This window comes from Pituophis catenifer, unplaced genomic scaffold (genome assembly GCF_029215685.1).
Source record: "Pituophis catenifer annectens isolate HBS135680 unplaced genomic scaffold, rPitCat1.0.hap2 SCAF_8, whole genome shotgun sequence".
Classification (NCBI taxonomy): Eukaryota; Metazoa; Chordata; class Lepidosauria; order Squamata; family Colubridae; genus Pituophis; species Pituophis catenifer.
In genome coordinates, this window is record NW_027256888.1 from 72,606,629 (window position 1) to 72,678,544 (window position 71,916).

At 42.8% G+C, this 71,916-nt stretch overlaps 3 protein-coding genes across 3 annotated transcripts in view; all 3 read left to right on the forward strand.

Annotated features, from left to right (window-relative positions):
- Nucleotides 1–11,784: 11,784 nt before the first annotated feature.
- On the forward strand, nucleotides 11,785–34,080 carry HPSE (heparanase). Its single transcript, XM_070948475.1, has 12 exons — nucleotides 11,785–11,804; nucleotides 13,405–13,550; nucleotides 17,243–17,377; nucleotides 19,402–19,575; nucleotides 21,061–21,235; nucleotides 22,185–22,232; nucleotides 24,678–24,771; nucleotides 26,794–26,900; nucleotides 28,332–28,446; nucleotides 31,012–31,130; nucleotides 31,911–32,057; nucleotides 33,891–34,080. The coding sequence occupies exons 1-12, from the start codon at nucleotides 11,785–11,787 to the stop codon at nucleotides 34,048–34,050; spliced, it is 1,440 nt and encodes a 479-aa protein (XP_070804576.1). The 3' UTR covers nucleotides 34,051–34,080.
- A 5,028-nt stretch (nucleotides 34,081–39,108) lies between these two features.
- COQ2 (coenzyme Q2, polyprenyltransferase) lies at nucleotides 39,109–54,165 on the forward strand. Its single transcript, XM_070948538.1, has 7 exons — nucleotides 39,109–39,388; nucleotides 41,994–42,160; nucleotides 45,369–45,490; nucleotides 45,855–45,940; nucleotides 49,590–49,723; nucleotides 52,236–52,424; nucleotides 53,655–54,165. The coding sequence occupies exons 1-7, from the start codon at nucleotides 39,121–39,123 to the stop codon at nucleotides 53,802–53,804; spliced, it is 1,116 nt and encodes a 371-aa protein (XP_070804639.1). The 5' UTR covers nucleotides 39,109–39,120; the 3' UTR covers nucleotides 53,805–54,165.
- Nucleotides 54,166–71,853: 17,688 nt separating this feature from the next.
- LOC139320612 (placenta-specific gene 8 protein-like) overlaps nucleotides 71,854–71,916 on the forward strand; it is an 8,744-nt gene continuing 8,681 nt past the window's right edge. Inside the window, exon 1 of the mRNA XM_070949002.1 lies at nucleotides 71,854–71,916. This exon is cut by the window's right edge and continues 40 nt beyond it. Within this exon, the coding sequence (XP_070805103.1) occupies nucleotides 71,854–71,916 (63 nt within the window).

Here is a 71,916-nt window from a genome sequence, read left to right on the forward strand (position 1 = left end):
TTTTCACTCCATGGGCTACGTCAGCCGTGCTACCTTCCACAGGTGTGGTAAAAACATGAGATGGCCATCCATGTCACTTAAATTCCTTGGGTGAAGGGCAGCAATAACGGATGAAAAAAACCAAACTTTAATGTTCTTCCTGAACTTGTCGATCAGAAAGGTCGGCAGTTTGGCGGTTCGAATCCCTAGTATAGGTCTCCCGCGTGAGCAGGGGGTTGGACTAGATGACCTCCAAAGTCCCTTCCAACTCTACTGTTACTGTTTGATCTTTGCTTTTCATTTTTTTTCCTATCCTTTTGGTTCCAAGAACCTGCCCTTAGTCCTGTTGTATAAGATTCTGGTTACTTTGTAGCTTGGGGGAAGGTTGCACTAATCCAGGAGTCTGCAACCTTAAACACTCAAAGAGCCATTTGGACCCATTTCCCACAGAAAAGAAAACACCGGGAGCCACAAAACCCTTCCCGTGCCTGACTATTTCTTGAGCGGCCACAAAACTAGCATATGTAGTTAAATTCAGCATTCTGTTTTCTTCTGAAACTTTTATTTTCTTGGATTTATGCATGGTTGGCCTACTGGGGGTTGAAAAGCTCAATAAATTGCGTGCTGGCGGGTGTCGCACATTGACAGTTGTGACGCATGTTTTGAGTGACAGGGAGCCGCATCAGAGGGGTGAAAGAGCCACATGCGGCTTCAGAGCCGCAGATTGCTGACCCCTGCACTAACCTAAAATGTGTCATTGTCTGAGCTTCTGGATGTTGTGCAAACCCAAGAAATAGAGTTAATTCCATAAATCTTGGATAAAGTAAGTCGAGGTGAGTCTATCGCCTAAATGCCAAATATTTCCTGTTTGAAGATCTGGTAAAAATACAGGTAGTCCTCGACTTACGGCTACAATTTGAGCCCAAAATTTCTGTGGCTAAGTGAGACGGCTGTTAAGCGAGCTCTGCCCCCATTTTACGACCTTTCTTGGCACAGTCGTTAAGTGAATCACGTCAGTTGCTAAATTAGTAAAACAGTTGTAAAGTGAATCTGGCTTCCCCGTGGATTTTGCTTGTCTAAAGGTCCCAAAAGGGGATCACATGACCTGGGAAACGTCCATCATCATAAATACCGATTTGCCATGCATCTGAATTTTGATCATGTGACCATGGGGACATTGCAACGGTCGTAAGTGTGAAAAATGGTCCCAACTCACTTTTTTCAGTCCCATTGAACTTTGAATGACCACTTGAATGAATGGTTAAAGGTGGGTTTCAGCAGGTTCTGACCAGTTCTGGAGAACTGGTAGCGGAAATTTTGAGTAGTTTGGAGAACTGGTAAATACCACCTCTGACTGGCCTCACTCCCATCTATTCTCTGCCTCCCGAGTCCAAGCTGATCAGGAGGAAATGGGGATTTTGCAGTAACCTTTCCCTGGAGTGGGGAGGGAATGGAGATTTTACAATATCCTTCCCCTGGAGTGGGGTGGGAATGGAGATTTTACAGTATCCTTCCCCTGCCATGCCCACCAAGCCACACCCACAGAACCAGTAGTAAAAATTTTTGAAACTCATCACTGGTTATAAATCAAGGACAACCTGTGCTCCTTATTCAGGTGCCCATTTTGCTGCACTGGCGTAGGAGGAATGAGTTGACAACATCCTTTATAATTATCATCCTAGAACAATTGCCCTCTTAATTATCTGCCCGGCTAAAGAACTTGCTTTGCCATTTCCTGTAGTTCCTTCCTGGTGTTTTGGCTGATGAGATAGATGCTGGGGAATCCTTCTGTCCCCTACTCTGCCCACAGTTCTTAAAAGCTCCCTGACATCATTCCTAAATGAATCTAACGAGAAATGTATTCAGTTCTTCTCCATAGACCTGCACAGTGGTGAAATGTAAAATTTGTTACTACCGGTTCTGTGGGCGTGGCTTGGTGGGGGGGGGGGGTAATGTGACTGAGTGGGCATGGCCAACTTCTTTTTTTTTTAACTTTTAAAACCATTTTTTCTACAACCTCTTTGGCCGAAGAGGTTGTAAAAAAAAATGCTTTTAAAAGCCTCTGACGATCCCAGCTGAGCCGCGCAATCATCAGAGGCTTTTTTTTAACTGTCCCCATTTATTCGTATCCTTACCCTGTATTCATAATCATGTTTATGCTTATATCTGTTATCTTATATGTATTTGACAAATAAATAAAATAAAATAAATAAAATTTAGAGCAGAATGGGATTAGACCACAGTTTTTCCAACCTGGCAGCTTGAAGTTGTGTGGACTCCTATGCTGGCTGGGGAATTCTGGGAGTTGACATTTATACATCTTCAAGTTGCCAAGATAGATAAAGACTGGACTGGCCCGTCCTTTGCATTGTTAGAAGATTCTCCCAAAATATTGTTAGGTTTCTATCTCGGGAGCCTTGGATAGAGAATATACTGTAGCCCTTCCCATTTTTCTCTATAAACAGCATCCCTGCTAGGTAGGTTGATATCTATGGAGATTCTCAGTCATCCAGGTCATGATTGCTCCAAAGGTGCTTTTTCCAAGAGGCGACTGGACTTTGTGGTTTTTCTTTGAAGACGTTTTGCTTCTCATCCAAGAAGCTTCTTCAGCTCTGACTAGGGAATGGAAGGATTTATATTCCTTGCAATCATCTGGCTGTTAGCCCCTCTTTCTTGAGGTTTATCTCAGAATCACCTGAATAGTGCAAATGGGTATGGATGGGTATTAGGGTCACTGCCTCACTTTGGTTTGGTGGCAGCAGGGCCGCTGATAGAAAGTCCATACAGAGAGTGGTAAGGACAGCTGAGAAGATTATAAGAAGCTCGCTTCCTGTCATTCAGGATACTGCTGATAAGCTCTATGTGTTTAGAGCTCAAAGCATTGTTAGAGACCCCACACACCCACTTTACAGTCTGTTTCTGTTGCTCCCCTCTGGGAGGAGGTTTCGAAGTATTTCTAGCAGGACTACCAGATTCTGTAACAGCTTTGTTCCCTACGCCATCTGTCTGGTAAACTCGCAAGATTCATTTTTCTAGCCATGTACATGTCTACATCAGAACTAGACTGTGTTGTTTCTCTGTGTCATAATATATGCATATATATGGGCATATGCATAATTTTTTTGTCATGTTTATGTAGTGTATATTGGATGTGGTGACTCTTTGAGAGATGTATGCAATGAAATTTCATTTCAATGTAAGTTAAAGTGAGAATAAAGTTATTCTAAGTCTAAGTGTAGGGATGTTAGGTAGCTTGGACTAAGCAAGAGGGACAGATGTGGTTGATGTTGGATTTTCCCCCAGTGACATTTAACACCTTAAGCTTTGCACCATGCTAGCTTTCTTTTGGAGGTCTTTCAAATAGAAAAGTGATGTGGAGATGATGGCCATGGAGAAAAGGCTGTGCGATGGACTATAGGGAAGTAGCAGTTTCCTAGGAAGAAGGGAGCACACTCCAAGGAGCAGGTGAGACAAGAAACAACAGAGCCTGGAGGTAGATAAGAGGCAGAAGAAGAGAGAGTTAGGATAGCCACTCCCTAGAATCTCTCTGGGTATATCCGTTAGGCTGAGAGTAGTAAAGGTTTACTTTGGCAAGATTCTGTCTGTTGTGTGTAAGCAGATAAGGAACTAAATACTGGCTGGAATGTTCTGTGTTGTTTTTGGTCTTAGCCTGACATGGTTATTAATTCACAATAGCTATTATTTGGACAACAGGTTGAACCAAGTCAATGAAAGTTCTAGTAGATATACAGGTAGTATTCGACCTACGATCACAACTGAACCCAAAATTTCTGTTGCTAAGTGAGTTTTGCTCTTACTTTATGAGCTTTCTTGCCACATTTGTTAAGCGAATCGCAGCAGTTGTTAAGTTAGTAACACGGTTGTTAAGTGAATCTGGCTTCCCCATTGACTTTGTTCATCAGAAGGTCGCAAAACAGGATCAAATGACCCCAGGACACTGCAACCGTCACTAAAGATGACTCAATTGCCAAGCATCTACTCATGTGACCATGGGGATGCTGCAACGGTCGTAAGTGTGAAAAACGGTCATAGGTCACCATTTTCAGTGCCATGGTTACTTTGAACGGTCACTAAATGAATTAAGGTCGACTCAGCCTTCCATCCTTTCTAAGGTAGGTAAATTGAGGACCCAGTTTGTGGGGGCAATAAGCTGACTTTGTATAAAATATACAAAAGTATGAAGGCTATCATATGAAGGTATCATGTTGCACCGATTGGCGGGGTTGGGGGTGGGAGGCACCGTTCTGCGGTGGTTCTCCTCCTACCTCTCTGACCGGTCGCAATCTGTGTTGACAGGGGGGCAGCGGTCGACCCCGAGGCACCTTGCTTGTGGGGTGCCAAAAGGGTCGGTCCTCTCGCCCCTTCTGTTCAACATTTATGTAAAGCCGCTGGGTGAGATCATCCGTGGCTTCGGGGTGGAGTTCCATCAGTACGCTGATGACACCCAGCTGTACATCTCCACCCCAGGCCACCCCAATGATGCCCTTGAAGTGATGTCCCAGTGCCTGGAGGCCGTGCGGGCCTGGATGGGGAGAAACAGGCTCCGACTCAACCCCTCCAAGACCGAGTGGCTGTGGCTTCCGGCGTCCCGATATAGCCAGCTGATGCCATCGCTGGCTATTGGGGGTGAATCACTCGCCCCCATGGAGAGGGCTCGTAACTTGGGCGTCCTCCTGGATGCACGGCTGTCTTTAGAAGATCATTTGGCGGCCGTGGCCAGGGGGGCTTTCTATCAGGTTCGCCTGATACGCCAGTTGCGCCCCTTTCTAGATCGGGACTCCTTATGCACAGTCACTCAGGCACTCGTCACTTCCCGCCTGGACTACTGCAATGCTCTCTACATGGGGCTCCCCCTGGGGTGCACCCGGAGGCTCCAGCTGGTCCAGAACGCGGCCGCGCGGGGGATTATGGGGGCGACGAGGCGCTCTCATGTGACACCTCTCCTGCGCGAGCTGCACTGGCTCCCGGTGGTCTTCCGGGTGCGCTTCAAGGTGTTGGTGACCACCTTTAAAGCGCTCCATGGCTTAGGGCCGGGGTACTTACGAGACCGCCTTCTGCCACCAATAGCCTCCCACCGGCCAGTACGCTCACACAGAGTAGGCCTCCTCAGGGTGCCGTCCGCCAGACAATGTCGGCTGGCGACCCCCAGGGGGAGAGCCTTCTCTGTGGTGGCGCCCACCCTCTGGAACAACCTCCCCCCAGAGTTACGTACAATAACAGACCTCCGGATTTTTCCTCGGGCCCTGAAAACCCATTTATTTCAACTAGCTGGGCTGGCTTGAGTCAAATTTTAAATTGATTTTAAATTGGAACAGTTTTAATTATGGCCAAGATATTTAATTATTTTAATCAGTTTTTTAGATTTTGTATGTTTTGTATGTATGTCTTGTTTTTACTTTGGCTGTTCACCGCCCTGAGTCCTATATTGGAGAAGGGCGGTATAGAAATTTAAACAAATAAATAATAAAAATATTGCTTAACGCATTGTAAGCCGCCCTGAGTCTCTGGAGAAGGGCAGCATATAAAAATAAAAAATAAAATAAATAAAAAAATAAATAAAATTGTTTTAAGTCAAGGACTACCTGTATTCACACAATCCAAAAAGCTTGGTTAAATTCGATCTTGGAAAAGTTATACCAAGTTACGTGAGCCTAGTCCTTGTCCTAGTTTATGATTCAATCCATTGTAGAACCCCAAGCAGCATGCGCACATGCCTCCCGCTGGCCAGCTGATTTTTGGGTGTTTGCCGCACATGTGGGAGATGCGCGCACATGCGCAAGGGGGGTGAGGGGTTGCATGCACATGCATGGGGGGCAGGGGGAGCATGGGGAGCAGTGCCCCACCCTGCAGCCTGTTTTGGGCCTAGCAGACCTCCTGGAAACCCCCCCCCCTCGGCACCCCATATTTGGTCCCAGGAGGCTCCCGGGAAGCCTACTAGGCCCAAAATGGGCCACGGGGGGAAGTCATGCACCCATGCACGGGGGGTGGGGGGGAGCACAGTGGGTTGCACGCACATGCGCGGGGGGAGCACGGGGATGTTGTGTACGCATCTGCGGGGGCAGCGGGACCATTGCATTATGGGTGTGGGCACGCGGGCGTGCGCACTGTTGCACACACATGCCGCTTTTAGCACCTGAGGAAAAATAGGTTAGTCATCACTGGCTAGGAAATAATAGAGGAGATTTTCACCTGTATATATATATATGTGTTTTTCTATCGAGACACCTGGTCTACCCCAACATGTAGGAGGGGGCATTCTGCTCCCTTTCGCCTTTCAGCTCCAATCCAGGAGCTGAAGTTGATGAAGGGAGGAGAACTTGTGGCTCAGAAGGTTAATTCAACTGCCTAACATGCAGGAAGCCGAAGTTCGAATCCGAGTAAGGTATAGCTAGCTGATGAAAACTAAAAAGCTTGAAATAGATCTATACTAGTCTCCTTTTATTTCTTTATCAACAAAATATACATTTGATATATATATATATATATATATATATATATATATAAAAATATAATTTTGCATGTATATATATATAAAATATATATATCCTCTGCTTAACATATGAAGATGCAGGAATGCACTATGTATAAATTAGGGAAACTCCCTGGGAGCAGTGTGAGAAGAAAGACTGGTCCTCCAGCAAATCACCATAATCTGGCATAGAGTTCTTTAAATACATTTCCATTTTGAAATGTAGGCATATTTCAGAAGTCATGGATAGTTCTAGCTGAGAGAAAGGAACTGCAGTGGTGAATTTATGGACATCTGCTAACTAGTTCCCTAGCCTATGGGCTTATCTGAATGAATGTACAAAATTGACAGAGATCCCACTCAAAAGATACAATTTTTATTTGGCCATATGGACGGAGCAAAGAGGCTCAGTGTGCCAAACAGTTAAATATCAGAGGCTGGGAAGATGTGCGTGTCAAATCCATCGTTTCTATAAAAAAAAATTAGCATCTATATGAGTATGTCACACTACAGATAATTCTGGACATAACAATCACAGTTGGAACCAGAATTTCTGTCCCTAAGCAAGGAAATCATTAAGTATCTGATTTATATCATGCCTGATTTATGGCCTTTTTTTGGCACGGTTGCTAAGCGAATCACTGCCATTGTTAAGTGAAAGGCAGTCATTAAGTGAATCCGGCTGCCTCCATTGACTTTGTTGGTCGCAGGTGGCCAGGCCCCTTAATTTTGATCACATGACCTGGGGATTATGGGATGGTCCATAAATGTGAAGACCGGTTGTTGCAAGTAACTTTTTTTCAGTTACGGTTGTAGCTTTGAATGGTTGCTAAATGTATTCTTCTAATTTGAAGACGACCTGTAATTGTAGGTTATAAAAAGAAGCTGGATCATTATCAGGGATTTTAAAAGTTGAAAGTAGATATATTAAAGATGCTTAAAAAGTACATCATGTACTTTTGGGGTAACTTAATGTGCTGAACGTGCTTTGAACATGCTTTGCTCACCAGTCTGTCTGCCCTCTTAGAATAGTTACTGATTTTTATTTATATAAACAGGGAGTTTACAGTAATACATATTTTCCTACAAGCATCCTGCATGGCTTGTACTTTGCAATATTTTGCAGCCACATTTTGCTTCAAATGGAATTTATGAGCATTTTCCAAGGTTACCTGAATGTAAAGCCCATTACATTACTTAAGATGGGATTCTCTGAAGCCATGCATTTGTGTATATATATTTATAATCCATGTTGATATTACTTTGCTTAGTGACATTGAATCTCGAAGTTCAAGAACAAAGGAAAAGTAGATCAGCAAACAAACTTATTGTTTCAAACTTCTTATCAAATATCTGAGGGTTTATTGCTCTAATAAGGAAACAACTTGATTTTTAATTGAGTATTCCTTTTCAACTGAGACATCCTGCTAAGATGTAATGCAGTTTGCTGTATTTTTCGGAGTATAAGACGTACCTTTTTCCCTCAAAAAAGAGGGTGAAAATCTGGGTGCGTCTTATACTCCGAATGTAGCCCCGCCCAGCTTCTCAAACGGAGGTTTCAGAGGCTTTAAAAAGCATCAGAAACGAAGCCTCAGAAAAAAAGCCCCCAAACAGAGTTTCAGAAAAGAAGCCCCAAAACAGAGCTTCAGAGGCTTTTTTTCTGAAGCTCTGTTTCGGAGGCTTTCAGAGGAAGGAAAAAAAGCACACACACACAAAAAAAAATCAAGGCAAAGAGCTCACAACCAAGGAACCTGTTGCTAAAATTCACCTCTGGGGACAGCTGATTGGGGGTATTCCGGGAGGCCGATCCACCTGCCAATCAGCTTTTTTCTTATTTTCCTCCCCAAAAACTAAAGTGTGTCTTATACTCCAGTGCGTCTTATTCTCCAAAAAATACAGTATTTTTGATCTGATTTATGATTAGACCATTGTGTGCTCTGAGAACCAGGCTAGGTCACAAACTGTGTTTGAAGAAATTTTGATTTAGAGCCTCTGCGAATCTAATTATTCTGGTTTCCTTATTGACTTTGCTTGTCAGAAGGTCGCAAAAGGTGACCACATGACCCTGGACACTGGATTTGTCATAAATATGAGTCACTTACCAAGCGTCCAAATTTTGATCATATGACCATGGGACTGTGCAACAGTTGTAAGTGTGAAAACCGGTCATACCTTCAGTGCTATTGTAACTTTGAATCATCACGAAATTAATTGTTGTAAGTCGAGGGCATCAAAAGTTGGAATTAAGATTGCCGGGAGAAATATCAACAACCTCAGATATGCAGATGATACCACTCCAGTGGCAGAAAGTGAAGAGGAACTAAAGAGCCTCTTGATGCGGGTGAAGGAGGAGAGTGCAAAAGTTGACTCAAAACTCAACATTAAGAAAACTAAGATCATGGCATCTGGCCCTCTCAATTCCTGGCAAATAGATGGGGAAGAAATGGAGGTAGTGACAGATTTTATTTTCCTGGGCTCCAAGGTCACCGCAGATGGGGACTGCAACCAAGAAATTAAAAGACGCTTTCTCCTGGGGAGGAAAGCTATGGCAAAGTTAGACAGCATACTAAAAAGCAGAGACATCACCCTGCCAACAAAAGTGCGTATAGTCGAGGCTATGGTTTTTCCAGTTGCAATGTATGGCTGTGAAAATTGGACCATAAGGAAGGCTGAGCGGCAAAGAATTGAGGCCTTTGAACTCTGGTCCTGGAGAAGACTCCTGCGAGTCCCTTGGACTGCAAGGCGATCAAACCGGTCAATCCTAGAGGACATCAACCCTGACTGCTCTTTAGAAGGCCAGATCCTGAAGATGAAACTCAAATACTATGGCCACTTAATCAGAAGGAAGGGCTCACTGGAGAAGAGCCTAATGCTGGGAAAGATTGAGGGCAAAAGAAGAAGGGGACGGCAGAGAATGAGGTGGCTGGATGAAGTCATTGAAGCAGTTGGCATGAGATTAAATGGTCTCTGGAGGATGGTAGAGGACAGGAAGGCCTGGGGGAACGTTGTCCATGGGGTTGTGATGGGTCGGACACGACTAACAACAATAACAACAAGGACGAGGGCTATCTGTACTTTAAGTAGGAAAGTGAACCTTACCATCCTATCAAAAAGACAGGTTTCCATGTCAAAAGACCCCAAAAGCGGGAGAAGAAAGCCCCCAAAATGTGATATTTGATTTCAATATAAATAGGATTTGTATCTGGTAGTTAGAAGTCACTGGCATTCTTTCATAATAGTTTCCTTCCTATTTACTTACATTAAAACTATGAAAGATCTGCAACCTACTTTCATCTACTTCCAGTCATATCCTGTCAAGGGAAGGCTAACACACTGCACAAACTCAATGGCATTCTTTGACCTTGGTTCATCACTGCAGGGCGGCACTTCCCAGGAAAGAAAAAGGAAGTGCATCATTTAAAATAAAGGTAAAGGTGAAGGTTCCCCTCACACATATGTGCTAGTCGTTCCCGACTCTAGGGGGCAGTGCTCGTCTCCGTTTCAAAGCCAAAGAGCCAGCACTGTCCGACGACGTCTCCGTGGTCATGTGGCCGGCATGACTCAACACCAAAGGCGCACAGAATGCTGTTACCTTCCCATCAAAGGTGGTCCCTATTTTTCTACTTGCATTTTTTACGTGCTTTCGAATTGCTAGGTTGGCAGAAGCTGGGACAAGTAACGGGAGTTCACTCCATTACGCGGTGCTAGGGATTCGAACCAGTGAACTGCCAACCTTTTGATCAACAAGCTCAGCGTCTTAGCCTCTGAGCCCCCACGCCCCTTCATTTAAAATAGACAGCTTCAAAACCAAAGATGTGCATAGGATTTGCCATGTGCTCATCTTGAGAAAGGTCTGCCCATGCCTATCCAATTCAGTAATTTAAATAGAAATGTAATTCTTTTCAGCAACCAGGAGAGAAATTGTGTCCTCGTAAACGATGGTTCTGCTTAGTCTGTTGCCCTTTCTGACTGTGTGGATGGGCAAATTTCAATCCCTGGATTTCTTATGGTGCATTCCTTGTCTTGCAACCAGGGATGAATTAGACACCTCCTTCAAAACAGGGGAGGTTTTCAGATAAGAGGGTTGTATTTTTGTGTAGCACTTCAAATTAAGGAACCTAACCCTAAACTTCTGTGAAATAGAAATCGTCCAGCCTTAATTCATGAAGAGCAGTCAGTGGGGATGAAAACACAGGTAGCCCTTGACTTAAGGGCTACCTTAAGCCCTTAAGGGGGTCCCTATTTTTCTACTTGCATTTTTACGTGCTTTCAAACTGCTAGGTTGGCAGAAGCTGGGACAAATAAGGGGAGCTCACCCGGGTAGCCCTTGACTTACCACCATTCATTTAGTGACCAAAGTTACAACGGCATTGAAAACAGTGACTTAACGACCATTTTTCACATGACCTTTGCAGCATCCCCATGATCATGCAGTCAAAATTTGGACCCTTGGCAACTGGCATGTATTCATGATGGTTGCAGGATCCCAGGGTCATGTGATCACCTTATGCCAAGATCCCCCAGGCCTCAGCCCAGCGCCAGGCTGCAGCCTGTTAGGAACCGGGAACCGCAGCATGGGTGGGAGAGCACGTGCGAAGCTGCATTTGTGAAAGGGCGCATGTACGAAAACATCCCCTTTCCCTCCTCCCGCCTCTAAGACCCCCCTCTGCCGGTCTGCCAAGCCAGAAAGGTTGGAGACCACTGCCTTTTGAGACCTTCTGACAAGCAAAGTCAATGGGGAAGCCAGATTCACTTAACAACGGTGTCACTAACTTAACAATTGCAGCGATTCACTTAACAACTCTGACCAGGAAGGCCGTAAAACGGAGCAAAGCTCAACTACTGTCTTGCTTAGCCATAGAAATTTTGGACTCCGTTTTGGTCATAAGTGGAGTGCTACTTGTATTACAGAGCAGGCTGAATTGTTAAATCCTCATTCAGATGAACCTGTAAATACAGGAAGTCTCTACTCTAGCTATCCTTCAATTAAAGACAAGCTTTTCCTGCCACTCTATCATTAGAGTGACCTGACGCTGCTTCTTAAAAGTAGTGTATTTACTTTGCTGCTTCAGGATGACTCCGCCGTGTCAGCTCTTAAGAATCTGGTCTGCTTCCTTGACTCAGCAGGTAAATCTGTTGTGATCATGTGATCTGCAAATTGCTGGTGTCCTTGAGTTTTTTAAAAAATCTTGATTTAAGAGTTTGAAGTATTGCGTGCCTGAAAGCTTACACAAGTAGCTGGAAGCTGCCGTCAGTTACTCCAGCTTTTTGCAAGTTGGAGAATAAAATAAAAATTGGGATATGTTTAATTTACAATGAATTACTTCTGGGACAGGTAAGCGTTTAAAAAAATATTTAGGTCTCAGGATCCCTGGTACTAGACCAAAAACATTGCACAGCAGAACAACTAGGCACAAGGACAGTTTTCCCCCATGCCATCACTCTGCTAAACAACTAATTCCCACAACACTGTCAAACTATTTACTAAGACTGTATTACTATTATTCTTCTCATCCTTCCTATTATCGTCTTTTGACTATAACTTTGTTGCTTGTATCTTACGATTTATATTGTTTACTTAGTATCCTAGTAAGTATCATAGTATAATTTATGTTGATTGCTTATTTAGTATCCTACGACTATCACTAAGTGTTGTATCTTATGATTTGTGATAAATTTTTACAATGATTTATTGTAAAATATGATCATGATTTATCACTTATTGTATTGTATGTACACTGAGAGCTTATGCACCGGAGATAAATTCCTTACGTGTCCAATCATATTTGGCCAATAAAGAATTCTGAAGATAACATGGAGGTTTTTAGAAGAAACTCTGATGGAGGTTTTTCTTAAAAGAATCCCATATCCTTATTTTTGGATAAACAATGATTTTAATGTTTTATAATTACTTAAGCCAGTTAGACTTACTACACTAAATTTGTTCATTGCCGAAGAAAATTCATAGGCATTGGCGTATTAACAAGTTTGCAGACAAAATTTAGGAGTGTGATTTTCCAGTTCCTTGGAGCCCCGTGCATATGTTGCCTACCCCTGAACTAAATTAATTACAGTGAATTAAACCCACTGTTTGGGTTTGCACAGCATGATAAACACTGAATTGCTTATTTATTGAATAGATCATACCTGACATGATGTTGTGGCCCACCAGTGGCCAGCAGAACTGGCGGCAGACTCCGAGAGTGAGGAGGTTGGGGAGGAACATGGGCCAGTCCTGGAGTCTGGGGAAGGCTCTGATGAGGGCTTTGCGTCAGAGGCAGTGATGGGGCCAGGTCCATCCGACAGTTATCAGCTACCTTCGGAGTCGGAGATAAGTGGGGCTGAAGAACAGCTGAAGCCTGTTCCCGATTTGCGCGTGTGCAGAGCTGCCAGGAGTACAGCTAAGGAACAAGGGCCGACTCAGGAGTAAAGGCACAAGGGGACACTGAATGGCCCCTCCCATAGAGAATAAAGAAGAGCGAAAGGGGAGTGGAGTTTGCAGGAGACAATTAGTTCATTCCATTAGTGTGAAGATCTGTTCGTGACTCTCAGAGACTCCTTGCCAAGTATTGTCTGCTATACAGTGGCGTTTGGAAGATATCGGCCTGGCAGCTCTCCAAGCCTGATAAGGTCTATGGTTATAAATTCACCCTGGAAAGACTGGTTGCTGGGACTTTGCTGGATGTGAATGAGAGGAATTCACATTAGCTTAATAAAAAGGGGTTTTGTCGGGACAAGGCATTTGCTTCGTGCTTTTGTGAAGCCTAGGTCAGAACACAATGGTCACCCGATATACCAATGCATAAATCATAATTTATAAGCCAAAGCACTGGTTTTTGCACAACATGCTAAGTCAAAACCTATCAAAGGGTGTGCAAGATGTGATGTTTGGGTGGAAAAACACAGCCTTACATCTTTGGCATTCATTTCCCCAGCTCTACAAAACTCCGTACATTAGCAAGAGGTTTGTCTCCTGCCTTCATGAGGTTTGGTGGGACCAAAGGTGACTTCCTAATCTTCGATCCTCAACAGGAGCCAACACCTGAGGAGAAGATTTTTCAGGATTTCCTTAGAAAACAAGGTAGGATGCTATTCGGCTTATTAATGGCAACATATTCTCTAAGTATTGCTTCATGTTATCCAAACCTACACCAACTCTGAAGACCAAAAACAATTTTAACAATGGGTGGTTAAATTACATACTGGCAACCCAGTGTCATCCATGGGCCCTATGAAAGTTTAGCCTGTGCTGAGTCTAGGGAGATTCTCAGCCACCCAAGTCATGATTTTCCCAAAGGTGCTTTTTCAAAAGACGACTTTCTTGGTTTGTTTTTTCCTTGAAGACCTTTCGCTTCTCCTCCAAGAAGCTTCTTCGGTTCTGACTGAATGGTGGGAGATTCAAGTGACTCAAGACAGTTACAGAAAACCCCCAAGTGGCCTCAAGGACTCTTAAGAGAGCGAACAACCCAACCTTTCAGAGTTCTGAGGACCAGATGACTGCAAAGAATATAAATTCTTCCATTCCCCACCGTTCAGTCTGAACTGAAGAAGCTTCTTGGATGAGAAGTGAAACATCTTCAAGGAAAAAAAAACCCCCAACAAGTCCAGTTTCCTTTTGAAAAGCATATTTGGATTCAGCCTGTGCTCTCTATGGCCTACAGAGCTCCAGAAACATCTGTTTTCTATTATTGTTCTTGTTAAGAATTTGTTCAGTTTCGATTACGCTTACTGGGAGGAAGGAAATTCCTGATTAAAAGTGTCTCTAAGGATAACACAACAACAGGGGACAAAAGTCTCATTTGTCACTTGTCCCTGTGGCCTCTCCTGCTCTTCAAGATAGGGCAATAGTAGCTTTTTAGTTGATAGCTAGTTAGCTTTCTCTCATGATCTTTCTCTTTTGAATTTGTACGCCATGGATGCTATGTGTTGACAATCGTTTTCGGTCCTCTGTTGTGAGCTGTAACCATAGGGTAGAGCCTGCTCAGCAGTTTTTACAGTTTGTTCGCTTAAAAATAGTTGTGTTTGTGTTGCTAGAAGAATAGGAGGAACCTAGTTCCTGAATTGGGAGAGAAAACATTTAATTTTTGCAAAGTGGCTTTTTTTGCACGCACCCCACAGTACAAAGAACTAAGTACTTCAGGCAAAGTGAAAAGTATTTATTGAGGGGCAAAAGGGTACAGACACAAATGTTACATACATACAAGCTTATGCACTGGAAACAAATTTCTTATGTGTCCAATAATACTTGGTCAATAAAGCCTATTCTATTCTATTCTATTCTATTCTATTCTATTCTATTCTATTCTATTCTATTCTATTCTATTCTATTCTATTCTATATCCTATCCCAATGATGGCTAACCTTTTTGCCATCGCATGCCAGGAGAGGGGGGGGCGGGGGAGGGTCGCGCTCACACGTGCCCACGCGCATCCGTGCGCAACCCCCTCCCCCTCCGCTCCTGGCACATGATGGCCTGGTAGGCCCGTTTTTCTTTCTTACCTGGCTCCAGATCCTCTCTGTGTATCTGGGAAGGGTGAAAACAGCCTTTCCCACTCCCTTGGAGGCCCTACAGAGGCTGAAAGGGCCCATTTCCCAATTCTTGGTGGGACAGGAAGTGACTTTTTTGCTGTCCCCAGCCTCCAGAACCTCTCTAGGAGTCTCTAGGAGCCTCTCTAGGAGTCTCTAGGAGCCTCTCTAGGAGTCTCTGGAGGCTGGGGACAGGAAAAAACATCACTTCCTGTCCCACTGGGAGTTGGGAAATGGGCCCTTTCAGCCTCCGTAGGGCCTCCCTATCCTATCCTATCCTATCCTATCCTATCCTATCCTATCCTATCCTATCCTATTGCATTCCACTCCACTCCCTCTACATGTAATGCATCGGAAAGCAACAATAAAAGTCATTGATTAGACATGTGAATAGACAGGCACTCTTAACATACAATTAGCCCTTGACTTAGGACTGGTCTTTTAGTGACAGTTCAAAGTTATGACGGACCTCCCCAGAGCTACTTATGACTCAGATTTGAAGTTCAGATGGCTGGCCCCCTGGTCATCCGATCACAGTTTGGGTGCTCAGCACCCAGTCCCCATTTACTGCCATTTGTATTGTCTCGTCATCACATGATCACACTGTTTTTTGCTGGAAATCAGTGTTTAATTCTAGTTTCCAGCAAAAATGCCCCATAGCGAACAATGGATTCACTTAATGACCACAGCTGTCACAAAAAAGGCCATAAAATTGGCAGCTGTCATATGGTGACTTGCTTAACAACATGACTTGCAACCAGAATTCCAGGCTCAATTATAATTGTAAGCCAAAAGGCTACCTCAATATTGCATCTTCCCAGGCTGATTATACTCTATCTTACATAATGTATATCTCATGAATAAAATATATCAGAAAAAGATGATTTAAGTTATTTGGCTCCAGAATCCAGAGCAGTACATTAATTGGCTCTGGAAGAATGGAAGCACAGATAGAAAATAGGGCTGCCATATCTGGCTTGAAAAAATCTGAATGGTAGCAGAGAGTTAGAAAAAAACTTTGTTGTCATCTGATAGTTTACAAGAAACATATACAACCCAATGATAGATGTGTTTGATAAACAATTTTATTCCACCAGGATCTACTAAATCAGGGGGAAATAGCTATTCTTTTTAAAGGTGGAATAAATTTCAAGGTTCAGGAGATTTTGAAAGGTAAGGAAAATGCATATATAATTATAGAAGGGGAAATTTATAATAAAACTTTACCTATAGTATCTATTACTGTTTTAATTAGGGTGAGACCAATTATTTACAAAAAATTATGAACAAATAATTTTATAACAGGAAGGGGCTTCATTATTTGAGGCATTAAAACTCAGATTGGTAGGCACAAGAGATTTCAAACTTAATGTGTAGTCTTGGATCCTTTTCCTTTTGGCCTTGTTTTTTTTTTTTTTTTTAAATTGCAACACTCAAGGACTCCTGATATAGGTAGTCACTTATGACTAGTCACTTAAGTGGCTGTTCAAAATTACAACGGATCCTCCAAAGGTACTTATAACCCAGTCAGCCATCCCTCAATGGTCATGTGATCATATTTTGGTTGCTTAGCAACCAGCTTCAGTGGTGAAATGCAGCCGGCTCTATCTGGTTTGCACAAGCCGGTAGCGCTGGCGGCAGGTGGTTCGGTGAGCCGGTAGCGTTGGCGGTGGAAGGCTCCGCCCCCTCCAAACCGGGACATCGTCACATCCCGGTTTTGACCCTCAGCGCATGTGCAGAAGGCTTCCCCCCAAACTGGAACGTCATCATGTCCCAGTTTTGACCCTCTTGTGCATGCGCTGATGATGGCACATGCGTGCACGCACATTAGCAAGGCAGTAGAAAGTGCATTTTACCTCTGACCCACTTGTGGTAACATAACTGTATTTTACTTTTTTTCTGTTTTGGCTAGAAACCAGTGTTTATTTCCAGTTTCCATCATCTTAAGAGAGATGGCCCTATTTTAAATTACTGTTTCTTCTTAACAATCCACTAATATTCGAAGAAGGAAACGATGGCTTTCCAAGTATGATGGAACTCATACCCTTATCAACCTGAGAGACATAACATCAAGGAATGCTGGGAGATGTAGCTCATTATTTCTGGGATACTACAGATGCCCATTTCTCCTTAAACGAGAGTCACTTTCCCAACTGGTGAAGTTCTCTCCATGTCTCTTAAACCGGCATCATCTCCAACTCTACACCCAATGATGAGATCTTCCTGTTTCTCTGTCTCCTCCTCTAGCAACGGTGGACATCTGTGCATTCAGAACTGCCCCCTTGGACTTCATAGCGCAACTGCAATCTCAATGGCTTTTCGAGCAGAAACTCATCTTCCGGGAACAAGTAAAGAACAGGTATAAAAACATCACATTTACAGGTAAGGCCCGTGTGATGATGAATACTATTAAGAAAACCTATTAGTGGAGATTTAAGACCTCTGTTCGTTACTTGATATTGGGTTGCCACATAGAAGAGGGAGTCAACCTATTCTCCAAAGCACCTGAACGTAGAACAAGAAGCAATGGATGGAAACCTATCAAGGAGAGAAGCAACCTAGAGGAATTTCCTGACATTTAGAACAATTAATTAGTGGAATGGCTTGCCTTCAAAAGTTGTGGGTACTTGAAGAAGACATTGGACAACCATTTGTCTGAAATGGTCCTGAAAACAGTCCTGAAAAAAGTGACTTATGACCATTTTTCATAGTTACGACCTTTGCGGCATCCCCATGCTCATGTGATTAAAATTCAGATGCTTGGCAATTGGTTCATACTTATAACCATTGCAGTGTCCCAGAATCATGTGATTATGGTTTGCAACCTTCTGACAAGCAAAGTCAATGGGAAGCCAGATTCTCTTAACAACCAGGTTACTAATTTATCAGCTGCAGTGATTCACTTAACAACTGTGGCAAGAAGTGTCATAAAATGGGGACAAAACTCACTTAACAAACATCTCTCTTAACATCAGAAATTTTGGGCTCAGTTTTCATAAGTTGAGGACTACCTATATCAGTTGGTCTTCCATGAATTTGGCTAGTCCCTTTTTTAAACCATCTGAATTGGGAGCAGGGTGTGATAGCTCAGTGGTTAAAGATGCTAAACTTTTCAGCTAGAAAGCTGACAGCCCAGGTTCAAAACCTGAGCATTGCACAACGGGGTGAGCTCCTGTTATTTGCCCCAGCTCCTGTCCACCTAACAGTTCGAAAGCATGCAAATGCAAGTAGATAAATAGGTACAACTTCGGTGGGAAAGTAACAGCATTCAGTGAGCCTTTGATGTATAGTCAAAATATTCATACAACACTGACTCCCTCGGTTAGGAAATGGAGATGTGCACTGCCCCCTAGGGTGGGACACGACTGAATAGGGAAAACCTTTATCTTTACCACATCTGAGGACTGTGAATGTGCCAGTATAATGATATATACAGGCTGAAAAAAGCATCAGAAACGGAGCTTCAGAAAAAAAGCCTCTGAAACAGAGCTTCAGAAAAAAAGCCTCCAAGAAGAGCTTCAGAAAAAAAGCCTCTGAAACAGAGCTTCAGAAAAAAAGCCTCCAAACAGAGCTTCAGAGGCTTTTTTTCTGAAGCTCTGTTTCAGCGGCTTTCAGAGGCAGAAAAAAAAGCAAGGCACAGAGCTCACAACCAAGGAACCTGTTGCTAAAATTCACCTCTGGGAACAGCTGATTGGGGGTATTCCGGGAGGCTGATCCACCCACCAATCAGCTTTTTTCTTATTTTCCTCCCCAAAAACTAAGGTGTGTCTTATACTCCGAAAAATACGGTATATTGTTTTGATCCTGGAGGAGTCTTCCTGGGTCTTTAAACAGAATCTAAATTCTCAATAAAATGCTCTTTTACATAAATAGCATTTGGAAATATTTCAGGATTAAAAAGACCAAACTGCATGTGTTTTTTTTTTTAAATCACGGATGTTTCATAGAGAAAAAAATCATAATAAGGTCATCATTGTTGTGGTGAAATCCTTGTTAAAGAGGAGCAATTGATCAAAGGGTGGATATTTCACCATGCAACAGAGGTGGTATTCAGCCGGTTCTGACCGGTTCGCTCGAACTGGTAGCAGAAATCGTGGGTGGGCCCACTCACCAGCCCCGGCTCTATGCCATCCTATTTAGGCACGTTTTTGAGGCAGAGTGCATGCGCGGAAGGCTGGGCACATGCGTGGACGAGCACATGCTCACATTTGCGAACCAGTAGGGGAAGTAAATGAATACCATCCCTGCCATGCAGGCAAAATATAGCACCACTTTCAAACTTCTGTAAAAATCAGAGGGGGGTGGGAATAAAAATGATTATTGCATGGATTTGAATTGAATTGGTTTAGATCTTCTGTGCTCATATATCTTGAAATAAAACGGCTTTATTTTCCCTCTCCCAACAGGAAGCACGCTGGATATTTTATACAACTTTGCCAATTGCAGTAATTTGCACCTGATCTTTGGCCTCAATGCCTTATTACGGAAAGACAGCACCCAATGGGACAGTTCAAATGCTCAGCAGATTTTGAATTATACTAATTCCCAGAATTACATCCTGTCTTGGGAACTCGGAAATGGTACGTGTGTAGGTTAGGGATTTCCTGAGCAAATGTATTCAGGTAGTCCTCGACTTAGAACCATTCGTTTAGTGACCGTTGGAAGTTACAGTGTCACTGAAAAAAAATGACTCATCGCCAGTTTTCACTCTTAACAACCGTTGCAGGAAACCCCATGGTCACGTGATCAAAATTAGGAAGTTTGGCAACTGACATGTATTTATGATAGTTTCACTGTCCCTGGGACCATGTCATCACCATTGGTAATCTTCCCATCTGGCTTCCAACAAGCAAAGTTAATGGGGGAAGCCAGATTCACTTAACAACCAGTGGTTCACTTAACAACAGTGGTTCACTTAACAGCTGTGACAAAAAAAAGTGAAATGGAATGTAATTCATTTCCATTAGCAATGGAAATTTGGGGCTCTATTGCAATCATAAGTCGAGGACTCCTGTACTTGGTTTTGAGGAAGGGCAATGAACATCTTTATGTTAAATCCAATACTGCCAAGCTTTAATGTGTTGCACATCAACACTTTTTAACTCAACAATATTTGTGCATCCTTTAAAAAAAAAAAAATCTGGCACCAGCACATTACAGTTGTAGTGGAAAACTGCCACTTACCCAGACAAAAGAGTTAAATATGCATTTGGGATAAGCAGCGGTCAAAATTGACATAATGAAAGACAAAAACATGAATAGGGTCACCCAATATTCATATTTTTGAAAGCCATACTGAAACAAAGGTAGAAATTGTGCTTTTCATAGCAAGCTTTAGCTGAAATGTTCTGGGGAGAAAAAAAAAATCCTTGTATATCTTTAATTCTAAATGTTCTTTGTGGTTTTCAAGCTTATCAATTGGTTTTGACATTTTAGATTCCATATTTTGGGTTGATTTTTACCATTGTGGAAACATTTAGAGAAGTGCTGTAAACGTGCTGGAGTTAGGATAGACCAGGAGTGTCAAACTCAATTTTATTGAGGGCCGCATCAGGATTGTGTTTGACCTCAGGGGGCTGGAGTGGGCGTGGCTGGGGTTGGTGTGACCAATTTGACGTCACTCGTGTCTGGGGCGCCTGTGGTGACCCGACTGCTCTGCCAGGAAAAATGGGCTCCCAAGCTCTGTTTTTGGCTAGGATGGCCTCCTGCAACTCTCTGGCAGTGAAAATGGAGCTGGGGGGGGGCACGCATGGGCCTTGCAAGCTCTGTTTTAGGCTAGGATGGCCTCCTGCAACTCTCTGGCAGTGAAAATGGAGCGGGGGGGCACGCATGGGCCTTGCGAGTTTTGTTTTAGGCTAGGATGGCCTCCGACAACTCTCTGCCAGTGAAAACGTTTTTGCTCGCAGAGGCACCGCAGGCCGGTCCTTCGCTGTTTCCAGGGGAGCCCTGCGGGCCAGATCTAAGTACCCCGCGGGCTGGATACAGCTCCCCGGGCCTTGAGTTTGACACCCCTGGGATAGACATATTTACCAGTGGGCAAATGCCTTTATTTATATTTTCTGCAGAGCCTAACAGCTTTTTGCACAAGTCTGGAATAGAAGTCAATGGCCACCAACTCGGTCAAGATTTCATACAACTCCGGCAGCTTCTGAACAATTACGTCCAGTACAAAAACGCCAAAATCTACGGCCCCGACTTAGGAAGGTCAAGTCGGAAACACAGTAAAATTTTGCTTAAAAGGTAAAATGAAAATATTTGGTGCTGTGGATGTGCTAAACAGCCAAATCCAGTGGTGGGATTCAAATAATTTAACAACTGGTTCTCTGCCCTAATGACCGGCTGGGTGGGTGTGGCCATAGTGGGTGTGGCCAGGGGGAGTGACAGGCAGCCCTTGGCCTCCTGCACCCCTCTGGAAGCAAAAATAGGCCGCGGGGAGCACACTGCCCCCCATGCCCCATTTTGGGTCCAGTAGGTCTCCCTGCAGCCTGCTGGGAGCAAAAATAGGCGCGGGGGGACTTCTGGAAGGGGAGGGGAGGGGTCAGTCAGCAATTTAACAGTCGGTTCCGCCAAAGTGGTGCGAACCGGTTGAATCCCACCACTGGCCAAACCAGATGCAATACTTAACCATGGTTTTGCTTGAGCTATTCTTTGCTGCTTTCATTGGGATTTAGTTTCAAACTAAACCTTTTTTTCTGGGAAGGGAATAATGAAGAAATGAGAACCACTTAGCCGGAGTGGAGTGGAGTAATGGCTTACTTTTACAGTTTATCTTAGTTGTTTTTAACAACCATTCACTGCTGTTATTTTGATGTGATATTTAATGCTAATGAAGGCAAGAAACAGTGGGAACGTAGTTTGTGCTCAAAATTTAGAACTCGTAGGACTAAAATTATTTGTGGATCAGAAATAAAATTAGCAAGCATTGAAAAAAGGTAATAATAATGCAGGTTGAAACGTTGACTTGGTGGCCGCGCCTTTGCAGTTTCCTTGGCAAGTGTATTGCCGTTGAGTTTCTTTTTTCGTGACATTCTTGATCGCTCAAACTAAGCAGGGCAACCTATGATTAATACCTGAATTTTGCAATGTGTCGGTCAGGCGTGCTGGCTGGGGATTCCAAGACTGTTAACAGCTGTTCAAGGATTAGATACTGTAAAAGGAAATAGCTATTGAAATTGCTTTTGTTTTGCAGTTTTCTGAAGTCAGGAGGCAAAGTACTCGATTCGGTCACGTGGCATCAGTAAGTAAGTTCATATCTAGCTATTCAAGCATGATGACCAGTTGGATGAATGTGTGTGTGGGGGGAGAAGGGTGACACTGTTAGGATTTTTTTTTGTTTTTGTTTTTGAAGGGAAATAGCATTGAGGAAACAGATTGGATTTAGCATTTAGCAATAGCATTTATTTATTTATTGGTTCGATTTATATGCCGCCCTTCTCCGGAGACTCAGGGCAGCTTACAATGCGTTAAGCAATAGCCTTCATATTTTTGTATATACCTGCTTAGTAGGGCTTTCGCCCCCCCCCAAGCGGTGTTCTTTTTATACAAAGTCAGCTTATTGCCCCCATAATCCGGGTCCTCATTTTATCTACCTCGAAAGGATGGAAGGCTGAGTCAACCTGAGTTAGCTCTGCCCGGACCCCCACAGGTGCCCTCGACACAAGTGATGTTCAGTTAGCCACACCCACCCTGGCCATGCCCACTCTGGCCACGCACCCCGGGCCCCCGAGGTCAATCACAACCCTAATGCAGCTCTCAATGAAATCGAGTTTGACACCCCTGCTTTACAATGTGTACAATGCATACAATAATATGCATTATTTGCATATTGCCCCCAACAATCTGGGTCCTCATTTTACTGACCTTGGAAGGATAGAACCCTTGAGTCCTGTCAGGATCAAACTCCAGGCTGTGGGCAGAGTTTGCCTGCAATGCTGCACTTTAACCACTACACCACCAGGGCTCCTGATGGTACCGTAATCTAGATTTAGATTTGCAGTGTTTAGATTTAGATTTGCAGTGTTTTTCAATCTGGGCAGATTTGAGATGTGTGTAGTTCAACTCTCAGAATTCCCCAGTCAACATGTATGTTTCCATGCCTTTGTTGAACACTAAGGGCCCAATGCAGAGGTGGGTTTCAGCAGGTTCTGACCAGTTCTGGAGAACTGGTAGTGGAAATTTTGAGTAGTTAGGAGAACCGGTAGTAAAAATTCTGACTGACCCCACCCCCATCTATTTTCTGCCTCCCAAGTCCCAGTTGATCGGGAGGAAATGGGGATTTTGCAGTAACCTTCCCCTGGAGTGGGGAGGGAATAGAGATTTTACAGTATCCTTTCCCTGCCATGCCCACCAAGCCACGCCCACAGAACCGGTAATAAAATATTTTGAAACCCACAACTGGCCCATTGCTTCTGTGACACCATTCAAAGAAATGATCTAGCACGATTTCTTGTTTCCTTCATCTGTTTCTTTTAAAAATATTTATTATTATTAATTTTAAAAACCCTACATGAGCCAAAACAGGCATATAAACTCAAAAGATAGCTACATATTCATCTATCCATGAAAGCAGGTTGAATAACATTAATTCCTTGCAGGTCCCATCTTTAGTATGCTGGCTGGAGACTTCTGGGAATTGAAGTCTTATCTTAAAGTTGCTCAAGTTGAGAAACACTGCACTCAAAAAAAAAAACAATTCAAAGCTGACCAGACTCAGATTACTTCTCTATTATTTAAAAAATGCTTGCTTGGATCTATATCCAGCCTCTTCTCCAGGAGTTTAAAGTGATGTGCTTTAATATTCTCTCCTCCAGTTTTTCTTCACAATAAACTGAAGTAGATTGAGAGATTCTGGCTCAAATCACCCAGTGAACTTTCATAGATGAGAATAGAGTTGACCTCGGTCTTGCCCTATCATCTCAACCACCACAGAACACCATCTCTTGAACTGGCGTATCTTCATGGTGGAGCAGTGGTTAGAATGCAGTATTGCAGGCAAACTTCCTCCACTGTCTGTAGTTCGATTCTGACGGGGCTCAAGATTGGCTCAGCCTTCCATCCTTTTAAGGTCGTTAAAATGAGGAGCCAGATTGTTGGGGGCAATATGTTGACATTATAAACTGCTCTGAGAGTGCTGTAAAGCACTTTGGGGCGATATATAAGTCTTAAGTGCTATCGCTATCGCTATGCTGGCTAGGGATTATGAAAATTATACTCCCAAACATGTAGAATAGGGGTGTCAAATTCAAGGTGCTTACATATGGCCCGCAGGGCCGCCCTGGAAACAGTGAAGGATCGTCCTGCGGTGCCTCCGCCAGCGGCAGAGGGCAGCCCTCCCGAGCTCCGTTTTCACTGGCAGAGGGTTGCAGGAGGCCATTGCAGCCAAAAAATAGAGCTCGGGAGCCCGTTTTCGCTAACAGAGCGCTCAGGCCACCACAGGTGCCGACACGAGTGACGTCAAGCTGGCCACGCCCACCCCAGCACCACAATGAAATCGAGTTTGACACCCCTGATCTAGAAGAATGGAAGATTTGGGAAATCTACTTTGAGATGGTTGCATTTCGACGCTTTTCTCAAAACAGTAGCCTACACTAGATGTATTTCTATGTCTCCTGGAGAGAGTATACTTGAGTATAAATTAAGACCTGTGGACATTATTCCTCAGCAGTGTCTTGATTCGTTGCAGTTACTATATCAATGGACGAACTGCCACGAGAGATGATTTCCTGAATCCAGATATACTGGATAGCTTCAAGACCAATGCAGAGGAAGTGCTTCAGGTAAGCAGCATCTAAACAGCGTGGCAAACAAATTGCAACGTTGATGTGTAGAATAGATCCCAATCAGACAAGCATTTTATGGGGAAATAGATGAATTAATTATCTATAAATAATAACTTATCCTGATGCCCTCTGAATATATAAGTAGTCCTTGACTTAAAACTATTTGTTTAGTGACCACTCAAAGTTACAATGGCACTGAAAAAAAGTGACTCGTGGCTGTTTTTTAACACTTTCAACCATTACATGAGCCACGGTGGCACAGTGGTTAGAGTGCAGTATTGCAGGCTATTTCTGCTGACTGCCGGCTGCCTGTAATTCGGCAGTTCGAATCTCACCAGGCTGAAGGTTGACTCAGCCTTCCATCCTTCCGAGGTGGGTAAAATGAGGACCCAGATTTTGGGGGGCAATAGGCTGACTCTGTAAACCACTTAGAGTGGACTGTAAAGCGATATATAAGTCTAAGTGCTATTACTATTGCTACAGCATTCTCATGGTCATGTTGTCAAAATTCGGACACTTGGCACCTGACTCATATTTATGACATTTGCAGAATTCTGGGGTCACAGGATCCCTTTTTGTGACCTTCTGATAAGCGAAGTCAATGGGGAATCCAGATTCATGTAACTGTCATGTTACTAGCTTAACACCTGCAGGGATTCACTTCATAAATGTGGCAAGAAAGATCGTAAAATGGGGCAAAATTTACTTAACAAATGTCTTGCTTAGCAATGGAAATTTTGGGCTCAATTCTGGTCACAAGTCGAGGACTGCCTGTCTTCGGCTTACAACTTCCAGGAGCACAGCTGAGTTAAAATTCTTGAAGCTGTAGCTCATGTAGTTCTGAAAATGAGAAGGTTGAGGAAGACTTTAGTATAATCTCTTAAAAGCACAATACAAACATGCCAGCAGCTCACAGGTGGTCCTCAACTTACGACAGTTTGTTTAGTGGACGTTCAAAGTTACAACAGCACTGAAAAATGTAACATGACTTTTTTTTTCATAGTTACCACCTTTACAGCAACCCCATGATCATGTGATCAAAATTCAGATTTTTGGCAACTGGTTCATAATTAAAACCATTGCTGTGTCCTGGGATCATATGATCACCTTTTGGGACCTTCTGACGAACAAAGTCAACGTGGGAGCCAGATTCAGATACATTTTAAATTGTTTTTAAATTTTGTATTCTATGTTTTTTACCTATGGCTGTTCACTGCCCTAAGTCCTTCGGGAGAAGGGCGGTATATAAATTTAAATATTAAATTAAATTAAATTAATTAAATTAATTCACTCAACAACCAGGTTACTAATTTATCAACTGCAGTGATTCACTTAATACAGGGGTCCTCAAACATTTTAAACGGGGCCAATTCACGGTCCCTCAAACTGTTGCGGGGCCGGACTGGATGGGCAGGTGTGACTAGGTAGTCATGTGACTGGGTAGGCATGGCCAATTTAGCAGTCCAAACAATACACACAAATTAAACTTTAATTTGTTATGCTCCTGGAGGTGGAAAGCAGGTAAGTGAAGGGATGTGGCTGCCTTGGGGGGTGTATGAGGGACTTCTGTTTGTGTGTGTGTGTGTGTGTGTGTGTGTGTGTGTGTGTGTGTCCCTCCCTCTCATTCTGTCTCTCCCTCTGTCTCTCTCTGGAGGCCGGGGAGGCCAAAGATGGCCCCATTTTTGGCCTCCCTGGCCTCCAGAAGGCTGGTGGGGGCCGGCGGGTAGGTGGGGCAATGTGGGTGGGACAGCCTGGTGGTCCCGCACGGGCCCTAGTTTGAGGACCCCTGACTTAATAACTGTGGCAAGAAAAGTTGTAAAATGAGGCAAAACTTTCTCTTAACAGTGGAAATTTTGGGCTCAATTGTCATAAATCAAGGACTACCTGCATATGAAATGGTTGTAGAAGTGTCAACAATTTCTGTGTATCCCACCTGCTTTGTCTAAAACAAAAACCCTGAAACTTAGTTTCCGCATTTCTTTCTACATCTGTACTTCTTTTTTCCAAAATATACTTCAGATTGTGAATAGCACAGTACCAGAGAAGAGAGTGTGGCTGGGAGAAACAAGTTCAGCCTTTGGAGGTGGAACTCCTAATTTGTCTAATGCGTATATTGCTGGTTTTATGTAAGTATTATACTGCTGGCTTAAAAGAACCGTCTCTTGTGGCATAGCAGGATCTCACCCAGAACATTATGTTGGCCAATATATAATATATAATATGTATATATTATATATTGCTATTATATATATTATATATGTAATAGCAAGTCTTTATTGACCAGACAGAAAAATATTGTTATGATCTCTGAGGAACATCAACATCTAATCATCTGGTAGTCTTTATAAATATAGAGGACATGTATACTTACATGTATACATGGGGCGTGGTGGTTCAGTGACTAAGACGCTGTGCTTGTCGATCGAAAGGTCGGCAGTTCAGCGGTTCGAATATCTAGTGCCGCGTAACGGAGTGAGCTCCCGTTACTTGTCCCAGCTTCTGCCAACCTAGCAGTTTGAAAGCACGTAAAAGATGCAAGTAGAAAAATAGGGACCACCTTTGGTGGGAAGGTAACAGCATTCCGTGCACCTTTGGCATTTAGTCATGCTGGCCACATGACCACGGAGACATTTTCGGACAGCACTGGCTCTTCGGCTTTGAAACAGAGATGAGCACTGCCCCCTAGAGTTGGGAACGACTAGCTCATATGTGCGAGGGGAACCTTTACCTTTTATCTTTTTATACTTATCATGATGACATGTGACCAAGTATAGAGAGACCATTTTTCTACATCTATAAAATGCATTCATTATTCATTATTCATTAAACATGAAACTCAGTCAACTGAACATTTAAATGTATCACAAATACCATTGACTGGTACTGATGGTTGATACGGGCTGCTGCCAGCATCCTAGGTATCAACCAAGTACCATCTTAAGATGTACAATGTTCCAAGTAGCGCAGTTTTTTGCAGTTCCACTGGTGTTATTTAAGGAAGCTGCAATTTGTTGATGTATTTTGTAAAATTTTTGGACATGGTACCAAGTGCCCTGATGACAGTGGGTATCACTGTTACATGTTTCATCCATAACCGCATAGTTTCAATGGCCAGGTCGCGATATTTCGTGATGATGATGATGATTACGATTGTTCACTGCACAGTCAGCCAGATGTTTAGACTGGATTTGGCATATTTTATCCACCTATCAAGTCCTTCCAAAGGATCTGGAATAGGCAGATGTCGATGTTTTATGACAGGAGTGTCAAACTCACAACCCGCTGGATGTGTCATGCTCTGGCCACGCCCACCATCGGTTCGGCAAAGGGGGAAAAAGTCGTGCTACGTCACGTCATGACGTGAGTTTGACATTCCTGTTTTATGGGATATGGTCACAAGATGTAAGCTATTCCAAGTGAAGCTGCCTTTTGCTCTTGACTGAAGGTGAGTTTGTCAAATGCCAATAGTGTTCAAGTGGCGCTTTAGTTGTTTTGGGATTGCATCTAAGGCAGCAATTGGTACTACCTTTGATTCCCAATTATTATTATCTTGGCAGGTGGCTGGACAAGCTTGGACTATCAGCCCAACTGGGCATTGATTTAGTGATGAGACAGGTTTTGTATGGAGCAGGAAACTACCAGCTGGTGGACGCCAACTTTGAACCTTTGCCAGTATGTATACAACTGCCTTAGTCGTTGGACATCAGTGGACTGTTTGCCAAAATAGCCCCGTATTGTCTATTTTGTAGGTATTCGGTCTTTCAAGTCACCCCCTTTGACCCTGGGACGGGGGTGAAATATTACCGGTTCGCTCCAGTTTGGGCAAACCGGTAGTGATAAAAACTACCAGTTCGGGCAAACCCGTAGTAAAAAAAAAAAGCTACCGGTTCAGGCAAACCGGTAGTTTAAAAAAATCCTGCTTTCTAGCAAAGCTAAATCATGTGCCACAGCTGATCTCCCCTCGCTTCTACTTACCTTCTGAAGCTGCCTTTTGGCGTGTGCTGACCATGCGCACACGCATGTGCACATTTGATGCGCACAGCACACATGCGCAGCCAGCAAACCGGTAGCAAACCGGTTCGGATTTCACCCCTGCCCTGGGACCTTTATATGCAAAGTGTGTATTCAGCCGTGAAGCCATATCTGCTCCCCTTCAGATGGTTTCATGCGTCTATGAATTTAGGTTGTACTTGCTGGCTTAACAAAATACCATTCCAATCTCTCCATAAGACAATGCTCCTGTTTCAAAGGAATGAAACAGGCCTCATCTAATGAAGAGGTAGCAATCCATTGAGTAACAGAATCAATCTAGATATAGCTGAAACAGTCTAGATCAGGGCTGTCAAACTCGCGGGCCATGCGCAGGATGTGTCACACACTGGCCATGCCCACGCCCGGTTTAGCAAAGGGGGGGGGAGTCATGATATGTCACATGACACCACATGTTTGACATCTTTGGTCTAGACAGCTCAATTTATACAATACATTAATCCATGCTCTTAAAACAGACTGAGAGTGCAGTTCTACACATTTTAGGTTATTATCTTGTAGAAACCCACTTGGTATATTTTCAAAAGTAAGACCACTTAGTGCTAAACAAATACAACAAGATGCAGAAGGTAGAAAGTGAGGGTTGGGGTGAGAGTGGGAAAGTTTTTCTGCAGAAGAGTTGACTTTCCAAGGAGATCTACCAACTAGCTCAACAGTAGATTACCTGCTTTACAGGCAAATCTAGATTCAACCCAAACATCTTCAGTTTAAGGTTTGGAGAGATTCTTCCCTGAAATCATGGTGAACTGTGTTTGCATTTCCCCAATGTGGAATTCCAGAATTCCAGGCCTGGATGGATGAAGTTCCATCTAAAACGCGTATCTAGAAAGCCTGACGTTGAGGAAGATTTGCGTTGACAGTCCTGAAACAAACTGGATATTTACAACAGTTTCCTATTAAATCTCATTCATATGAGTGTATGGGAATACAGGACTGAAAAAAAAAGATTCGTGGTGTGATAGGCACTAGCCCAGTGATAGCTAACCTTTTCCAGACCGAGTGCCCAAAATGCACATGCATGTGTGAATGCGTGGATGCATGCCTGAAACCCCAAAGTGCAATGTGTGCGTGGCCCTTGCGCCTGCACCCCACCCCTCACTCATGCACGCACGACCCTCATGCATGCACGCACAACCCCCTGCACGCACCCTGCACATGCGCACACATTCCCCTGCATACACCTCACACCTCACACGTGCACGGCAGAGACCTGAAAACCAGCTGGCCGGTGGGAGGGGTGCGCACATACGCAGCAGAGCTAAACTGGGTCAATGGCTCGCGAGCCATCAGAGAGGGCATATGTGCCATCGGTTCGCCATCACAGCACTAGCCACTAAGTATTTATGACATTCTCCCAACTTGTAGAAAACTGAAATAACGTTTTCCTTTTCAGTGGTTGAGCATTGACTGGATTGGGGTGGTTTTTTTTCCAGGGTTAAAGGACTTTCCTTGCCAGACTTTTCTTGTCTGATCAGCTAAAAGCAGGGACAATGTGCCGTGTCGTGGAAATCTTCTGGAGAGCTTCTGTGAATATCAGGAGCTCTCTCGTACACATGGCAATGATGAACCTCTTTATGGGGAATTGGATGTGAGATAATGAATCTGGTTTCTGAACTATCCTCTTTTATTCCTTTATATCTTCCATAGCTCTCAAGTTACCCTTTTAAGACGATGGGTTCATCGAATAATGTCTTGCCTTTCTTGAACTTGTTCTTTTATGAGAGGTCCTATATCCGTGATGGCGAACCTATGGCACGCGTGCCACAGGTGGCACCTGGAGCCATATTGGTGGGCACGCGAGCTCAGCTCCGGCGTGCATGAACACGCTGGCCAGCTGATTTTCGGACCTTTTGGGCCCACTGGAAGTCAGGAAAAAGGCTGTTTCTGGCCTCCGGAGGGCCTCCAGGGAAGTGGGGAAGGCCATTTTTGCCCTCCCCAGCCTCCTAGAAAGGCTCTGGAGCCTGGGGAGAGTGAAAAACGGGCCTACCTTGCCATTGCATGCCAAAAGTGGGGGGACCGCGGGGGGGGTCACACACGCATGCGCAGGGGCGGGGCGCATAGAATTATAGGTGGCACGCACACGAGCGACCCCCCCGCAGTCCCCCCACTTTTGGCACACGATGGCAAAAAGGTTAGCCATCACTGTCCTATATCAATGCTGTCTTTTTTTAAAAAAACACCTTGTAGGACTATTGGCTGTCCCTGTTGTACAAGAAACTGGTAGGCTCCACAGTTCTGCGTGTTGCCATCACTGGCTTAGATCCAAAGAAGCTTCGCGTGTATCTTCACTGTACAAATACGCACCAGTAAGTATTCAGTCCAACAGCTAGTCTGCTTTGAAGTCCTCTAAAATTACAAGGGGCCTGAGACTGTGGTTATACCCAATGGGGATATGTTCAGGGTTAGCGGCAACAATCTGTGCCCTAGCCTGCCGTTCCCACTGAGGATAGCACGGGGTGGGCTTCAAAAATTGTAGCAAGGGGTTCTCTGACCGGTTGCTGGGTGGGCGTGACCTTGGTGGGCGTGGCCTAGTCAGCCTCCTGCACCATGGGGGGGCGTTTTTTGCCCTCCCCAGGCTCTGGAGGCTTTTCTCGAGCCTCCGGGAGGGGAAAAACAGCCTCCCCAGGCTCTGGAGGCCTTCTGTGGCCCATTTCCAGCCTTCCCGAACTTCCGGTAGGCCTGTTTTTCACCATCCCTGAGCCTCCATGTGCGCCCTGCACTTACCTGCATCCAAAATGGGCCGCATGAGGACTCCTGGGAAGGGCAGGGTGGGTGGGCGGGGCCAGTCAGGAGTGGGATTTGAGGATTCTCCAAACTGCACAGAATCTTAGCTACAGGTTCTCCCGAACCCCTGCGAACTCTCAGCAGCCCACCCCTAAGCATTTTCCAACTTTAGCAAAGTTAAGACATGTCGACTTCAATTCCCAGAACACTACTGGGAATTCTGCAGAATGCATGTTGGCCCGGGGAATGTTGGGAATTGTAGTCCAAACGTCTTAAAAATGGCTGAGGTTAAGAAACACAGTTGTATTGTAACGTGTTTGTACTGTGTGACTTCTATTAACCTGTTGGCTTTGTCATTCCAGCCCAAAGTACAGAGAAGGGGACATCACTTTATTTGCCTTAAATCTCTACAACAGCACCAAGCGCCTCTACATACCAGCTTACTTTTCCAAGAAGCAAATAGATGAGTATCTTTTACTACCTTACGGAGAAGATAATTTACTTTCCCGGTGAGTAGTTCATCTTGCCACCTCATTCTAAATAGTGGCTTTGGGGGAATAGGTAAAGATAAAGGTTCCCCTCGCACATACATGCTAGTCGTTCCCGACTCTAGGGGGCAGTGCTCATCTCCGTTTCAAAGCCGAAGAGCCAGCGCTGTCCGAAGACATCTCCGTGGTCATGTGGCCAGCATGACTAAACACCAAAGGCACACAGAATGCTGTTACCTTCCCATCAAAAGTGGTCCCTATTTTTCCACTTGCATTTTTTACATGCTTTCGAACTGCTAGGTTGGCAGAAGCTGGGACAAGTAACGGGAGCTCATCCCGTTACGCGGTGCTAGGGATTCAAACCACTGAACTGCCGACCTTTCGATCGACAAGCTCAGAGTCTTAGCCACTGAGCCACCGTGTCCCACATTAGGTTAAAAAAAAAGAACAAATCTTATCTACAGAAAACTTACAATCCTGATGCATAAAATTATGCCTATCAACATTTGAAAATAAGTAATTCGGCAGTTTTGTAGATAATTCTAAGAAATTCAAAGGGATTCATTCCTAGCAAGTTGGATAAAGATAGTATATATCTCAATTTATAACCATTCATTTAGTGACTGTTTGAAGTTACAACGGCACTGAAAAAAGCGACTTCTGCCTGTTTTTCACACTTATGACCCTTGCAGCATCCCCATGGTCATGTGATCAAAATTCAGGTGCTTGGCAACTGGCATGTGTTTATGACAGTTGTACTGTTCTGGGGTCATGGATCAGCATTTGCAGTGTTCCCAGCTAACATCCTTCCATACAAGCAAAGTCAATGAGAGAATGAGATTTGCTTAACAATCACATTTCCCTTAACAACTACAGCGAACTGTTTAACAACTGTGGCAAAAAAAAAAAAAAGGTTGTAAAATGAGGTGAAACTTACTGGAAATTTTGGCCTTAATTGTGGTCATAAGTCAAGGACTACCTGTACAGTATTTTTCTGAAAGATTAGCTTATTCCCTAAACAATTTAAAATGAGACTGCCAACTTTGTTTCATTAAGTAATCAGTAAAGATTTTTTTTTCCTTTTGGAAAAAAGGAAATTAATTCATCTTAAATTTTAGGGTGTTTTTTTTTTCCTTTTTATGTTAATGACAAGCCCCTAATGGCAGAAAATAATTCAGAAAGAAGGATTCACAACGAGTCGCATTAATTAGGATCCCTGTCAAGAACATTAATATATTGGACACTGAATAAACCCAACACTTATTTTTAAGACAGGATGTCTGTGAACAGCGTGAATCTCATTTTTCTCACAATGAGAAACTGAAGGGCGAGCCATCCTTTTTTCAAACAAGATATTGAAATATCTCCTTGCTAGTAGTTAATAAAATTTGGACAGGCTTCTATTTCTTTCCCAGCTCTACAGATCTCTCTTGTAGCAAACACAGTGGAGTTGTAGATGGTCTGATTGAAAGTCCAGACCTGCGGTGAAATCCACTTACCTTCGCTACCGGTTCGGGAAGGGAGCGCAAGCATGCTATCCACACACGCACCTCTTCTGCGCATGCACAGAACCTTCTGCGCAGATGGTAAAAAAACAGGACGTAATGATGTCCTGGCGGGTTGCCGGAGCCGCCTGCCACTGGCGCTACTGGTTCGGTGAGCCAGATAGAACCAGGATTTCACCGCTGGTCCAGACCAACTTACTCAAACTTGACAATTTTAAGATGTGTGGACTTCAACTCCCAGAATTCCCATGCTGGCTAGGGAATTCTGGGAGTCAGAATTGTTTCCACGGCTTATAATTTTTTTTTCAGTTTGAATGTGAATTTATAATACGATTCTTTCCTCTTGCAGGTCTGTGCAGCTGAATGGCTGCCTCCTAAAAATGCCCAATGATGAGACGCTACCAGTTTTGCAGGAAAATCCACTTATTCCTGGACACAGCCTCGATCTCCCAGGTTACTCATATGGATTTTATGTAATAAGAAATGCCAAAGTATTGGCTTGCATTTAATAAGTTAGTACACATTTTCCAAACCCAGAAGACAAAGATTTTATTTGAGATTGACTACTTCAGCCCAGAGAAAGACAAAATGTTTTGTATTTTTCTCCAAACACATGTTCAATTGTTCCCTTTTTTACAAGTTAGTAAAGATTTTTAATTTAAGAAAAAATCCATACAAAAAAAAAATCATAAGCATTTTGTAAAAATGAAAAGTCTATATTTTCTTACGGGCAATTTCCCCTCCTTTCTTTTCTAAAGTCAAGGAACTGCATGACAACATTTGGGAAACTCCTACAAGTCTTCTCATTTGCAAATTATAAATTAGGTTGCTTTGTATTTGCCCTCATCTTTATTTCAGGTAAAATAAAATTTGTCACGGACTCTCTCCAAATATTTTCGGGGCAGAAAGCAAGAAGAAATAAAAGGCAAATCATTTACTTCACACTCTACCGCCATTCGAGCTTATCTTTGAATTCTAAAAAAAAGGGTACAAAGCACTTTATTTCCTCAGATGCTATCTGAGGAACTTAAGACTCTGGTATCAAACAAGGAAAGGAATGGCAAAGGTGTAGATTATAGAACTGCTGTGAAGGAATAATAGAACAGGTCAGTCAACGTTTAGGAAAATCGACTGAAGACTATCAGAAAGCATGTTCCAGACAGAATCAAAGTCAGTGACTACATACATATATATATATATATATCTGTGATCGATCAAGCTCTGTTTTCGAGTTGGTTGGCAATCAGATTCTAATCTCAGGTCCTCGGATTTAAAGGCAAGGAAACCAAGAAAAGTTAATTTCTCAGGGTGGAATCTTTCAGCCACAGGTGCTTTTCATTTATTGGAAGACAAAAGGCCTTCCAGTATGGATCATTTCACTGGTCGCCATGCTAACCGTGCAAACCAGGCATTGCCTTTGTTGATCAGAATATGGGGTCTTGCACTCCCATTGGTTTGGATTCAGTTTTTCTGGCCTCTGTGTAGTGCTGAGAAAATGTTTTGTTTTTACACCTCTAGACACTTCTGGGCTGCTAATTGGGGCAGACAATGCTGGGCAAGATGGACTAAAGGGCCAATCTGGCTCTCTCAAGCGTTTCTAGACGTTTGTATAAATATATATATATATATATATTTATTTTCATTTGACGTGTGCCTCTGTTTTGGATTATTTGTACATTTTGAAATAAAAGTTTTTATATTGATAACAACCATGTGCGTTTCTTAGTTATTTACTCTGCTGCGCAAAGAAAACAAAGCTTAAAAGTAGATGGCGTTGATCCCAAATTTGACATGTGCATAGCCATTGTTGTGGGCCGCCAGCGGCCTGCGCGAATCGTGGCTGATCCCGACAACGAGGAGGCTGGTGTGTCGCGCCAGAAGCCTGCGCAGCCGGCGCTCACGTAGGACAGCGAGGAGGCTGAAGAGGATGTGGTGCCAGAGGCAGAGACTCAGCCAGGGCCTTCTGAACCTCCAGAGGCTCCTTCAAGTGGAGAGAGCGAAGTGGAGGAGCCTCTTCTCAATGCTCGAGCATGCAGGGCTGCCAAAAGGCAGGAGTGGCTACTCAGGAGGAGGAGGTCTCCTCAAGAGTAAGGCTTGAGGATAATTGGCCACTCCCTTAGCCTATTTAAGTCACACGCCGTTAGTATGTTTCTTGCTAGAAACAGCTTGTAATTATCAGCATTTTTGGAGAAATCTTATCGTATCTTGTTTTCTGGGCTGGTTGCCAACCTTTGCCGGACTTTGGTTTATTCTTGCTACTTAATAAATTTGATAAGGACCATTGGTGTGTCAATATCCTCGGGAATCCGGAGCTGGGGCAGAACAGCCATTTTCTTTAGCTCTCTAGTATACTCATTTATTCCTTTCTCTTTACTATGTGAGGGGGCTTTCTGGCAGGGGTGAAATCCAGCAGGTTCTGACAGGTTCTGGAGAACCGGTAGCGGAAATTTTGAGCAGTTCGGAGAACCGGCAAATACCACCTCTGGCTGGCCCCAGAGTGGGATGGAAATGGAGATTTTGCAGTATTCTTCCCCTGCCACACCCACCAAGCCACACCCACAGAACCAGTAGTAAAAACATAGATTTCACCACTGGTTTCTGGGCTCACCACATGCTTAGGTGGGGGTGGGAGCGAATAGACAGTGAGGATTGTTTTGGCTAGGTGACTTTCTGTTCCCATGGGAACAGGCTTCTGGTGAGAATGGAAGGTGGAGTTTGAAGACACCAGGAAATGTGGATTTGAGTGTTTATTGGAGAATGTGACTTTTGAGGGATGTTTCGAACTTGCAATATTATGTGGTGTAATTCTGGTTTGTGTCAGATCCAGAATTACAACAAACTGCCAATTTGTTGACTACCTAAATAAAAAGAATTTGTTTGGAAGATGGACTTTGCCTAGTTCTTTTTTGAATGGGTTTCATCACTTGGAAACCTGACAGATGGGGGAAGAAGAGACCACCGCAGGAACAAAAAAAAGTAACAAACACCCTTCTACTAAGTTCCTCAATGAACAACCTCTGGTAGAAATATAAAATATCCTTTATTTTTAATTGGGAAATAACACTGGTTTCCATGTGCTGCCAAACTGACATTTTGCTCTTTGATAATAAGCATTATCTGGAGCATATTCCAAGAATATGTACACATCCTTTGAACATTGGCCTAAATGTTCTTTAATCATTCCGGAAGAACGTATCGTCATGATGCAGCCTTCCTCTCCCCACAAAGTTAAATGTATAAAATCATGTATTCAATTTTGATACCGCCCAACTTCATCTGTCTGGTCATTATCTCATTCATAGCTAAACCATACCACAGCATTTATAGAGCAAGACTTATGTTGGCCAAAGCTAGGAAGCTGAACAGTCTATAGTGAATTAGGCTTAAGAACAATTTTCTTGGCACTAATTCACTATAAAGGTTAACAAATAGGGGGTGCCAATATGTTTTAATGTTTAACACACTTCACTATTGGTTTCATAACTAATCCGTAATAAAAAAAATACAACCACAATAAAGATATTGTCTTAGTAAGGATTTTGCTTTATTATTGCTGTTGGTGACTCAACTGAATATATCATTCAAATAAAAAACCAAAATAAATACATAATTTGTCCAGCATCCTAAAAGCAAACAGATTTTGCAGACACTTGGTGCAATGTTTCTCAACCCTGGGATCTTTAAGATGAATAGACTTCAACTCCCAGAATCCCCCAGCCATCCACCCATCTTAAATCCTTGGTTGTATAAACACAGGCATAGCATCAAAGTCCACATGAAGTATTAGTACTGCTTTATAAAGTCTTAGTAAGACCACACCTGGGATACGGCATCCAGTTTTGGTCACTACATTGCAAAAAAGTTTTTGAGACTTTGGTAAAAGTGCAAAGAGCAATTAAGATGATTAAAGGCCTGGAGACTAAAACATATGAAGAACGGTTGCAGGAATTGGGTTTGGCTAATCTAGAGAAAAAAAGGACTAGGGGGGGGACATGATAGCAATATTCCAGTATTTGAGAGGCTGCCACAAAGAAGAGGGGATCAATTTATTTTCCAAAGCACCAGAAAGCAAGACAAGAAACATTGGATGGAAACTAATCCAGGAGAGAAGCAACCTGCAATTAAGGATAAATTTCCTAACAGTGAGAACAATTAAGCAATGGAACAGCTTGCCTTCAGAAGTTGTGGGTGCTTCATCACTGGAGGCTTTTAAGGAGAGACTGGACAGCCACTTGTCTGAAATGGTATAAATAGAATTTTCTGTTTGAGCAGCCGGTTGGACTAGAAGACCTCCAGGGTACCCTTCAAGCTCTATTCTGATTAATTAAATAACCCAAGCCTGTAGAGATTCTCAGTCCTCCAGGTCATGGTTGTCCCAAAGGCGCTTTTTTTCAGGAGGCAACTGGACTTTCTTGTTTTTTCTTTTTCCTTTTGAAGATATTTCGCTTCTCCTCCAAGAAGCTTCTTCAGCTCGGACAGGATGGTGGGGAATGGAATCCTGCCTCCTGAAAAAAACACCTTCGGGATAAATAAGGCAAGGTTGAGAAATACCAGCTTTGTGCACATTCCTTGCAGCAGGTGTCACGTTTCAACAGGTACAGGAGACTCCCTGAAACCGCTGGTCCGTTTTGAGGCATTTAGAAAAAGAATAACAGAGTTTGGAAGGGACCTTGGAGGTCTTCTAGTCCAACCCCTCTGCTTAGGCAGAGGAAACCCTATCGTACCATGTCAGACAAATGGTTGTCCAATCTCTTCTTAAAAACTTCCAGTGTTGGAGCATTCACCACCTCTGGAAGCAAGTTAGCAAATAATCCAGTGGAACAAGTTGCCTCCAGAGGTGGTGAATGCTCCAACACTAAGATTTTAAGAAGAGATTGGACAACCATTTGTCTGAAGTGGTGTAGGCTTTCCTCAAAGGTCCCTTCCATCTCCGTTATTCTATTCCATTCCATTCCATTCCATTCTCTATTCTATTCTATTCTATTCTATTCTATTCTATTCTATTCTATTCTATTCTATTCTATTCTATTCTATTCTATTCTATTCTCTATTCCATTCCATTCCATTCCATTCCATTCCTATTCCTATTCCTATTCCTATTCAAGTTGTTCCACTGATTAATTGTTCAATTTCCCCAGTTTTGCAGAAGAAAGGCCTTTAAACCAGCCCACGCTCCGAATCTTTCCTTTCGGCGCATTCCCTCCACCTCGCTTCTTATCTCGGGGCAAGACTTTCCAGCGCCTTCCAGATCAGGGGTCTCCAACCTTGGCAACTTTTAAGACTTGTGGACTTCAACTCCCAGAATTCCTCAGCCAGCTGGGCTGAGGAATTCTGGGAGTTGAAGTCCACAAGTCTTAAAAGTTGCCAAGGTTGGAGACCCCCTGCTCCAGATAATGTTGGCTTACTCCAAACCAGCAGTACCCGAAGGCGACGCAGAGCCGGAAAGCAAGGGTAGGACCTTTCTTTTTCCTCCCTCTTTAGGTCACGCTTCCGATTGGCTCTTGGAGGAGGAAAGTAACCCCCCACGGTGACGTCATGGCAAGAGGTTGTGGTGGTGGTGGGGGAAATCCGGGCCCGGAATGGGGCTGGTGCGTCTGTTCCGCCGGGCAGCCCGGCCGCTATGCCGCTTTCAAGCCCCTTTTCCCAGCCCGGGAAGGGCGGGGGTGCTTTGCCCTTCGGCGGCTCTCCGGACTCTCTCGGGCCCTACTTCGAGCTGGGAACCGGCGCGTCCTCCGGGGTCGAGGACCAGCCTAGCCGGGACGCTTTCCTCCTCGGCGGCTTTGGTGCAAACGGCGCCGCTCTGGCTCCAGCCTTACCTCCGTCTCATGCGGCTGGATAAACCCATCGGTGAGTTTTTTTTTGCCGGCTGGAGCTCAGCATCTCTTTCCTTCCTCGCTTCGTTTTGGCTTTGCAAAGCTGGAGGAAAGGGAGAATGTAGAACAATGGAGTTGGAAGGGACCTTAGAGGTCGTCTAGTCCAACCCCCTGCTTAGGAAGGAAATCTTACTTAACACCACTTCAGACAGGTAGTCCTCGAGTTAGGACCGCAAAGGAGCCCAGCATTGATTTTTATCCACCCGGATTGGGGCTTAATGGTGCGGATTTCTGTGCATGGAGCAGGTCCCACCACCACCACCACCATCGATGATTTCCTATCCCCCCCTGCAAAGCCCAAATAACAGACCATTTATTTGGGGGTTTAGTAAGGCCCATGGGTAGTCCTCGATTTATAACAATTCGTTTAGGGACCGTTCAGAGTTAGAGTGACGCTGGAAAAAAGTGACATGGCCGCTTTTCACACTTAACGACAGTTGCTGCAGATTCCCATGATCAGGTGATCCAAGTTTGGGCACTTGGCAACTGGCATGTACTTATGACGGTTGCACTGTCCCTGGGATGCGATCCACCATTTGTAACCTTCCCAGCCATCTTCCAACAAGCAAAGTCAATGGAGGAAGCCAGATTTGCTTAATGGCCGCATGGTTCACTTAACAACCGCAGCGATTGGCTTCCCAGCGGTGGCAAAGAAGGTCGTAAAAATGAGGCAAAACTCACTGGACCACTGCGGCCTTGTTTAGCCACAGAAAATCTGCGGTTCAATTGTGGTTGAGGACTGCCCGTATATCGCATGAACCCAGGGTGGTTTATTTATTTTTTTAAAAAAATGTTTTTAATTGGAATTTTTCAAGACGATAAAAGTATAAAGAATTAAATTAAAAAATAAAAGTATATTTTTAAAAAAAATGTAGAAAAAGAAGGGTTGGGGGAAAGCCACACTCAGCTCTTGCTAATAAACCAGATTCTTATATTACTCCCTTCTTTTGTGTCCCTCTCATGCAAATGGTTGTAACACTAACAGAGTTGGAAGGGACCTTGGAGGTCATCTAGTCCAACCCCCTGCTCACGCAGGAGACCTATACTAGGGATTCGAACCGCCGAACTGCCGACTTTTCTGATCGACAAGCTCAGTATATGAGCCACTGAGCCCCCTAGCCCCCTATTGTAAATGTTGGCTGGTTTCGGAGCAGTCAAAATACAGTTATGTGGATGGGGCGGGGGGGGCGGTGTCATAACGTTGAACAGTTGCTAAGCAACCAGCCGTAAATGGAGGGCAACGTGTAGTTCCATAATCCCCTCAGTATTAACAGTAATGGCTGAGCTTCACAGTGAAAAACCCCTTTAGGGCACTACCCTCAGTTTAAAATAATTAAACCAAGATCAATGCAGGTTTGTTCTTAAACTTTCAGAGACTCGAAAACTCCAGAAGTGTGCTTATAGTCTGAGAAGGCCTGAAAACCATAGAAATGTGATAGAAAATAGCTTTCCGTGGTGATTTTATTTCATTTTCTAATGCTTGTGGTATGACTCTAATGCAGAGGTCTTCAAACTTGGCAGCTTTAAGACTTGTGGACTTCAACTCCCAGAATTCTCCGGCTGGAGAATTCTGGGAGTTGAAGTCCACAAGTCTTAAAGCTGCCAAGTTTGGGGATCCCTGTGTCTAATGCATCATTATGAAATATCTCTGTAAATGTAACGGAATCAAATAGGGAAGCATTAATCCCTTACAACTGCATAGATGAAGCTTTTGCTATTGAAAATATTGCTTTGTTTTGTTTTTGTATTTCTTTGATTTGTCTGGGGATTATATTTATTGCAGGTCTGTTACTGGAGTTGTATGACTTAATTTGGCCTCCAGAGGGAGTAAAATGCTTTCATAAATAACTAATTGTAAAAACACTAAAGGCTGATAAATCCTGAACAATTTTTCAGGCTCGGCTGACATTTTTCTCTTGCCCGAAGGTTAATTTTCCCAAATGAAGCATCCACTCTATTGTGTCTCACAATGAGATTGGTATAATGTTTTTCTCTGTAGGAAAAAGGCCAAATTAAAAAAAAATGTGAAAAGAATATTGAAGAATGGAATGGAATAGGAATAGGAAAAGGAAAGGAATGGAATGGAATGGAATGGAATGGAATGGAATGGAATGGAATTGACTTCTTTATTGGCCAAGTGTGATTGGACACACAAGGAATTTGCCTTCGGTGTATATGCTCTCAGTATACATAAGGAGAATAAAATACATTCATCAAGAATAAAAAGATACCACACTTAGTGATAGTCAAGGTTACGAATAAGCTATCAAATCGTACTAGGAAACAAATAAAAACAATATAAATTGAAAGATACAAGCAACATGGTTATAGTAATAAGTGGGAAGAGAGAGATATTAGTAAGGAAGAGAATAGTAATAGTCTTAGTAAATTATTTGACAGTGTTGTGGGAATTAGTTGTTAAGCAGAATGATGGCATTCGGGGAAAAACTGTCAAACTAGCTTAATTAATTAATCAAACTAGCTTAAGACTTAAAATAAGGAGCTGATTATTTTTGCATGCATCGGTATACATTCTACATCTCTCTTTTTCTGTTCCTTGTCTGACTTCTTATTTTTAGGGACTTGGCTGCTGTATCTTCCTTGTACCTGGAGTATATCCTTGGCAGCTGAACCAGGTTGTTGGCCATCCTGGGACCTCCTGTTACTTTTTGGTGCTGGCTCAGTTCTGATGCGTGGAGCTGGCTGCATTATAAATGACATGTGGGACGTGGACTATGACAAAAAGGTAGAAAAGATTCAGAGCTCATCCTATTTGCTAATTAAATAAATGGTCATTATAAGGAATGTAAGTTCCTGTCCTTTCTCTCTCCCTCTTTCCCTCTGTAGAAATTCTCAGAGAGATAGAGTCTAGTAGTTGCTAAGGTATCAGGTTACAAAGTGGGAGGCTCTGGGTTCAAGTCCCACCTTAGGCATGAAACCCAGCTAGGTGACTTTGAGCCAGTCATGAGGAGACTATGAGTTCTAAGGTAAAGGTAAAGGTTCCCATTGCACATATGTGCTAGTCGTTCCCGACGAACCGAAGAGCCAGCGCTATCCGAAGACATCTCTGTGGTCATGTGGCCAGCATGACTAAACGCCAAAGGCGCATGGAACGCTGTTACCTTCCCACCAAAGGTGGTCCCTATTTTTCTACTTGCATTTTTACGTGCTTTTGAACACGTTGGCAGAAGCTGGGACGAGTAACGGGAGCTCACCCCATTACGCGGCACTGGGGATTCGAACCGCTGAACTGTCGACCTTTCGATCAGCAACTCAGCGTCTTAGCCATTGAGCCACTGCATCCCTGCCTTAAGTATGAAAGCTGGCCTAATGTCTTTGGCCCAATCACCAGGAGACTGAGTTCTGGCCTCACCTTATTCATGAAAGCCAACTGAATGGCTTTGGGTCACTCACTTTAACTCAATCCAATCTTCCTCACAGGGTTGTTGTTGTGGGGAAAACAGGAGGAAGAAGGTATGTTGGTTATGTTCACCACCTTGCATTATTTGTAATATAAATAATAAAGGTGAGATGCAAATAAATTAAACTATAGTCACATCAGAGGCTTTCTATGGTTTCCTTGAATAACCTTCCAATGCCAGCTTTATTTTTTTAAGTGTCCATACGGTGTCTTTAAACTTGCTGAACAGGAAATGCCCAGAATTTAATTTCTCTCCAACAGTGTTTATATTGATTTATTTCAGCCCTGGATCCTTATCCTAAAAGGTTCACTTTGAATGATGAAATCTGTGATATACCGTATTTTTCAGAGTATAAGATGCACCGGAGTATAAGACGCACCTTAGTTTTTGGGGAGGAAAATAAGAAAAAAGCTGATTGGCAGGTGGATCGGCTTCCCGGAATACCCCCAATCAGCTTTCCCCAGAGGTGAATTTTAGCAACAGGTTCCTTGGTTGTGAGCTCTGTGCCTTGCTTCTTCTTCTTCTTTTTTCTATCTCTGAAACTTCTGAAGCTCTGTTTCAGAAAAAAAAAAAAATTCCTGCCTCTGAAAGCCTCTGAAACAGAGCTTCAGAAAAAAAGCCTCTGAAGCTCTGTTTGGGAGCTTTTTTTCTGAGGCTCCGTTTCTGATGCTTTTTTCAGCCTCTGAAACCTCCGTTTGAGAAGCTGGGCAGGGCTACATTCGGAGTATAAGACGCACCCAGATTTTCACCCTCTTTTTTGGGGAAAAAGGTGCATCTTATACTCCGAAAAATATGGTAGCTAAAAAAAAAATCATGCAAATGCTAGTTTAAGTCTCGTTATTTTACCACTTTCTCCCAACCTTTAAATATCTGGACTAGAGTGAAGCAACAGGTCTGTTCTAAAATGCCCATGCCAGACCAAATTTCCAGCCTCCTGTTCTTGGAAAAGATAATAGTCCAGAGTGCATCCTGTTGATGCACTCTGAGTTTCCAAGCAATTAGAATGAATGCATGTTGTCTTGTGTATTTCTGGACACCTATAATCATCCTGACTCAATAGATAATTTGTTTATTTCACTTCTGATAGTTATTGTCTTTAGGAGAAACTACATAAGCTTATTTAACTGTGGTTTGCTGTGGTTTATTCAATAAACCATAGTTAAATAAAGCTTATATGGTTTCTCCTGAAGACATCTGAAAGCGTATTTGAAATTTAAGCAATGTTAGAAAGTCATATTGTAAAGACACAAGCATTCTTTCTACCCTATTGGTTCATCATAACTCTGACTGGTGAAAACAAGCCAGGTTCAGAAACCATGATTTATAGTTCTCTCTGGATTTGGTTATCACGCAAGTTGCAACTTTTCTGAAACAACAAAATATATTGGAATGATTCCTCAAAACTGCATAGTGTGAAAAAAGGTGAACATGAAAACAGAAGCTTGTTCTATATAATACCGGTATTTGATGCTATTTTGCAAAAACTTACTTTAACCATTCACAACACAACTCCATAACGTTGTTTGTGTGCTTTGGATGATCTGATGTGTAAGGATGTTTCCTACTATACACAAATCACATCACTGTAGGATTATTCGGTAACCATGGTTTTAAATATCCTAGTTTAGAATATTTAAATAGCTCACTTCCTGAGGAGGGGGAATGCCAGACACTCAAAAGCCAGAAAGGAAAAACATTCAAAGTAAATATGAAGGACTCTATAATGCTAAGAGCCAAAATGTACACCCAAAATTGTGTGTCAGGCCTGGAAGCCATCTTTTTCATTGGATATTCAGGCGTGCATATTTACTACTGTGGGAAACTGGGAGGGGGGAATTGTATGGAGCCAGGGTGAGATATATAATCATAATAACATTCCTTTCTCAGAGAGTCAAGGACAGCTTGCCCTGCACCTGGAGAGGTGTGACTGGGAGGCATCTCCAGTTGTGACGGTGCTTGGATTTTACCATGTGATGGACATGTGGGTGTTGGGCAGGGACTTGAACTTTCCTTTGGGTGGAGAAAACTTGGAAGCTTTCAGATTCGGGTTTTCCCAGATGTGCCAATACGACACCTCTAATAAAATGGAACTTTGAGGAAACTCAAGCCTCGGAGTTTTCTTTTGTTGGGGGTGTTAATTGGAACCCTGACATTGTGTTTGGCTTATCTGCAAGTGTATACAATAATGCTTTTAAAATGTATTTAAATCCATATATATGCTAGTATACAAACATAACCACAGATAAGCCAACCCTTGAATTTTAAACCAAAATACCATGAAAAAATGTATACTTATAAGCCAGTTCTGAAGATGAAAGCCTACAAATTTTCAAATGTCAGCTTATCTGCAGGGGGCGCATTTTTCACAGTATTTTAGTTAAACATTTGAACTTACCTGCGACTTCTGCGGATGGGCTTATAGGGAGTATATACTGTACGCATGGGCTACAGAATGTATGGATCCTGTAACTGATTTATATATGTGTGGTCAGTGATGGAATGCAGCCTCCGAAATAATTGTTTGTATTTTAGGTGGTGAGAACTGCAAATCGGCCACTGGCAGCTGGAGAGCTCACACATTTTCAAGCCCTTGTATTTCTCAGTACACAGCTTAGCTTGGCTTTGGGTGTCTTGCTGTGTTTAAATTATTATAGGTAAGTTCATTGTAAAGAGTTGATTGCATGGGTCATTGGTGACAATAGGGGCCTTCTTAATTATGTGTTGTCCCAGTTTAACGTGTTTGAAAACATGAGTTCCATACACGAAAATTCATTTATCATTTTATGGGATAGTTAAAGAATTCCAGGGTGAGCCAGACTACATCATGGTGTTCATCATGGTCTTAATGAATGAATGAATGAACGTTGGTTGCCCTGCCCAAAGGGATGTCTGCAAAATATACTTAATACGTTCCCTGCTTCCATATTTATTGCAAAATGCGTCCTTTTCTCCTACCTTTTTAGAGGCTACTTGAAGAAAACAGTGATTTGTCATTTAACGCTTCCAATTTCCTCACAGCATTATTTTAGGCGCTTCTTCTTTATTTCTCGTGGTGACTTATCCGCTAATGAAGAGAATAACTTACTGGCCACAGTTGTATTTAGGTAAGTCCAGCAACTTCCATTTCATATGAATGGGCCGCTTATACCGACTTGAATTAATTAATTGAATTAACATGAGAAGTAATTTGTCATTCTTTCCTCATCCCCCGTGGGAGTTAAAATGTTTTATTCTCAGGATATTGGCTACTTCCAAAACATTTTTATGTTATAGTATAAAAAGCCAGTTTGGTCTAGTGCAGAGGTGTCAGACACTAGGCCCGCGGGCCAGATCCGGCCCACAGAGTGCTTAGATCTGGCCAATGTGGCCGCCCTGGAAGCAGCAGAGCTTTTCACTGGCAGAGCACTCAGGCCCCCCAACATGAGTGACATTGATCTGGCCATGCCCACCCAGGCCACACCCACCCGGCCCCCAAGGTTAAACACAACCGTGATGCGACCTTCAATGAAATTTGAGTTTGATACCCCTGGTCCAGTGGTTAAGGCACCAGGCTAAAAACCAGGACACAGTGAGTTCTAGTTCACTTTAGGCATGAAAGCTGACTGGGTGACTTTGGGCCTATCACCAGGAGATTCTGAGTTCTAGTCCTGCCTTAGGCATGAAAGCCAGTTGGGTGGTTTTGCATTAATCTCTTTCTTTCTTTCTCTCTCTCTCTTTCTCTCTCCCTCTGTACAACCCACCTGACAGAGTTGTTGTTTTGGTGAAGATAGGAGGAGAAATAAGTAATGTGTGTGTTCGCTGCCTTGACTTATTTATAAAAAAGAATAAAGGTGGGATAAAAATCTAATAAACAAGCAAATAAATAAAAACAGGAGGCTGTGCCATACATTCACAGGACGTGTTCTGCAGAGAGCATTTGAAGTAGAGTAGAGTAGACTAGAACAGAACAGAACAGAACAGAATAGAATAACAGGAGTTGGAAGGGACCTTGGAGGCCTTCTAGTCCAACCCCCTGCTTCAGCAGGAAACCACTTCAGACAAATGGTTTTCAACATCATCTTAAAAACTTCCAGTGTTGGAGCATTCACAACTTCTGGAGGCAAGTTATTCCACTGGTTGATTGTTCGGTCAGGAAATTTCTCCTTAGTTCTAAGTTGCTTCTCTCCTTGATTAGTTTCCACCCATTGCTTCTTGTCCTGCCCTCAGATGCTTTGGAGAATAGCTTGACTCCCTCTTCTTGGTGGCAGCCCCTGAGATATCGGAAGACTGCTATCATGTCTCCCCTAGTCCTTCTTTTCATCAGACTAGACATACCCAGTTCCTGCAACCGTTCTTCATATGTTTTAGCCTCCGGTCCCCTAATGAATCAGACATGCTCTTTGAATTGTTGGGGCAACTGTGGACTCACAGAACTTAGGCAGCTGCTTCCAAACTGCTCCCTGCTGCATCTCCATAAACAGTTATCACATTTGATTTTGGAAAGCAAGCCTCCCAATCTCTTTGTAGTAGTGGAGGGAAGAACGGACGTTGGCTGACTGTCTTCATAAGACTGTTTTGGCCATAAAGCTCTGCTACCCCTTCTTCGCTTCTTTTCATCAAGTCGCTGATCAAGAGAAGTGGAATGAAAACAATTTGCCTTCTGTTATGAGTCAGGCTTAGCGATGGGAGGCTCACTAATTTGTGTATTGGAAATTACTTCCTCATTAAGTTGGACTGACTCATTTTCCTCAAATACGACGAAAGAAAACAATGCACCCTTCCATAAAAATGCAGCCTAATGTATATTCGTAATGCCCCATTAATCATTTATACACCTAGGAGGGCTTGAAAAATGGGAAACTCTGCTATTTGGCTCTCTCTAAAAATATTGAATAAACAATAGCCTAATCTTATTTATATATACGTAGCCCTCAATTCACCACCGTAATTGAACCTGGAATTACAGCCATAAGTCATGCCAATCATTAAGTGGACTACCATGTGAACAGACCCAATTTTGGGACTTTTTTTGCAGTGGTCATTAAGTGAATCACCATAGTTGTTAAGCGAAACTATTGTCCTTGATGGGCATTGTTTGCCAGAAATGGAAGCAAACATTGGCTTCTGACAAAAAACATTATAAATTGGGGTCACATTGCCGCAGGAAACGTTTGCCAAACACCCAAAATGCATTCACATTAGCATGGGGTGTGTGCGACTGTTGGAATTTTGAATCTGGGTTATAAGGAGCCCTGGGGAAGTCCGTTGTACCTTCAAACGGTCGCTAAGCGACCAGTCACAAGTCAAAAACTACCTGTGTTTGAAATCCACTTCACTATGTCTACTTTGCATTAAGATGGGTAGTTATGAAATGAAAAGACTAAAAAATCGTCACCAGCATCTTAGCATCGGCGGAGAATGCATATTTTACCTCATCTATGTTAGTTTTTTAAAAATCCCAGAAGAAGGATTGGGAAGACGCTCTTCCATATTGTTGCCAAAGAAAATGACATGAACGTGTCCGTATATCGCTGGAGTTGAGTGCCGTTTGTGAGGAGTATTCATTTTTAACATTTGATGTTATGGATCCTTAGGAAATGTATTAAGTATGGTTTCTTCCTGAGGTCCTTTGACCATTAATAGTTCAGATTCATGTAGAGAGCTCAAGCTTATAATAAGTCTCTGTCTCTGTCTCTGTCTCTCTCTCTCTCTCTCTCTCTTTCTGTCTCTCTTTCTCTCTCTCTCCATATATATATATATATATAGAGCTTGCTAGCTGTTAGAAAAGAAAAAAGCCCAGAATCGAGTGGATGTGATTCTACTGAGCTGGAGATATATATATATATAGTTGATTGCCTGGATCTCATGATTTCCCCTGGTGCTTGACACAGTGTCTCTAAAATTATTTATTTATCAGATTTATATAGCCGCCTGTCTTACAAACATGACTCTGGACAGTGTACCATAAAATAGGAAGTCTAAACAAATATAAATAAAACCATGGGAGAATCCACCAACATCCTATACAAATGTCACCATGTCACAAGGCAGAGATATATAATTGAGTTTCATCAACACATTGATAATATGTCATCTCATGGAAACAGATGATCTCGCCCAATGGCTTCGTGTAGATGTTAAACAGGAACAGAGAGAGTATCAAACCCTATAGAGCAGGGGTCTCCAACCTTGGCAACTTTAAGCCTGGTGGACTTCAACTCCCAGAATACCCCAGTCAGCTTTGCTAGCTGGGGCATTCTGGGAATTGGTCCTCCAGGCTTAAAGTTACCAAGGTTGAAGACCCCTGCTCTAGAGCCACGGTAGCACAGTGGTTAGAATGCAGTATTGCAGGCTACTTCTGCTGACTGCCGGCTGCCTGCAATTCGTCAGTTCGAATCTCACCAGGCTCAAGGTTGACTCAGCCTTCCATCCTTCCAAGGAGGACCCAGATTGTTGGGGAAAATAGGCTGACTCTATAAACTGCTTAGAGAGAGCTGTAAAAGCACTATGAAGTGGTATAAAAGTCTTAAGTGCTGTTGCTATTAACGACTGCAGTGATTCAGTTAACAACTCTGGCAAGAAAGGTCAAAATGGGCAAAACTCACTTAACAAATGTCTCTCTGAACAACATAAATTCTGAGCTCATTTGTGGCCGTAAGTCGAGGACTACCTGTGCTCAAAATATAATACTCAGAAGTATTGTCACTTCTCAGTGCGTATGTGTGTGTGTTTAGCCAACGATGATTATGACTTGCTCTTCCTTATTTCTTTTAGGTTTGGTCTTCAATTGGGGAGCCTTACTTGGTTGGGCTGCGGTCCACGGTTCTTGCAATTGGTCTGTTTGCTTACCCCTGTATTTTTCCAGCGTCTGTTGGACTTTGCTTTATGATACTATTTATGCTCATCAGGTGACTCTTTTCCCACGTGTTCATTATAAAAGATATTGAAATGAGAGAGTGTGGTTGAATGAGGTTGCTATGGGAAACTTGTTCCCGTTGAACTGGAAACACGAGCAATTTGAAATGGCAAACAATGCATGTTTGCAGCTGCTTCTATTTGTTTTCGGCTCTCATTGATGCCAGGAACTATGTGGGTAGTCAAGGACTCCACCTGGCCATTGGATGAACTTTGGGGTTGATTCCTGATGATGTGGGGGAGAGATCTAACGTATGGCCCCTACTTTATGGGATACCCAGGAGACAGAACTCTCCCCTGTCCTGTTTAACATCTACATGAAGCCGCTGGGTGAGTGATCCAGTGATTTGGAGTGAGGTATCATCAATATGCTGATGATACCAGCTTTATATCTCCACTTTGGGCCATCTGTGTGATGTTGTACATGTCCCGGCCCAGTGCCTGGAGGCTGCGATGGTCTGGATAGGGTACAATTGAGCTTCAGCATAACCCAAGCAATCTGAGTGGCATTGGGCATTTGGACCTTCCAATGACAAGGTTTTCCCCACTGTTGATTGTGAATGGGGTGGCACTGCCCCAGATTGGACCTGGTGCGTGATCTGGGGGTCCTATTGGACTCATGGCTTCTGCTAAAAGAGCAGGCGGCAGCTGTAGCCAGGAGGGCTTTTGCACACCTGAGGATCTTGCACCAGTTGTGTCAATTCTTGCATCTTGGCAACGTTAAGATATGTGGACTTCAACATGCTGGTTGGGAAATTCTGGGAGTTAAGAGTCCACCCATCTTAAAGTTGAGAAACACTGGTTTATAGTATATAAATATACAATATTATGTGATAACTTTATTTCATGATGATGTACAGTAAAGACCAACATTTTACCAGAAATAATATTTAACAAAGAAACAGGAGATGAAAAGCACAGGCAGAAACACAAGCCAAATTTCTTGAGGTTTTTTTTCTGTGTTTTGCATAACATTGCTTATACTACAAAAGATTCATAGCGTTGTTTGCCGGATAGCTGAGTTGTCTCTTGAGGTCATAAACACCAAATCTCCCATCCTTGGGGTACAGAAAGTAAGAACAAAAATTTGGAAAGCAAGACTTCTTGTATAATCATATTTCCTAAGCAAACAACTTAGGACTCGGTCTTCGGAGAGGGGCGGCATATAAATTGAATAAATTAAATAAATAATAAATAAATAAATAAATAAATAAATAAATAAATAAGCTATAAATATAAACTGAACTATTTAATATAAACACATTTAATAATTTAGGTGCTCAGCACCTTGGTATTCAAGGCTAATAGGCATCACCTTTTGATTTTACCTTCTTCTCACCTTTAAACCTAAAAGGACACTAAACATTTTGTTTGTTCTGAATGCAAAAATACACCCAAACCCCCACCCCCCATTTTGATATTGCGGAAGTGTTATGACCTTGCAAGTATGAGGGGTCCTTGGTGCTCTCTGAATTGGGTTGGTTTCTTGCATTTCATTACCCAAACTAGGTAACATCATTAGTCTAGGTCAGGGGTCCTCAAACTACGGCCCACTGAAGCCATTAATCCGGCCCGCTCAGGACAACAAGGCTATCCCGCCCACATTGCCCCACCTACCCACCGGCCCCCATCCACCTTCTGGAGACCAAGGAGACCAAAAATGGGCCCATTTTGGGGCAGCAGAGTGGTTCTGTAGGCCAAGGAGTTCCCCAGCCTCCAGAGAGGGGGTGGGGGCTGGAGGGAGACACACACACACACACACACACACACACACACACACACACACACACACACACCAGAAGTCCCTCACACACACTCCAAGGCAGCCACATCCCTTCACTAACCAGCTTTCCACCTCCAGGAGCATAACAAAGTAAAGTTTAATTTGTGTGTATTGTTTAATGGACTGCTAAATTGGCCACGCCCACCTAGTCACATGAACACCTAGCCATGGCAACCCAGTCACATGACCAGCTAGCCATGGCCACCCAACAGGTCCAGCCCGCCAACAATCTGAGGGACCATGAATTGGCCCCCTGTCTAAAAAGTTTGAGGACCCCTGGTCTAGGTTTAGCACTGATAATGTTACCTAGTTTGGTAATAAAATGTCTGCAAGAAAACAAGTGAGTTCAGACAGCAGCAAGGATTCCTCATTTCAACCCTGAGTTACAAATATTCTCCTTTATTGATAAGAGCAGGCGTGAAACTAGAAATAAAGCCCTCCTGAACTTGGGGTACTTTCAGGATGCACAAAATAGCCTGTTTCATCCCAAACATTTGAAAAACAAAACATTTTCCGCATCTAAAACACCCACAATTAATTTTCTGCAAACATTCCACTGTCTAATTCAAAATATATTGCCTTTTAAAATTATTATTCCCACGTTCTTCACGGCTGCAAGTAGGCAGTGGGATGGTTTTTTGGCTGCTGTACGCCTCAAACTAAACTGCCTTTGTGGTTGGTGGTTTTTTTTTAATTAACAACTTTCCAACTTTCTGTTTTAGGATAAAAGAGACGATCTTGCTATCGGTGTGAAATCTACAGCGCTGCTCTTTGGGGAAAAGACAAAATACTGGCTGGCAGGCTTCAGTTGCACAATGCTTGGTGGACTAACGCTGGCAGGAATCAATTGCGGTCAAACCTTCCCCTACTATGCAGCGCTGGCAACCGCGGCCGTCTGTTGGGGAAACCAGGTTAGATGAGTTTAATGTTGGTTGAAGCTTGTGCTGCATTCCAGGCTGCAGGACAGGGTTCAGCAGTGGAATGGAGGTGATAGACGGGACAAGAGCGAAGGGCCCAGTTGAAGGAAGAGGAAAAGGCATTTATAGAATCATAGACTCATAAGGCTAGACGGGACCTCAGAGGTCTTCTAGTCCAGGGGTTCCCAACCTTGCCAACTTTAAGACTTGTGGACTTCAACTCCCAGAATTCCTCAGCCAGCTTCGCTTAACAACTGTGCATAGAACTCTGGGAGTTGAAGTCCCCTGTTCTAGTCAATCCTTTACTCAAGGTAAGAGTCCTTATACCAGGGGTATCAAACTGGATTTCTTCAAGGGCCGGATCAGCACTGTATTTCTCTGCGGGCTGGCCGGGGAGGGGGGCGAGGAGCGGGGGGGGGAGACGGGATGGACGCCTCCTGCAGCACTCTGCTGGCCAAAAATGGGCCCCCTGCGCTTCATTTTTGGCCTCCAGAACTCTGCCAGCCAAAAATGGGCCATGCAAGCCCCCCCTCCCCCGTGCCTCATTTTGGCCTCCTGTAGCACTCTGCCGGCCAAAAACCGCCTGCATGAAGTCCCCATGCGGCCCGTTTTCAGCCTCTCCACCCTCCAGCAGCACTATTTCAGCCAAAAACAGGCCGCACATGCCCCCCCCCCCCCCCGCAGCCTGTTTTGGCTGGCAGAGGCACCGTGGGCCAATCCTTTGATATTTCCAGGCCGGCCCCATGGGCCAGATTTAAGCCCCCCGCAGGCCCATGGGCCTTGAGTTTGACACCACTGCCTTATACCATCCCAGACAGAGGTGGTTTCAGCAGGTTCTGACCAGTTCTGGAGAACCAGTAGCAGAAATTTTGAGTAGTTCAGAGAACTGGTAGTAAAAATTCTGACGGGCCCCGCCCCATCTATTCTCTGCCTCCCAAGTCCCAGCTGATCAGGAGGAAATGGGGATTTTGCAGTAACCTTCTCCTGGATTGGGGAGGGAATGGATATTTTACAGTATCCTTCCCCTGCCACGCCCACCAAGCCACGCCCACAGAACCGGTAGTAAAAAAATTCAAAACCCACCACTGATCCCAGATTAATGGCTCTCCAATAAAGCTAGTGCTTTAATGATCATCTGAGATAAAAGAGGACTAGAAGACTTGACAGATTCTAAAATTTGAGTAGGGGCAAGTATTGATGAATTATTTTGGTCTCTTTTTCCAGATATTCCATTTGGACATTAACAATCCCAAAGACTGCTGGGACAAGTTTTCTTCAAACCGCAATCTAGGGATTTTGCTTCTCGCAGGAATTATACTTGGAAACTTAAGGAAAGAGAAAGAAGAAGGAAGGGATGCTTTAAGCAGCAGCTAGAGCAGAAGAAAAGAATGCTGTTTTACAAATAAAAACAAACGAGTCCTTTTTTAAAAAAATCTGCTCCTTTATATTTAACAGATATGGTGCTTTATATTAAAATTCTAGAATGGTGGTTATTAGCTGCAGATTTGGTTGTTTTGTGTTTGAACATATCTTGGCAACCATTCTGAATAAATTGAGATTTCACAGTAAAATGTTGAGATTAATTCTGTAGAGCTACATCTGAAGTTTTCCATTGTAAAATTATAAGATTGTGAGTGAATTAAACAGGTAAAACAATGTAAAAAAAAATCAATCTTCCGACACTAAAATAGTACTACTGTGTAGTCGAAACTGCTTTTAGAAGTGTAAACAATAAATTGACTGGTTTTATAGTATTGTCACTTATGACATTTGAGAGTTCTATATCCATATATCACTCATTTTAAAAATGTATGTATCGGATAAAAGGGACATCTATGAAATGATGGTTCATGTTAATTTATCAACCACCAGCAGCCTGAATATGCACAATTACTGTGTGCACAAAAGTGCTTATTTTAATGGTTTTAAGGTAAAGGTAAAGGTTCCCCTCGCACATATGTGCTAATCGTTCCTGACTCTAGGGGGCAGTGCTCATCTCCATTTCAAAGCCGAAGAGCCAGCGCTGTCTGAAGATGTCTCCGTGGCCATGTGGCCGGCATGACTAAACGCCAAAGGCGCACAGAACGCTGTTACCTTCCCACCAAAGGTGCTCCCTATTTTTCTACTTGCATTTTTTACATGCTTTCGAACTGCTAGTTTGGCAGAAGCTGAGACAAATAACGGGAGCTCACCCTGTGACGCGACACTAGGGATTCAAACTGCTGAACTGCTGACCTTTCGATTGACAAACTCAGCGCCTTAGCCGCTGAGCCACCGCAACCCTTTTAGTGGTTTTAGTTTCATACAAATAATTTTTCAAAAGCGGTACAAGTTTTAATCTATAGAACAGGGGTGTCAAACTTGATTTCATTGAGGACCACATCAGGGCCACATGTGTTTGATCTTGGGGGGGCAGGAGGGGGCGTGACTAGCCCAATGTCATTCATGTTGGGGGCTCCTGTGGTGTCCCAAGCTCTGCCAGTGAAACGGGTTCCTGAGCCAGCTCCGTTTTCGGCTGCCACAGCTTCCTGCAACACACTGCCAGTGAAAACGGAGCTTGGGAGGGCCATGCGTGGCCCACCTGAGCTCCATTTTCACTGACGGGCACTGCGGGACAGTCTGTCATTGTTTTCAGGGTGTTTCAGTCCTTTGTTGTTTTCAGATCTAAGCACCCTGCGGCCCAAATCTGGCCCGCGGGCCTTGAGTTTTGACTCCCCTGCTGTAGAAGGTCCAAGAATTGCTAACACAAACTATGGTTTGTGTTTTTAAACCATAGGTAAAGGTAAAGGTTTCCCTGGTGCATAGGTGTTAGTCGTTCCTGACTCTAGGGGGCGGTGCTCATCTCTGTTTCTAAACCGAAGAGCCAGTGCTGTCCGAAGACGTCTCCATGGTCATGTGGCCGGCATGACTAAACGCCAAAGGCGCACGGAACGCTGTTCCCACCAAAGGTGGTCCCTATTTTTCTACTTGCATTTTTTACGTGCTTTCGAATTGCTAGGTTGGCAGAAGCTGGGACAAATAACGGGAGCTCATCCCGTTACGCGGCACTAGAGATTCAAATCACTGAACTGCCGACCTTTCGATCGACAAGCTCAGCGTCTTAGCCACTGAGCCACAGCATCCCTTTTTTAAACCATATTAGCATGTTACGCAAACTCAACTAATGACTTTCTCTGTCATATTAAACCAGAGGTTTCCAACCTTTTTTATACCCCGCACACCTAGAACATTTCTGATATCTTCTCGTACCCCTCACAAAAGTAAATAATTATACACTTTAATTTTGAAACTTCTAAACCCAAGTTTTTGCACCCCCTGGAACATAATCTCACACCTCCGGTTGGAAAGCCCTATATTTAAGGAACAGGGTTTAATGGAGTGTATAAACTGGACCAGCAAAATAGTTTTGCATTCATCCCTCTTTCAATTCACTGAATTGTACAGATAGTCCTCAATTTACAGCCATTTACTTAGTGACCGTTCCAAGTTACGATAGCACTGAAAAAGGTTTACTTCCAACCAGTCCTTGCCTTACAACAGTCATAACATCCCACGGTCACATGATCAAAATTCAGGTGTTCATCAACTGGCATGTACAAGTAGTCCTCGATGTACGACCACAATTGAATCCAAAATTTCTGTTAAGTGAGAAATCTGTTAAGTGAATAAGTCATGTCGGTTATTAAGCGAGTTATTGTGTGACTGTACCCAATGTTATGAACTTTTTTTGAATCCCATTATCTGCAATGGGTGTTTTTTGGGCAAAAGGCATCATAAAATTGCATTCACCTGACCATGGGACACTGCAAACGGTCATAAATGCAGGCCAGTTGCCAGTTGCCAAGCATTCAAATGCAATCGTGACAGAAGGGCACCTGTCATAACTTTGAATTCAGGTCATAGGTAGCCCTGGGGAGGTCTGTTGTAATTCTGAATGGCCATAAATCGAGGACTACCTGTAAACTGGATTCCAATGGCAAGTTTAAAACATAGCTTGAAATTTAACTGCAAAATCCTTTTTCACCGGAATCCATTACTGCTCATTTCAAGATTAGGCATTACAGTAGGGGTCAGTGGTAGTTTCCTGGCTGGTTTGCTTGCTCATCCAGAGAGAAGCAAAGGATTTCTCATCCAGATGTTTGATTAAAACTTTGTTTGTCCAAACCATCTTGCTCCTGATTTATCCCCTTGGGCCTGGCATTAATTCACGATACCAGTAGTAAAGGTAGCGTGGCAGGACTGAAGCAGTGGTGGGCTTCAAATTTTTTTACTACCGGTTCTGTGGGTGTGGTTTGGTGGGCGTGGCATGGCTTGGTGGGCATAGCAGGGGAAGGATATTGTAAAATCTCCATTCCCTCCCCAATCCAGGGGAAGGTTACTGCAAAATCCCCATTTCCTCCCGATCAGCTGGGACTTGGGAGGCAGAGAATAAATGGGGGCATGGCCAGTCAGAATTTTTACTACCAGTTCTCCGAACTACTCAAACTTTCCGCTACCAGTTCTCCAGAACTGGTCAGAACCTGCTGAAACCCACCTCTGGACTGAAGCTCATAAATTGAAGAGATTGTTCCAAAATTATCATCTCTTAAATTGCTGGCTTTAGAAGGCCATCAAGCTGTATGTTCAGAGTGAGAAAAAAAATGCATTGATTTCATGCATGCATATTACATGTGGGTAAGTGGATTTGTATTTTTTAACTTTTTAAAGTTAGTTTCACTCCTTTTTTTTTTTTTTAGAATAGAATTCTTTATTGGCCAAGCGTGATTGGACACACAAGGAATTTGTCTTAGGTGTATATGCTCTCAGTGTACATAGGGAGAATAAAATACATTCATCAAGAATAAAAAAATACAACACTTAGTCAAGCTTACTAATAAGCTATCAAATTGTACTAGGAAACAAATAAAAACAATATAATTGAAAGATACAAGCACATGGTTATAGTACTAAATGGGAAGGGATAGATACTAGTAAGGAAGAGAATAATAATAATAATAATACAGTTTTAGTAAATTATTTAACAGTGTTGGGGGAATTAGTTAAGCAGAGTGATGGCATTCGGGGAAAAACTGTCCTTGTGTCTAGTTGTTCTGGTGTGCAATGCTCTGTAGCATTGTTTTGGGGGTAGAAGTTGAAACAATTTATGTCCAGGATGCAAGGGATTTGTAGATATTTTCACAGCCCTCTCTTTGACTTGTGCAGTATACAGGTCCTCAATGGAAGGCAGGTTGGTAGTCATTGTTTTTTCTGCAGTTCTAATTATCCTCTGAAGTCTGTGTCTGTCTTGTTTGCTGCGCCAAACTAGACAGTTATGGATTTCTGTACTGAGGCTAGTTGGTATCACAGATTGCTAGGAATGCCCACTGGATCATGGCTGCCACAGAACTACTAGCTGACCAGGATCAAAAAATTCAAATTGGTCATCATATTCAAGGCCGAACACTTTTTTTATATACGGCTATCTTTATACACCTGGAGTGAAGGAGTCTCTGGCAATCATAAACCATGCTATTACTCTGAATTATCTGCTCCTGCTTTAGGGTTTAAATGAAAAGCTCAGAATTAAAAACCGCAAGCAGCTAATTCCATGTTACCTGCAGCTTCTAGGAGAGGATCAAATTATGAATAAAGAAATTCCGCTCTTTTTAATTTTTACTTTTTGTAATTTGATTCTCTTCCCCACAGGCCATTTGAAAAACTATTGTAGGTACTTCAGACGTTCTTAATTTAGTGTCCCAAAATGATGAGGAATATACATTTGCTGTAGTGCCTAAATAATGGATTAATTAATTTCAGTCAATTCCACATAGGAGTCACCTCTGTGTGAGTTGGGTAGCAGCTACTATGTATAAATGTGCTTAATAAACATTAAACAAGTGGTTTAATATTTTATACCTTTTATACCTGACAAGACACGACTGGGAAATCTTCCAGTAGCCAAAAATAGCCAAGTACAGCAGTCCTCCAAAAGTTTTGTTTGTGGGATTTTGCATTCGCAAAAACTGTTTTGAGTATGCCTTTTTTCCCCCAAAGTATACCAGTAATTGCCTATCCCTCCAGTCACAAAACTATGCAGCCTAACAAGAGTAGTGTAAATTCCACAATTATTCTTGGAAATAGTATCTCCGCAGGGTGTGGCAGGTACGCTTTCAAGAGTAACGCTGAGGTAATTTCTGTGCTATTAATTTCATTGAGTTTTTTCCCCTCAATTCTTTGTTGAGCTTGAATGATGTCCCCTGAAAAATATGATGCCCTGCCTTGGATTTGGCTGACGCAGAGAGTAAAAACACTTAATGCTTGCTAATTTGGTCTTTCTGTATTTGTTTCACATGAATTATTTGCCAAGCCCAGCTTTGAATGGATGAAGCTAATGGTGAATTCCCTGCCTTTCACAACTGCCTTCCTGTCACATCCTCTGTACAGAAAAAAGAATAAACACAGCGTGACAGAATAGTATCATCAACCCAGAACAAAATGCCTTTCGGTAGAGTGTGGCTTTTTGAGTTGGTTTTTGTTTTTTTAAAAGCTTTAGAATAGGATAGCGTAGGGTAGGATAGGGTAGGGTATGGTAGAATGGAATGGAATGAAATGGAATGGAGTAGGGTAGGGTAGAGTAGGGTAGAGTAGAGTAGAATAGAAATAGAATAGAATAGAATAGAATAGAATAGAATAGAATAGAATAGAATAGAATAGAATAGAATAGAATAGAATAGAACAGAACAGAACAGAACAGAACAGAACAGAATGAGTTGGAAGGGACCTTAGAGGTCTTGTAGTCCAACCTCCTGCTTAGGCTGGAAACCCTATACCAGGGGTGTCAAACTCGATTTCATTGAGGACCGCATCAGCATTGTGTTTGATGTTGGGGGGGGGGGCGTGGTGTGGCCAGGGTGGGCATGACCAGCTCAACATGACTTGTGTTGGGGGCACCCGTTTTCACTGGCAAAGGCACTGCAGGCTGGTCCTTCGCTGTTTCCAGGGAGGTCCCATGGGTCAAATCTAAGCACCACATGGGGTGGATCTGGCCCACGGGGCCTTGAGTTTGACACCCCTGCCCTATACCATTTTAGAGAAATGGTTATCCAATCTCTTCTTAAAAACTTCCAGTGTTGAAGCATTCACAACTTCTGGAGGCAAGCTGTTCCACTGATTAATTGTTCTAACTGTCAGGAAATTTCTCCTTAGTTCTATGCTGGTTCTCTCCTTGGTTAGTTTCCACCCATTGCTTCTTGTCCTGCCTTCAGATATTTTGTTATTAATGTAGTATATAGACGGCAGGCTAACAATAGATTTAGTAGTTGAGTGGTTTCAAATTCTTTTGGCCTGTTTTGTAAGGGGTGGGAAATTAATATTGTCGTATTATATTAATCAGCATTCAATTAGGGAGGATGTTATGTGTATGTCTGACAGAATTTCTATTGTACCATTACATCTTGACTTCTTTGACCAAACCCTGTGGAGGTCCATTGTTCATTCTACAAGAACAATAAAGACTTGTTGTTTCCCATCTTTGGGCATTCAAAAGTTTAGTATCATTAAGTAACTTGTCTAGAGACGCAGCTTAGCAATGCTGATCCATATTTTTAAGTCAGCTGCTGAGAACATGTCGATTATATTTCTGCAGGAAGCGGGATTAGTTTTGTGTACTTCTATTCTTATTTCGGGGCATTCAAAAATAGATTAATCATATCAATGTATCAGTTTAATTTATCAGATTAAATTACCATACTTTTCAGAGTATAAGACGCACTTTCCCCCCCAAAAAAGTGGGTGAAAATTGCAGTGCGTCTTATACATCAAATGTTGTTGAAGCCCCGCCCAACTGCCAGCCCCCACCCTTTGGCCATTTTATCGCAGCCTGATTTAGCACAAACAGCTGATTGGCGGTTGGATCAGCCTCCCGGAATACCGCCAATCAGCTGTTCCAGGCTGCGGGGATCGCCAGAGCCCATCGCCACCTCCTCATGTTGTATTTTTGGCCTCTGCGCATTGTGTTTTTGGCCTCCACATGCCCCATTTTAGACCCATTCCAGGTTGCGAGGATCGCAACAGCACATTGCCGCTGATTGCCGCCTCTGCGCGTTGGATTTTCAGCCACGCCCCGTTTTTGGCCTCTGTACATCGCATTTTCAGCCAGTTCCTAGTGGTGGGGATCAGCGATGGCAATCATCATCACTTGGAACCGGCTGAAAATGCGATGCATGGAGGCCAAAATTGGGGCATGCAGAGGCTGAAAACATGACATGCGGAGGCCGAAAATGCAACACGCAGAGGCAGCGATTGCAGTGATGTGCTGTGGAGACCTGCGCAGCCTGGAATGGGTCTAAAACGGAATGTGTGAAGGCCAAAAACACAATGCGCAGAGGCCAAAAATACAACAAGCGGAGGTGGCGATGGGCTCTGGCGATCCCCGCAGCTTGGAACAGCTGATTGGCGGTATTCCGGGAGGCTGATCCAACCGCCAATCAGCTGTTTGTGCTAAATCAGGCTGCGATAGCGTGCTGAAGCTGACCAAGCTGTTTGCTGTTTGCTGCGAGGACGCTAGTCAGATGAATACCGATGGATGCTGGTAGGCAGAGGCAGAATTTTTTTTTCTTGTTTTCCTCCCCAAAAACTAATGTGTGTCTTATACTCAGGAACGTCTTATATTCTGAAAAATACGGTAATTTAAAGTTAGATTCCCCCCCCCCCAGTTGCAGAACTACAGGATAAACTTCTCTAAATATAGGAACACAATTATTGCTGGTATGCAATACCATACTGAGTGTGACACTAAGCCATTCCATTTTTGCCATTATGCAAGGGAGAGTCACCTCAACCTCTAATTTACTATTTTGTCATGCAGGACTAATGGCTGTTTTTGCACATTATCAGGTTAAGATCAATTACAGTAACCATCAATTATCTTGCCCAAATATAAGCAGCGTCCCAAGATTTAGCATCACATCAAAGGATCTTGGCCTTTTTCATGTGCAGGTGACATATTGGTTAGCTTGTCTTTAAAGAAAGAAACTTCTGCTTGAGGGATCATACAACAGAAAGGTATGTGTAAAGGGTGGGGTTTTTTTTCAGTTGATCACTCAAAAAGTTCTAAATTTATTTGGGTAAATGCTAACCAGGTAATCTTTAACTCAGAACGATAAATTAAAAGGCAGGGCAGGTTGGGGAAACTATGAAAGATTCCCCCAGAAAATTAGCTCTAGACAACAAGCTTCAAGGCTTTTTAAGTTGATTTGTTAATCATTATTAACACACAATCCTGAATCAAACTATTTTGAGATCTCAGGTTTAATTAGAAGGAAACCATATTTCATGAGGTCTATCTCCAGTTTGATGCTTATGGGCTTTCAGTTTTGGGCTCCGTAAATGAACAAACTGGCTAAAAATTATGGCTAATTCTTCAACATTAGCAAAGACGTTTTTTGTTGTTGTTGAGTTGTATCTTTAATCTTCTCTATTCCAAATGTGCATCATGAATTTGTCCCAAATATAGAAAGTGAATGAAATTATTTTATCTTAGTGATCTTGAATGATTGCCTATGTACGTGAAAGATCAGTGGCTAAGACACTGAGCTTGTCGATCAGGAAAGTCGGCAGTTCGGTGGTTTGAATCCCTAGTAGCGTGAGCAGGGGGTTGGACTAGATGACCTCCAAGGTCCCTTCCAACTCTGTTATTGTTACTGTTAGACTATACACTTAGCCGATGCAAATATCCAAATTCTGAATTTTTGCACTCTGTGCTACAGAAACAAGAAAGATTCTATATCGAAATACAGTCACATTAAAAAGAACTTTCCATTATATTGAGGGGGAGGAAATATGGTAGAAGCCTGCTGAAAGGGTATTTTATGGGGGAGTATCACATGTATGATTTAATGGCTCTGAATTCAAATCTTTGGTGCACTTAGAAAATGATAAATGCTAATGGGGGCTTGTTTAAAAGCGGGTAAGCTTGCTTCAATGCCCTATCTGTCCTTCAAGTTCTGCTTCATCATCTGAAGCTGAGCCTTTAATCTTGCTGGTGAGAACAGGAGGACAGGGAGTAGGCACAAATTGCGGCTTATCTACTTGAGTTTGAACTTCTAATAATAACTAGCCCTGGAGGTTACCATGAGGACAAAACACGTATGAGCATTGCTTCACCTGTGAATTGTGTTGAGCTTCCTGGCATCTAAAATGTTGAGCAATCTTGCATGCTTGCTTTCTTGGGCTTCTTTCATAAAATTGTTTAGTCTCAAGGTGGACAGAGTTTTGTTGCCTGGGGGTGACACCAGGGGTGGGTTCTACTTACCTTTACTACAGGTCCAGAACGGGGCCGCGCGCATGCGCAGAAGCTTCCTGATGACATCCGGGTCGGTGGGCGGAGCCTCCCACTGGTTTTATTACTGGTTCTTGCGAACCGGTCCAAACCGGGGGCAACCCACCACTGGGTGACACCCAGTATATCGGGAGAGGAATTCCAAGCAGCAACCACACAGTTAGATTAATGGTGTAAACAGACAGGGCTGCACTATGTAGATCAGGGGTGTCAAACATAAGGCCCTGGGGCTGAATCCGGCCCGTGGGTGCTTAGATTTGGCCCATTGGGCCACCCTGAAAACAGTGAAGAACCGGCCCACGGTGCCTCTGCCAGCGAAATAGAGCTCGGGAAGGCCACATATGACCCTCCCAGAGTCTGTTTTCGCTGGCAGAGGGCTGCAGGAGGCCGTTGCAGCCAAAAACGGACCTTGGGAGCCTGTTTTTGCTGGCAGAGCACTCAGGCCACCACAGGTGCCCCCCTGATACAAGCTGGCCATGCCCACCCTAGCCAGTGCCCCCTCAAGGTCAAACACAACACTGATGTGGCCCTCAATGAAATCGAATTTGACACCCCTCAGCAGCGGTGAAATCCACTTATCTTTGCTACCAGTTCAGGAATGGGAGTGCGTGCACCTCTTCTGTGCATGCGCAGAGCCTTCTGCGCGTATGCAGAGGGTCAAAAACAGGACTTAATGCCGTCCAGGTGAGTGGGCAGAGCCTCCCACCACCGGCGCTACCAGTTCGCACAAGCCGGATAGATCCAGCTGGATTTCACCGCTGCTCCTGAGGTAGGTAAAGAGGTGTATGATTTTTCTGTTTTTATTCTGGGGCGAGAAGTAAGATGCATGAGAATTCACACAGGAATGTATTTCGATTGTATTAAGTTTATTTTAGGATTTACAGTACAGTTGTCATGTTTTCCACCTCAAAATCCTGCACCAAGTTCCAGAAATTTTAAACAAAGGTAGTTTCATAACTACAAATGACTGACATTAAGTGTGAATGGAGATTCTCAGTCATGCAGGTCATGGTTTTCCCAAAGACTGCTAATGGCCAGATGATTGCCAAGAATATAAATCCTTCCATTCTCCACCATTCAGTCAGAACTGAAGAAGCTTCTTGGATGAGAAGTGAAACGTCTTCAAGGAAAAACAAAGTCCAGTCGCCTTTTGAAAAAAGCACCTTTGGGACCGACATTAAGTGCTTTAAATCCCAGTGATTTCAACATGCTGTAAAGTGTCTTCTTAACCCTCTATTGAAATCAGTGGGAATTAAATGTGTTCCTTGTTGTCTGACTGGCAATTTCTGTGTGGCGCTATTGATGAGAGCGTAGGATGGTGAACATTTACCATCATCCCTTGAAGAGAAAAGAAAAGTCATTAGGAAGAAACCAGACCAACAAAAAAAAAGGTGTGCATTAAATCTGCATAAGCTATTTTAAATGCATGGGTGTGGATTTAGAAATACAGAAGATAATTTTAATAGAAATGTAATGTGAATCCCATTCATCAAATGGAAGACTGCAAGCAAGCTTCTACAGGTGCTAATTTTGTGGGACAGTCCTTCAAACAGAAAGAACAAATGGAAGGGAGTATTTGTAGCTCAGGGTTGAACTGTAGAGTCCATGACTCTTAGTTGTTTGCTTACAGATGCTCTATTAGCCAACTAGTGTAGTTAACATTATCAATGATCAGTGCTAATCTAAAAGATTAGATCAGCACTGATTTAAAAGAATTAAAAACAAATGCATTGTCTCACGAGAAGAATTCTTTACAAATAATCCCAACATATTATTTCAAATTGATCTGGATCTTTAGTCTATTTGTAACTTTCCAAAAACAAAGTTTTATCAGCCTTCTGCTGTTTAATAAAAAAATTAATAAATGAAGTTCTTAAACTTGTAGTTAAAACTTCTTTGGCTAAGGATGGAGAGAAACGCACTCGGTGCTGTAAAACCTGTTGATGCAAATAACCGAAAAGCAATTTCTGAAAGCGATTAGAAAAGGAAATATACAAACTTAGTGTCCTTTCAAAGGCATCAACCAAGGTTTGAGCAAAATGGCTATTCCCTTTTTTCTCAGAACATTAAAACATTCTGGAGATCACTATCTCGTGGTCTCTTCATGAGCAGCAGATGTCTGGATTCTGGAGCACTTGTGGGTGATCTCGAGTCCCTTCCTTGTGCGGAGAGGAATTCGCTTCTCACCGGCTCTTTATTCTTTAGAGCTGTCTTCAGTCCACCATTTCTTCCCCCAAAATTCCATGTAACATTTCATATATTCATTATCTACTAAAATATAGTTTCCCGTAGTTAAAAAAAATTGCACTCAATATGCATCAACTATGAGGCACCAAGCCCTGCAACAAATTGATCCTTATTTCCTTTAAGAAGTGGAAGTAAAAGTTTACTATTGGGTTTGCTTTTGAGGTAAATTTTGAAGAAAAAAATTAAGCTGTGTCCACCGGAACAGCATTGGCTGCCAATAAGATAACCAGTTTTGGAGTAAAACTTCATTCTTAAGATGAGTTCAAAGTTAATGAAGGACTTACTCTGGATGTATAGATACATTGGACTATTCAAACAATTTTTCTCCCCAGTATTATCTTGGAAAAATGATGATGGAGAAACTTCTAACTTATAATATAAATTGAGAGCAAACCAGGGGTGAAATCCAGCAGGTTCTGACAGGTTCTGGAGAACTGGTAGCGGAAATTTTTAGTAGTTTGGAGAACCGGCAAATACCACTTGTGGCTGGCCCCAGAGTGGGGAGAGAATGGGGATTTTGCAGTATCCTTCCCCTGCCATGCCCACCAAGCCATGCCTACCAAGCCACACCACGCCCACCAAGCCACGTCCACAGAACCAGTAGTAAAAAAAATTGGATTTCACCACTGGAGCAAACCTTATTAACCCTGATGATATTACCTAGTTTGGTAAGGAAATGTCTGCACCGGAACATCCAAACTCAGAAAGCACCAGGGACCTCATTTCAACCCTGAACTATGAATATTCTCCTTGATTAATTCCTAACTATGTTTACATCGTGAGTAAGAGGGCAATCAAGAGATCCATCGGTAATTTTTCCTTGCATCACAGTTTAATTCTTTAATGAGGTCAAAGCAGTGATAAGTAGAACTTCATAGCAGGAAAGGATATCTGCATGAGTAGATGTTTTTCAATAAAGAGTAATAAATGCAGTTTTAAGAGTCGGGAAGGGAAAAAAAGACATGAAGGTAAGCAAAAGAAACCAGCAAAACTATTCCAAAAGCTTAACGAAATTCTAAAAATAAAAATGAAGAAATGTAAGCAGGCACACAGCCCAGAACTGTCAATCTGCTGTCAGAAAAGCAAAAGTTCAGAATAAATTTTTTTATGTTGTCAGCACTCAAGAGTTTTGCCCTCAAGAAGCAATTTAGTAAAACATATTTAAATGCAGTTCAGTACACCTATTTTTTTCAATGTACGTAAATATGATGGTAGGGAATAATTCCATTCTTCCCAAGAGGAAAAAAAAAATATAGGACAGATCTTGGTCCCATCCTTGAAATGTCATTTCCACTGCTTTTTCCCCACTTTCACTGGGAAGTGATAGTTTTAAAAAAATTAGAGTTGATGTTTTTCTGTTAACCAGCAATGACTCAACAGACAACTGTTAGATTTTTTTTTAAAAAAATATCTTACTCTTCATTTCTTTGTGACAAGGAAAAAAGAATTTCACCCCCTGCCAGCTATTGGCTATAGCAGGGGTCTCCAACTTCGACAATTTTACGACTTGTGGACTTCAACTCCCAGAATTCCTCAGCCAGCATGTGCTGGCTGAGGAATTCTGGGACTTGAAATCCACAAGTCGTAAAGTTGCCAAGGTTGGAGACCCCTGGACTACAGCAGTGGTGGGTTGCCCCTGGTTCGGACCAGTTCGCAAGAGAACCAGTAGTAAAACCCGCGGGAGGCTCTGCCCCCCGCCCCAGATGTCATCATAGGTGATCTGCGGCAATCCCGTTGCGAACCTGTAGTAAAGATAAGTAGAACCCACCCCTGGACTACAGCATCCCAGAAGCTCAGGGTGATTACACTTACTCAAATACATTGCTTGTTAAAACCCAATGCCAAAATAAATGAAATGAGGCAAATCAGGAGCTACACAACTACAATCACCGGCAAAAGTCTTCCCCAATCTGGTGACTACCTGGTGGTTTGGCCCAGCCTGGACTGAGGGGTTTTTTGGTTATTTTAATGGCTTTTAATATATGTTTAAATTATATATTTATACATTCATGTATTTTATGTTGGGATATTTATGTTTTTTATGTCTTATTGGGTTGTTTTTATTTGTTGTGAGCCGCCTTGAGTCCTATGGAGATAAGGCGGCATACAAATTATATTAAATAAATAAATAAATAAATAAATAAATAAATAAATAAATAAATATAGCACTCAAAGTTGTCCAATTCAGTAGACTAATGGATATCCAGAGGTATTTCACGAGAAGAGTCCTCCACTCCTCTGCTCACAACAGAATACTTTATGCCACCAGGCTTGAAATTTTGGGCTTAGACAACGTAGAACTATGCCACCTTCGGTCTGACCTAAGCGTGGTACACAAAATTATCTGCTACAATGTCCTACCTGTCAATGACTACTTCAGCTTCAACCACAATAACACACGAGCACACAATAGATACAAAGTTAAAGTAAACCGCTCCAAACTCGATTGCAGAAAATAGGACTTCAGCAACAGAGTGGTCAATGCCTGGAATGCACTACCTGACTCTGTTGTTACATCCTCAAACCCCCCCAAAACTTTAACCTTAGACTGTCTACTGTTGACCTCACCCCATTCCTAAGAGGTCTGTAAGGGGGCGTGCATAAGTGCACCAGCGTGCCTACGGTCCCTGTCCTAATGTCCCCTTTTATTTATATCCATTTCATTTTATTCATAGTTATGTTTATACTTATATCTGTTATCTTATATATGTTTGACAAATAAAATAAATAAATAAAATAAAATAAAATAATAAAATAAAATAAAATAAAATAAAATAAAATAATAAAATAAAATAAAATAAAATAAAATAAAATAAAATAAAATAAAATAAAATAAAATAAAATAAAATAAAATAAAACAAATAAAAATATAGCCCCAAGCCAGCTTTGGAGAAATTTTTCAGTGGCTTTTCAGACCAATGCTTCAAATATTCATGAAGCAAGAATGACAACGTTGCTGTATTTTGAAGACGCAGAAGATGTTGTAAGGCTTACACGAGATTAATATCTACCATGCCACAGAAGCTGAAGCTCTCAAATGCTTTGGCTTCCAAATGAAAAGAGAGGACTTGTTGGAAAAAAACCCTGGTGTTGGGAAAGATGGAAAGCAAAAGGAGAAGGGGATAGGAAAAGAGGAAATGGTTAGAGAGTGTCATCGACATAGTGAACATGGGTTTGGCAAACTCTGGGAGATAGTAGAGGATGGGGGGCGGGGCGATTGGTGTGCTGTGATCCATTGGGTCACAAGGACACAATTTAGCAACTAAACAATTATCATGCAACCAGACATCCATAGTAATTTTCCTCCTGCACCCTAGAAAACGCTAGAATTCCATGAAGAAAATCAAGGATTCTTCCATTAAAGGATTTCGAGTGATTATTTGCTGTTCCAATCTTTTGGAAGAACTTCTAGGACCAAGAAAGTATTGGGTTTGTTCCCTGACTTGGCCTACTTCATAAGATTTCCAATAAAGCTAAGCACTTTTTGCATTTTCTGGAAACCCACAAGTTCTTCTGAAGGCAGTCCTGTGCTCCTCAACATAAACAACAAAACAGAAAGCATTTCTAAAAAAAGCAGAAACTTGGAAGAAAATTAGGAACTCAGATGAAGAAGTTGGTTTTTCTTACTTAGCCAGATTGAAGACAGAGGCTGCGACCAGAAGAATAGTTCTAGAAGTAGGTCAACAAAGTTCAAATCATTTTAGCAATAAAGAAGAACATAGCATGCATGCTAATTGATAACACCTTCACCAAGGGGAATCCTAGAATAGAATAGGAATTCTATTCCTAAAGTCAAGATAGGAAGAATTAATATGGTGACTCTCCACATAGGTTAGGGATGCAATTCTCTTTAGCCATGCTAGCCAAGAACTCAAGCTGAGGAAGATTCCCTCCTTCCAAAGACCAGGGAAAAAGAAGTAATTAAATCATCTAGTGACAAAAGCCAACAGAGATCATTTAGTTAGGTATAACTATGGTAACTTTACGACTTGTGGACTTCAACTCCCAGAATTCCTGAGCCAGCATGGCTGGAATGCTGGGAATTGAACAGATCCTAAAGTTGGCATACCGGTAGTTGCCTACCCCAATTTAGACCAAACTGAGACATGGTCAAGTCAAAGACTTTCATCAACAAAAGTTGAGCTGTAAGTTATCAGATCAAATGATAATCAGATAGAATTTGAAGAAATCCTTCTGGGGTTCTTTGCAGCTTTCTTGTGCTTTCCATCATCTGGAATGACATGGTTTTATTTGAAAATGGCTATACTTGTCTTCACTTAGGGACGCGGTGACTCAGTGGCTGAGACGCTGAGCTTGTCGATCGAAAGATCGGCAGTTCATCGGTTTGAATCCCTAGTGCCGCGTAATGGGGTGAGCGCCCGTTACTTGTCCCAGCTTCTGCCAACCTAGCAGTTCGAAAGCACATAAAAAATGCAAGTAGAAAAATAGGGACCACCTTTGGTGGGAAGGTAACAGCGTTCTGTGCACCTTTGGCATTGAGTCATGGCACATGACTACAGAGATGACTTCGGACAGCGCTGGCTCTTCAGCTTTGAAATGGAGATGAGCACCGTCCCCTAGAGTCGGGAACGACTAGCACATATGTGCGAGGGGAACCTTTACCTTTTACCTATACGTGTCGAACGTCTACCACAAGCGCTTCAGATGGTCAGAGAAGGAGCATAGTCTTCACTATACCTTCTCAGCTTGCAAATAAATTCCACACGAATGAGAGAGTTTTGCAAATTGCCAGCACTTTGAATTGGACTCAGAAACAAAGCAGCAGCTAGTACAGCTTACATAACATTCATGCTATTCTGCTATAACAGCTTCCTCCTGTGAAAAGACACACTTTGCACCAGCTGTAACTTCCAAGCAGCCTTCAAGGGCAGTCCCAGATAAAGCAAATGATAGTAGTCCAATGCAAGAGGATACCTGCATGAATCATTGTGGTCAGCACATCTTGCTCCAGAAAAGACTTCAGCCAAAATTGGGTGGAAGGCTGAGTGATTCCAGAGAGGGTGTGGAGAATGCAATAAATGTCCCATTTGATTGCTTTTACAGTGTTTACAATTTTATGGTCATAGAATTTTGTATGATTCAGTTCCTGCTGGGAACAGTTTATTTGAACACTTGTGTGGCTTGTAATTGTTGCATATGGCTTGGAATCTTGAAAGGAAGGGGAGTGAGAGATTTAGAGAGAGACATTGTTCTCTTGGACAGGACTTCTACCTGTTGATCCAGCAAGAGTGATGAATAGAATAGAATAGAATAGAATAGAATAGAATAGAATAGAATAGAATAGAATAGAATAGAATAGAATAGAATAGAATAGAATAGAATAGAATAGAATAGAATAGAATAGAATAAGGTAGGGTAGGGTAGGGTAGGGTAGGGTAGGGTAGGGTAGGGTAGGGTAGGGTAGGGTAGGGTAGAGTAGAATAGAATAGAATAGAATAGAATAGAATAGAATAGAATAGAATAGAATAGAATAGAATAGAATAGAATAGAATAGAATAGAATATTCTTTATTGGCCAAGTGTGATTGGACACACAGGGAATTTGTCTCTGATACATAAGCTTTCAGTGTACATACAATTAATAACAAAGTAATATAAACATAAGATACCAGTAGGAGAAGGTACTAGAAAAGATGAGAAGCATAATAGTAATACAGCCCCATTTACATGGGTAACATCCTTAGATATAGGACAGGGCTGTGGGAATTTAGGTGTTCAGCAGAGTGATGGCACGAGGGAAAACACTGTCTTCATTTCTAGTTGTTTTGGCATGCAATGCCCTAGAGCGCCGTCCTGAGGAGAGGAGTTAGAACAGTTTATGTCCAGGATTTGAGGGGTCTATGGATATCCAAGAGAATTCCCAGATTGCATATTGACTCCTTCAAAAGGAGCATTCCTCATTTAGAGCCCCAGATTAAACTAACTTGGCATCAGACAAGAACATGTATATACAAAAGTATGAAGGCTATTGCTTAACGCATTGTAAGCCGCCCTGAGTCTCCGGAGAAGGGCGGCATATAAATCGAACCAATAAATAAATAAATAAATAAATAAATAAACAAACAAACAAACAAACAAACAAACAAACAAACAAACAAACAAACTGCATGGATAAATACTAACTCCATGCAAATATCTTTCATTTCAACAAGTCTCCCCAAAGCCTTCACGCAATGGGTCAAAGCAGGGGTGAAATCCAGCATGTTCTGACAGGTTCTGGAAAACTGGTATTGGAAATTTTTAGCAGTTTGGAGAACCGGCAAACACCCCCTTTGGCTGGCCCCAGAGTGGGGTGGGAATGGAGATTTTGCAATATCCTTCCCCCAGGAGTGGGGAGGGAATGGGGATTTTGCAGTATCCTTTCCCCTGGAGTGGGGAGGGAATGGGGATTTTGCAGTATCCTTCCCCTACCACGCCCACCAAGCCACATCACGCCCACCAAGCCACGCCCACAGAACCGGTAGTAAAAAAAATTGGATTTCATCACTGGGCCAAAGCTTTCCTTGCATGTCCTGCTCAGCCTTGGGTAGAGATATATCACTATATATGGATGATCAATCTCTCTATGGTTAAATGTAAATGTTAAAAAATGGGGAGAAGAGGCACTAAGACCTCCTTTGTGCAAACTTTGTACACTGGAGGGGCCACAAATAAAGGTCTCAGAGGCCAGTTTTGACTCTGGAGACATCAAGTTGGTCGTCCCTATCCTAGCTACTAAGTTTATTCAGAAAATTTGGGTTGAAAGAGACATAGTAAATGCCCAATGGCATTTCGGCAAATCTTTAATGGATGTTTACTTTTTCACCCTAGATTGGAGCACCTCGCCACAAGTGGTACAATGGAGTTGTCACCTATTGTCACTCAACCACAATGTCACAGTACCACAAGGAGCTTTGAGTGG

Coding starts and splice junctions, on each gene's coding strand:
- HPSE (XM_070948475.1), top strand. CDS start 11,785: ATGAATTACTTCTGGGACAG. Junction 22,233..24,677: donor GATTCGGTCACGTGGCATCA/GTAAGTAAGTTC, acceptor GATTCGTTGCAG/TTACTATATCAATGGACGAA. Junction 28,447..31,011: donor CCAACTTTGAACCTTTGCCA/GTATGTATACAA, acceptor AACACCTTGTAG/GACTATTGGCTGTCCCTGTT.
- COQ2 (XM_070948538.1), top strand. CDS start 39,121: ATGGGGCTGGTGCGTCTGTTCCGCCGGGCAGCCCGGCCGCTATGCCGC. Junction 42,161..45,368: donor ACGTGGACTATGACAAAAAG/GTAGAAAAGATT, acceptor TTTGTATTTTAG/GTGGTGAGAACTGCAAATCG. Junction 49,724..52,235: donor ATACTATTTATGCTCATCAG/GTGACTCTTTTC, acceptor TTTCTGTTTTAG/GATAAAAGAGACGATCTTGC.